The sequence below is a fragment of the Mustelus asterias genome, chromosome 3 (assembly GCF_964213995.1).
Source record: "Mustelus asterias chromosome 3, sMusAst1.hap1.1, whole genome shotgun sequence".
NCBI lineage: Eukaryota > Metazoa > Chordata > Chondrichthyes > Carcharhiniformes > Triakidae > Mustelus > Mustelus asterias.
The window spans coordinates 92966906-93038994 of NC_135803.1; the positions used below are offsets into that span (position 1 = coordinate 92966906).

At 45.7% G+C, this 72089-nt stretch overlaps 2 protein-coding genes across 4 annotated transcripts in view; one reads left to right on the forward strand and one right to left on the reverse strand.

Moving 5' to 3' along the window:
* Nucleotides 1-12853: 12853 nt before the first annotated feature.
* Nucleotides 12854-47319, forward strand: grm2a (glutamate receptor, metabotropic 2a). Its single transcript, XM_078203070.1, has 5 exons — nt 12854-13108; nt 39378-40212; nt 41553-42616; nt 45783-45957; nt 47039-47319. Exons 1-5 carry the CDS (start codon nt 12854-12856, stop codon nt 47110-47112), a joined length of 2403 nt encoding a protein of 800 aa, XP_078059196.1. The 3' UTR covers nt 47113-47319.
* Nucleotides 47320-69280: 21961 nt separating this feature from the next.
* Nucleotides 69281-72089, reverse strand: part of rrp9 (ribosomal RNA processing 9, U3 small nucleolar RNA binding protein) — a 29800-nt gene continuing 26991 nt past the window's right edge. For 2 of the 3 annotated variants that reach the window (XM_078203082.1, XM_078203083.1), the window contains exons 14-15: nt 70666-70739; nt 69361-69559 (exon numbers count right to left, since the gene is read on the reverse strand). In XM_078203082.1, the coding sequence (XP_078059208.1) occupies nt 69460-69559; nt 70666-70739 (174 nt within the window). In that variant the 3' untranslated portion in view covers nt 69361-69459. Of the gene's footprint in view, nt 69560-70665; nt 70740-72089 lie in introns of all 3 variants that reach the window. The other variant, XM_078203089.1, reaches the window with a different exon arrangement.

A 72089-nucleotide genomic window follows, 5' to 3' on the forward strand; every position in this document is an offset into this window, starting at 1 on the left:
CTCTGTTGCTAACTGGAGGTGGGCAGTTGAATCTTCGGAACAACTGCAGAGAGATTTGCAGAGAGTGAAGCAAGGTTCAGTTAGACTGTGCAGCTGCGCATGGTGCTTTGACCAGGCAATAGGGCTGTGCGCGTGTGTGATAGAAAATTTAAATGATGTGTAGCAAATACCCGATTCAATTTTAACTTGAGCAATATGATTCTAATTGAATTTTTTAAAATTCTGGATCAATAACCAGAACAGACAGGCTCGGGATCATTAGTAAAAGAACCATTTGAGGAGATGGGGACAAATTATTTTATGCAGTGAGTTATTGTAATCTGGAATTCACTGGAAGCACATTCAATAATGATTTTCAAAGTGATATGAAGTGGAGAATCCACATAACATGGGCCTGCCCTGTGACCCCTCTATTTGGCAGTGAGGTAAAGTTCTGTTCTAGGATACCCCTGTGAATCAACCCGGTTGTTCCGGTTTGTCAAAGGGGCTATTCTAAATACAAATCCTGAACAAGCCCTTTGTCCCTTCAGTCTGGAGTATGATTAAGATCTTTGCTGCTAGGGCAGAGCTGTGTCTGGCTTGGTCTGTCCTTTTAAAGCTAACTCTCACACTCACTCACTGTGAAGGTATGATCTATATAGAATATATTGGCAAACCCAGGTAACTGAAGCAGCTTGTAAACTCCTCAAGTCAGTGAGAGAGTGTTCAAACATGTGTGTATGAATTGTTGGCTGCTGTTCATTATAATCCAATGTCAAAAAGTACACTTTCTTTCTGTCAGTTAGAGATCGCCTTGTATTTGTATCAAACCACGATTCCGACTGTAGAGGAGTCGACTTTCAGATGTACAACAGTTAGGAATGTGAAGCGAGGATGTTCGGTTAGGTGAAATGATACTACAGCTGTTAGCAGCTGTCTCCACTGTGGTCAGCTTCTGATCAGTAATTCAGCTGGGCACCCAGTGGGGATCCCTTTTATCCACTGCAATAGCAACACAGCAGATCAGTAACTCACTGTCACCTCTAGTGTCTGGATTTACAACAGTGTTACTGGTTGGGAATAAGTTGCATCTTTATTTTTCGTCATTGACTGAGAGGAATATGGGAACAGGAGTACGCCCCTCAAGCCTGTTCTCCATTTAGTGAGACCTTGGCTTAACCCCTTGACTTGACATTCGTCTATGTCCATGAGCTTAAAAAACTATGTCTCATTTTTGAAATTTTCAATTGAACCCCAATACCCTCAGCCTTGGTAGGGAGGAATTACAGGTTTCCATTAACTTTTGTGTGAAAAAATGAAAAATGAGTTCACTCCTAATAGTTCCTCATTGTTCTGGACCTCTTCACCGGAGGAAATCCAGCACAAAGCAGCCCGCTTGATTGGCACCTCATCCACCACCTTCAACATTTGTTCCCTCCACCAAACACAGCTACCATCGGAAGGACAAGGGCAGCAGATACTTTGGAACACCACCACCTGGAGGTTCCCCTCCAAGTCGCTCATCATCCTGACTTGGGAATATGTCGCCGTTCCTTTACTGTCACTTGTTCAAAATCCTGAAATTTTCTCCCTAACAGCACTGTGGCTGTACCTACACTATAGGCACTGCAGCAGTTCAAGAAGCTGGCTCACCACCAGGGCAATTAGGGATGGGCAAGCCAGCAATGCCCTCACACGAATAAATTTACAAAATATCCTATTTAATTCCTTTAACACTTTAAAAACCTCAAATAAAACATCTGTCAATTTTTAACCTCAAGAGAGTGCAAAGCAAGTATATTCAACCTGCCCCCATGATTTAACCCACTATACTGTGGGTTCATTCTAGGGAATCTACTTACATCCTTTCAAAGGCCTGTGACCTCCGACACTTTATTTCATGCTCTGGTAATCTTCAGAGAGCAGGCTTTTCATTGGTTGCAAACCCAGTCTTCGGAACTGTAATTAACATTGAAATGTATTTGTAGTGAAACTAGGCACTGACAATGTAAAGGAGCTGTATCTGTCCTGGGAGAATTTGATGGGGACCTTGAAGAGGGAGCTTTACTCTGTATCTAATGCCATGCTGTACCTGTCCTGGGTGTGTTTGATGAGGACAGTGTAGAGGAAACTTTACTCTGTATCTAACCCCTTGCTGTACCTGTTCTGGGATGGTTTGATGGGCTCAGTGTAACGGGAGCTTTACTCTGTATCGAACCCTGTGCTTTACCTGTTCTGGGAATGATTGGTGGATACTGTTAAGGGAGCTTTATTCTGTATCTAACCTCCTGCTGTACCTGTTCCAGGTGTGTTTGATGGGAACATTGTAGAGGGTGCCTTCCTCCGTATCTAACCCCGGGCTGTGCCTGCCCTGGGAGTGTTTGATGGGAACTGGGAGTGTTTGATGGGACAATGGGAGTGTTTGATGGAGACACTGGGAGTGTTTGATGGAGACACTGGGAGTGTTTGATGGAGACGCTTGGAATGTTTGATGTCAAGACTGGGAGTGTTTGATGAAGACATTGGGAGTGTTTGATGGAGTGGGAAGCTGGTTTGAGTGATGGATTGGGCTACATTCACGACCCTTTGTAGTTTTTTGCGGTCTTAGACAGAGCAGAAGCCATACCAAGCTGTGATATAATGAGAAATAATGCTTTCGATGGTGCATCTGTTGAGGTTGGTGAGAATTGTAGTGGACCTGCCAAATTTCCTTAGGCTCCTGAGAAAGTAGAGGCGTTGGTGGGCTTTCTTAACTATAGTGTTGGCATGGAGGGATCAGGACAGGTTGTTGGTGATCTGGACACCTAAAAACCTGAAGCTCTCGACTATTTCTACTTCATCCCCATTGATGTAGACATGGGCATGTCCTGCACTACACTTCCTGAAGTTGATGACTATCTCCTTTGTTTTGTTGACATTGAGGGAGAGATTATTGTAGTCGCCCCAGTTTACCAGATTCTCTATCTCTTTTCTGTACTCTGTCTCGTCATTGTTTGAGATCCAACCCACAACAGTGGTGTCATCAGCAAACTTAAAAATCGAGTTGGAGGGGAATTTGTCCACACAGTCAAAGGTGTAAAAGAAGTATAGTAAGGGGCTGAGGGCACACCCTTGCAGAGCACCGGTTGAGGATGATCGTGGATGTGATGTTGTTGCCCATCCTTACTGACTGCGGGTCAGAAAGCCTCGGATCCAGTTGCAAAGGGAGGGTCCGAGCCCCAGGCCACGGAGTTTGGAGATGAGTCTGGTAGAAATAATGGTGTTAAAGGCTGAGCTTTAGTTTATGAATACGAGTCTGACATAGGTGTCTTTGTTAGCTAGATGTTCCAGGTGTAGGGCCAGGGCCAGGTGCAGATGGCGTCTGCTGTGTACCTGTTGTGGCAATAGGTGAACTGTCGTGGATCCAGGCAGTCTGGTAGGTAGGAATTGATTTGTGCCAAGACTAACCTTTTGAAGCACTTCATAATGATGGAGTGTTTGATGGGACATTGGGAATGTTTGATGGGGACACTGGGAATGTTTGATGTCGACACTGGGAATATTTGATGAAGACACTGGGAATGTTTGATGGAGACATTGAGTGCCTGTATTGTGAAGTTAATCGGTTCCCCGTTCTGGCAATAACAATGTCAGATTATAACCTACAGTTTTGAATATGGGAAATAAAAGTGTTCGGTTTAAAATGCTTTTCATATCTTCATAATTAAGGATGCCAATGGTGTTAATGAGACCTTTTGCCGTCAAGGACTAGGATATTATTTCGAATAAAAGGGCGTTAAATCTGCTGGTGGCTCCTTGGTGTTTTTTAATTATGTGGCTGAAGCAGATTGTTACAATTTTGGAGTTTTTGCTTGTGCCCCACAGGGCTGTTATCATTGAGCAGGGATCTAATCTATGAACACACGAGGGTGGGAGATGTGGAGATTAGGCAAGTGCTCCGTGACTTGTTCACTCTGGCTGAGATGAGGCTGTGTTTGATACTCTTCCCTGCAGACCCCACTGTGACTGACTCTCGTATGTGTTTCATTTAAAAGCTGACATCAGTCCCACTCGGTTTGCAGTCTGAGACACATCCTACCAGCCGGGCCGAGGGCACAGTCTATGTAATCTCCTGACTCGCTGCTGCACAGATCTCAGCCCACTCTCTCTGGCGTACGGTAAGTGTTGGGGAGATTTTTAAAGCAGCATGTGGTTAAATGTATACAGGGGCTGGAATTTGATCATTGATTTCCAGTTTTCTGACACTGGATTTCTGTCCCAGGTGTGTGCAGATTGTGTCCCAGCCGGATTTACTGGATTGGCGGCAGTGTTTTTGCTGTTTGTGTCTGAAAGCATTTTAAGTCAATAAAGTTCTTTTGAAGTTGTTCTTAGGGAAGGCTGCCATCCATGTTGAAAAGCCCAAATCTTCCCGGGTTTTCCTGATGCTGGGATCTGCTTTGTGGCTCCTCTTTTCACTGTTTCGCGAGCGTGAAAGTCTCTCCTGTGTCTTGCAGACCAATCCTGGCCAAAGTTCTCAAGATGCCTCTTAACCGAAGCTCCGGATTGGCTTCGGTGTGTGTCCACCTACCCCCCACCCCCCCACCCCCATTTCACATTGTGTGTGGGACCCTTCCTCAGAATGTTACACCGAATCATCGAATCTTACAGTCCAGAAGGAGGCCTTTCAGCCTATCATTGTCTATACTGGCTCTTTGAAAAAGCAATCCAATTAGAACCATTCCTCCGCCCTCTCCCCCTATCGTCATGTAAAGTTTATTTTTCAAAGTATTTATCCGCCTCCCTTTCAAAAGTCTTCACTGAATTTCTTTCCACTCCTTTTTCCGCCCGGACGTTCCAGGTCACAACTTGTTGTGTAAGAATTTTCTCCTCATTAATCCTTTGCTTCTCCTGGCAATTAACTTAAATTAACTCTGACCAATGCAAACAGTTGCATTATCTACTGCCTGGAAACAATTCTGAGCTCCACATTTTCCTTGCACTTCCCTGGTTCCAGGGAGAACAATCTGAGCTTTTCCAGCCTCTCCACATGAACTGAGATCCTTTGTTTTAGCAAATCTCCTCCTTATCCTCTATTTGGTCCTGACATCCTTCAGAAAGTGTGGTGTCCAAAATGGAACATAATATTGGGAACTAACCAGCATTTTACAAAGTGCATTGTGCACTCTGAGCCTCTGTTTATAATGCCATGTATCCTCTACATCTTTCCACAGCTTGTCCCACCATCTTCGAACATTTGTGTATATTCAACCCCATCTTCTCCTCTTCCTGCGTCCTCTTTATAATTGCACCATTTTGTTTATACTGCCTCTCTTCAATCTCACTCCCGTCGCATCCTTCTCAGAGTTTGCACACGGTTCCCTCACGGTGCAGCCCTGGTACTGATGACAAAGACATTAATTGGGTTTCAGGGGCTGTGACTGGGGTGATCACTGTATTTTGGGTGGGTACCCTCTGGTGTCTCAGTTCCACCACCATCGCAGTGTCGGACTATAAGAGAACACACTGCCAGAATCTCAGCAATTCCTACACACTGTGCCATTTCCAACAATGCAAATGCCACCCAGTTACTTGTCACCGGCTAATGATAGCGCAGTGGTATGAAGGTGCCAATTAAACCATTGTTTACTCAGCTGTAGTCACCCAGAATAATAGTTTTTTAAAAAAGGAAAATAGGTAGAAAGAACACTGCTTAACGCACGGCACCTCAATCCCCGGACACCAGCTGGGTCCTAACCAGCTGTATTTAGTGGGGATCTCTCTATCTCAAGACCCACCCCAGAGACTTGAGCACAAATATCCAGGCTGGTACTCTGGACTGAGAGCATTGAGGACCATCGCACTGTTAGAGCTGCTGGCTTTCAGAGAACATGTTACTGCCCTCTTGGGTGGATGTACAAGATTGTACATTGTCTCAAAGAGCTAGGATGTTTCTCTTTCTAAGAGTTCTCAGTCCAAAGATGTGTGGGTTAGTTTGATTGGCTATGCTAAATTGACCCTAGTGTCAGGGGATTAGCAGGGTAAATATGTGGGGTTATGGGAATAGGGCCTGAGTGGGATTGTGGTCGGTGCAGACTCGATGGGCCGAATGGCCTCCTTCAGCACTATAGGGATTCTATGATTCAATGATTGGGATTCATTATTAGCCCAGAGCTCAGGTGGAGCCTGATGCTCTTAGCTTGATCAACATGGATTGTGAAAAATTATTGGGGGCTATACAGGAATGTGGCTGAAGTTACAATCGGATTAGCCATGATTGTATTGAATGGCAGAGCAAGATTCGAGGGGCCAAGTGGCCTTCTCCTGCTCCTAATTTGTATGATCCTTTGCCCATGTATCACCTAGGGTTTTGAGACTAGGCCCCTGCCCTTGGATAACAATGGTACGTGAAGTTCTTATCACACCCAACGCTGATGGTCCCAATCTAGCTCACCAGAAACTTGCATTAATATCACACTTTCACACCAACTGGGCATCTCAAAGCACTTTACAACCAATTGAATATTTCTGAAGCGTTAATCACTGCTGCAATGTAGGAAATGTGTCAAATAATTTGCACACAGCAGATAGAAACGTAATAGTGACCAGCTTATATGTTTTTGTGATGTTGATTGAGGGATAAATATTGGCCAGGACATTGAGGGTAAGTCCCCTGCTCTCTTCAATTAGCCATGATGTGGAGATGCCAGCGTTGGACTGGGGTAAACACAGTAAGAAGTTTCACAACACCAGGTTAAAGTCCAACAGGTTTATTTGGTAGCAAATACCATTAGCTTTCGGAGCGCTGCCCCTTCGTCAGGTGAGTGGGAGGTCTGTTCACAAACAGCAAACAGGGCATATAAAGACACAAACTCAATTTACAGAATAATGATTGGAATGCAAGTCTTTACAGCTAATCAAGTCTTAAAGGTACAGACAATGTGAGTGGAGAGAGCATTAAGCACAGGTTAAAGAGATGTGTATTGTCTCCAGACAAGACAGTTGGTGAGACTTTGCAAGTCCAGGCAAGTCATGGGGGTTACAGATAGTGTGACATGAACCCAAGATCCCGGTTGAGGCCGTCCTCATGTGTGCGGAATTTGGCTATCAGTCTCTGCTCAGCAACTCTGCGCTGTCGTGTGTCGTGAAGGCCGCCTTGGAGAACGCTTACCCAAAGATCAGAGGCCGAATGCCCATGACCGCTGAAATGTTCCCCAACAGGAAGAGAACAGTCTTGCCTGGTGATTGTCGAGCGGTGTTCATTCATCCGTTGTCGTAACATCTGCATGGTTTCCCCAATGTACCATGCCTCGGGACATCCTTTCTTGCAGCGTATCAGGTAGACAACGTTGGCCGGGTTGCAAGAGTATGTACCGTGTACCTGGTGGATGGTGTTCTCACGTGAGATGATGGCATCCGTGTCGATGATCCGGCACGTCTTGCAGAGGTTGCTGTGGCAGGGTTGTGTGGTGTCATGGTCACTGTTCTCCTGAAGGCTGGGTAGTTTGCTGCGGACAATGGTCTGTTTGAGGTTGTGTGGTTGTTTGAAGGCAAGAAGTGGGAGTGTGGGGATGGCCTTGGCGAGATGTTCGTCTTGACAATCACCAGGCAAGACTGTTCTCTTCCTGTGGGGGAGCACTTCAGCGGTCACGGGCATTTGGCCTCTGATCTTCGGGTAAGCGTTCTCCAAGGCGGCCTTCACGACACACGACAGTGCAGAGTTGCTGAGCAGAGACTGATAGCCAAGTTCCACACACATGAGGATGGCCTCAACCAGGATCTTGGGTTCATGTCACACTATCTGTAACCCCCACGACTTGCCTGGACTTGCAAAATCTCACCAACTGTCCTGTCTGGAGACAATACACATCTCTTTAACCTGTGCTTAATGCTCTCTCCATTCACATTGTCTGTACCTTTAAGACTTGATTAGCTGTAAAGACTCACATTCCAACCATTATTCTGTAAATTGAGTTTGTGTCTCTATATGCCCTGTTTGCTGTTTGTGAACAGAACTCCCACTCACCTGACGAAGGGGCAGCGCTCCGAAAGCTAGTGGTATTTGTTACCAAATAAACCTGTTGGACTTTAACCTGGTGTTGTGAAACTTCTTACTGTACTTCAATTAGCGTCATGGGATCTTTGATATCCAGGCAACTGGGCCCTAATTTAACATCACATCCACTCTGACAGTGTAGCACTGGCTTAAAGTGACATGGGAGTTTCAGTCTTCATTTCTGAGCTCAAGACCTGGAGTGGGACTTGAATTCAGAGCAAGAGCGTTACCAACTGAACCATAGGCCAAACCGGCACCCCAGAGGACATGGCTGGAAAGTATTTATACCATGAAAGAATATGGGCCGGATCTCTGATCTCACCCGCAGCTGGGATTCTCTGACCTCTCCCACAGCTGGGGTTCTCCAACCTCTCCCATGGCTGGGATTCTCCGACCTCTCCCATGGCTGGGATTCTCAGACCTCGCCTATGGCTGAGATTCTCCGGCTTCGCCTGCGACTGGGAATGTCCGACCTCTCCCATGGCTGGGATTCTCCGGCTTCGCCTGCGACTGGGAATGTCCAACCTCACCCGGGGCTGGGATTCTCTGACTTCGCTCGCAGCTGGGACTCTCCAACCTCGCTCGCGGCTGGGATTCTCTGGTCCCGCTGCAGTGAACAGAGATTTGGCTGAGCGTTAAATTATCTGTTTTCGCTGGCAGTGGTGGCAGGGCATGAACAGCCGGAGAATTCCGGCCTATGAATATAGGATCACCAAACAGTGCCAAATTGTTTGGAGGACCTGTGGTACCGGGTTAAAGGCAGTCCAACCAGGTCAGCATTTCAATCCACAACTCTCCACTTTCTTCTGAGTTCTCTTCAGGAAAAGAATGGGGGATGTGTCACAAACTGAATACATTGGATGAGGAGAGAGCAATTGCTAGATTTGGTTATGAGTAAATAAAACAATAGTAGCTATATGTTTATATGGTTTAAAGTTGAAGTAGAAAAGGAAATGACACAGGTTATATCCATGGAAACCATACATTTATCCTACCTTCCAATTCTCTATCCATGTTATTAGCCCAGTCACATTCTCATACACTCTCTTTTGTGACACTTATCGAATACCTTTTGGATATCCAAATACACTAGATCCACTACTTTCCCTTTATTCTCCCCACTTGTTAAATTCCCCAAAATCTCAAAACTCTGCCAAACATGATTTATCTTTCATATAACCATGGGGGCCCTGCCTAATTAGACTGATTTTAAAATGCCTTCTTAACACCTCCTCAGTAATGGAACCCAGCATTTTCTCCATTACTGATGTCAGGTTTAACTGGCCTGCAGTTTCCTGTTTCCTCTCTCCCTCTTAGTTTGAATAATAGGATGAAGTTTTCTATGTTCCAATCTTATTGGGACTGTTCCAGATTTCAGGGAATTTTGGAAGATCGCAACTAAGGAATCCACAATCTTAGCAGTTGTGTCTTTTGAACCCTAAGGTGTGGACATCATGTAGGTCACGGGGATTTAAAAGCTTTTCCATTAGTTTCCCTCGTACCAGCCTACTCATATTAATGACTTCACTCTCGTTAGCTCCTTAATTTCCCTGGTATTGTAGTTGTGTCTTCTGCTGTGAACACATTTTTAAACATTTCCTGAATGCCCATTGTAATTCCTCCAATCCAGGCCAACTGTTATTTTTGCTCCTCTCTTCCTGAGTTACTGAGACTGGAGGTGAGATTTCATGGCCTCGCCCGTCCGGAAACCGTAAAATCCTGCCAGAGGTCAACGGACCTTCCCATGTTCCGCTCCTCGCCCGCTCCAATTCCCATGGCAGGCAGGCCGGTAGAATTCCGGCATAGCTGTTTGTCTGAGGATTGGAGAGTGGTCAGCGTAAAAAGGTTTCAATACTAAGATAGCACTAACCTGGATAAACTGGGTTAATGTAACACTTATGGCTGAGGAAGTGCTAAAAAAGAAACATGTGCATTTACATAGCGCCTTTCACAACCAATGGACATCTGAAAGCAGCTTACAACCACTGAAGCCCTTCTGTCGTGTAGTCACTGTTGCAATGTAGGAAACGCAGCCAGCAATTTGCACACAGCAAGATCCCACAGGCAACTATATGATAATGACCAGCTAATCTGTTTTATCATGTTAGTTGAGGGTCCACTGAACTGTGAACAAGAGATTGGTGCAAGCCATGGGGGAATATACCAGTCGCGTGGGCTCCTCTGATGAATTATGTTGGGAGATTAAGTGAAAACCTCATTGAAATTCTCCCCCCAAAATTACAAAATCACCCAAACAAAAAGAAAACCAGCAATGATGTTCAGAACAGATTTGTGCTGACAACGTGACAGAATTGTTCGAGGAAGTGAAAGAGGGTGGGTGAGTAAATGCAGCAGATGTGGAGTACAGGGACTTCAGGAAGCCTTTGACTTGGTTCCTTAATTATTTTGTACATGACACAATTGGGGAAGGATAAGGAATAGCAACTTAAAAATTATTTAAGGGCAGAGACAGCCAGTCAGAGGTAAGGACAGTCTCTCACAGTCGAGGGTGGGTAAGCAGTGCCCACAATGTTCTGCTCTCACTGTGCACTAATCATTCAGGACTAGACCCAGGGCGACAGGGGGGGGTCTCCTAATTCACAAATGAATCTAACATTTGGAGGTTCAGCAAATCATTCTGAGGCCCAAAATAAGCAGCAAAGAAATATTAACAAGATGGTGGGATTGGCATTGGAATGTGGCAGATGGAATTCAATGGTGGCAAGTGTGAGGTGGTACATTTTGATTAAAAACTGTAATAATTATACTTTGGGGAGCGGAAGGAACCAACCCACCCGATAGCCCAAAGCATTTTCAGGAATTGAAGATTAATCTCCAGGAATAGACCAGGAGAAAAGTTGATGGCATTAAAATGTGTGAGGTTTTTACTTTCCCTTTGTACATTGTGAAAAGATATTGAAGCATGAGACACGCTGTAAAAGGACTGAGTAAGAGCGGAGCATCGTCCACAAGGGTATTAAAAGGCCGGTTGCTTTCCAAGGCCAGATGCCACGAGTATAGAGTGTGGGGGTTGGGTGGGTAGAGAACTCCAGGGTTACTGCCAGGCAGAGTAAAGTGGGAGGGGACAGGATTTGGAGGGTCAGCTTCGTAAGGTATTAAAAGTTAGACGGGAGATGGTGATGTTGAAGTAATCCAGGGACCCAGACTAATGCTCTGGGGACACGGGTTCAAATTCCACCACAGCAGCTGGTGAATTTAAATTCAATTAGCAAATCTGGAATTGAAAGTTAGTCTCAGTAATGGTGACTGTGATACTATTATCGATTTTCATTAAAAAAACAATCTGGTTCACCAATGTCCTTTAGGGAAGGAAATCTGCCATCCTTACCTGGTCTGGTCTACATGTGACTCCAGAGCCACAGCAATGTGGTTGACTCTTAACTGCCCTCTGAAATGGCCCAGCAAGCTACTCAGTTCATGGGCAATTAGGGATGGGCAACAAATGCTGCTCTTGTCAGTGTTACCCACATCCGATGAAAAGAGTAAGTCTTTTTTTAAAATTGACACCTCAAGTGGAAAAGGCCCTTAAAAAAATGGAAATCTGGCGCTAATGGGAAGAGATCTTGATGAATCTCGAGGAAAACCTCAGCAACAACACAGTGCAAGTACTGAGTGCAGGTTTTGGGCTCAACGTTATAACAAGAATATTGAGGAGAGAGCACAGATTCGCTTGGATGCTCCCTTGGTGTGAGGAAATATAAATACATTGGAAAGAGTTGGAAAACTGGGTCTGTCGGAGATTTGAAATGAGGAGGGATTATACAGAGCAGATGGAAACAGACTGTTCCCAGTGACTGAGAAGCCCAAGGGAGATTTAGATATAATATTTGGGACAGAGAACAGGAGGAAATCTATAACAGGGGATTCAGAGATCGTGGACTGCACTGCCAAATTAAATATTGAAACAGAGACCATGTCAACGGTTAAGAACAGAACTGATAGGTGATTGAAGGACCAAGGAAGACAGCAGCAGCACAGACTCATGGGAATTGAATACTGCTTCTGTGGAGGGTGAACCTCGATACAGGCGGGTGGAGGGTGAACCTCGATAAAAGTGGGTGGAGGGTGAACCTAGATACAGACAGGTTGAGCCTAATGATCTGTCTGCATGTTGGAATTTTCTAGGCAATTGTGATATAAGTTGGAAAACTCGCCATCGAGGGGCAGCTGATTGATCAGAGTGAGAGGGTGGGATTGATGGTGGGACATAATGGACAGCAGGTTATGGCTAAGTGTTTAACAATGCAGCAGGATTGATCAGAATATTCACTGTAATTTTGAGTGCACATTTGGATGCAAAGATATTTTGCCCATTGTGTCTGATGTGTGGTTGAGTGGAATTTTTATTAGCATGCAATTTTTGAATGTTTTCTGCTGATGATATATGCCACAAAGCTGAGATAGTGGCATTTCTGTCACAATATTTGAATCAATTTCCTGTTTTGATGATGGTGTTGAAATGACTATTCTAATTCAAGCTTTTATAAATCTCTCCCTGCAGCCAATGGACTGGAACGATGCAATTAGCTCCCAGCTTTAAGGAAATTACTGGCTCCCATCTAGCGGAAACCGTGCCATCTTGATAGAAGCAGCTGCCCCATGAGGAGTCTGAACATGTCCCACTCACAGCAGCTCCCCCTCCTACTCCTCCTGCTCCAGGCCATTCTCCTATCCTGCAGCAACCTGCCCAGTGCCAAGAAGGAGATTGCGATAGAGGGGGATCTCGTGATCGGGGGATTGTTCCCAGTCCATGAGAAAGGCAATGGTTTGGAAGATTGTGGAAGGATCAATGAACAACGTGGCATCCAACGGCTTGAGGCTATGCTGTTCGCATTGGATGTGATAAACAAGGACCCCAGCATTTTGCCCGGAATTAAGCTTGGAGCCCACATCCTGGACACCTGTTCCAAGGACACGTACGCTCTGGAACAGTCGCTGGAATTTGTGAGGTCCTCCCTGACAAAAGTGGACGAGACAGAATACATCTGCCCAGATGGGTCTTATGCCATCCATGATGACACAGCCTTTGCCATAGCTGGAGTCATTGGGGGCTCCTACAGTGACGTATCCATCCAGGTAAGGAACAAGTAGAACTTACCCCAAGGGGCAAGCAAGGAAACATGTTGAACTGTCAGCAAAGGAGACTGATTTTCTTTGATTTGATTTATTATTATTGTCACATATTAGTATACAGTGAAAAGTATTGTTTCTTGCATGTTATACACACAAAGCATACCGTTCATCGGGAAGGAAAGGAGAGAGTGCAGAATGAAGTGTTACAGTCATAGCTCGGGTATAGAGAAAGATCAACTTAATGCGAGGTAGGTCCATTCAAAAGTCTGACAGCAGCAGGGAAGAAGCTGTTCTTGAGTCGGTTGGTACGTGACCTCAGACTTTTGTATCTTTTCCCTGATGGAAGAAGGTGGAAGGGAGAATGTCCGGAGTGCGTAGGGTCCTTGATTATGTTGGCTGCTTTTCCAAGGCAGCAGGAAGGGTAGACTGTGTCAATGGATGGGAGATTGGTTTGAGAGATGGACTGGGCTTCATTCACGGCCCTTTGTAGTTTCTTGCGGTCTTGGACAGAGCAGGAGCTGTGATGTAACGAGAAATAATACTTTCTATGGTAGAACTTCATCTGTAGAAGTTGGTGAGAGTTGTAGCAGACATGCCAAGTTTCCTTAGTTTCCTGAGAAAGGTGGTGGGTTTTCTTAACTATAGTGTCAGCATGGAGGGATCAGGACAGGCTGTTGGTGATCTGGACACCTAAAAACCTGAAGCTAGACCATTTCTACTTCATCCCCATTGATGTAGACAGGGGCATGCCCTCCACTGCGCTTCCTGAAGTCAATGACTATCTCCTTCGTTTTGTTGATATTGAGGGAGAGATTATTGCCATTGTACCAGTTCACCAGATTCTCTATCTCTTTCCTGTATTCCATCTCGTCATTATTTGAGATCCGACCCACAACGGTGGTGTCATCAGCAAACTTGAAAATCGAGTTTGAGGGGAATTTGGCCACAAGTCATAAGTGTATAAGGAATATAGTAAGGGGCTGAGGACACCAACACTTTCATTGAGGTCACTGTTAGTACTTGAGAATATGCTTTGATGAATTGACTGCATTGTACACTGTCAGTAATCAGGGGTATTGATGGCAATGTTGAAGTTGTCAGTTCAGGTCCCACTCCAAAGCCATAAGAACATAATCTCGGCTGACACTCACACTGATGGAAGTGCTACCTTTCCGACATTCAAACAAAGCCCCAGAAAGATCCCATGGCACTTTGTGAAGGAGAGCAGGAGAGTTTTCCTGATGTACTGGTCAATATTTATCACTCAGCCAACATGACTAAAATTGCTATCTGGTGATTTTGGTGTTTTTGGGATCTTGCTTTGTACAAATTGGCTGCCAGAATTCCCCACATTAAAATAGTGAGCGGAATCTTACCAAAAAACGGCAAAGGTGGTCTGACTGAAAACCGACGTGTTTCTCTCCTGATCTTGTGGCACTTTGTCAAAAAAATCAGGGGGGGCGTGTTTCACGTTGTTCCATGTTGAGAGGCGGGGCCTAAACGCGCCGGTAAAACCCAGCTGCACTGAGACCCCCCCCACCACCCATGGCAGACCCAGATCAGGTTTAACAGCAGCCAGAGTTCCTTTGCATTTTTTCCTGAGCCTCTCTGTAAAGGTCACTTCATGTAATGTGCACCCTGAGCTGATTGGGCTGATAAGGGGCAAGAATGAAGCTCTTGCCCATCATCGGAGTTGAATTTGGTTGCCAACCAGTTGTGAAGACTCATGGGAGTGACACAAGTTGTCTGTGAAAAGTTGACTCTCTCCCGACGGGGCAATAACTGTCCTCTGTCACCAACCCATGGGTGGCACAGTGGCACATGGGCAGCATGGCGGCAAAGTGGTTAGCACTGCTGCCTCACAGCGCCAGGGACCCGGGTTCAATTACCAGCTTGGGCCACTGTCTGTGCAGCTGTGCAGAGTCTGCACGTTCTCCCTGTGTCTATGTGGGTTTCCTGCAGGTGCTCCGGTTTCCTTCCACAGTCCGAAAGATGTGCTAGTTAGGTGCATTGACCAAGCTAAAATCTCCCTACTGTGTATGCACATGGAAGGGGGGACCGACAGACAATCCACTCCTAACTTCAGCCAGTCCCTTATCTTCTGGCTAGACCTGGCTTTCCTCCTACATTGGTTTCACAAAAGTGAATGGTCAAACCTCTGACCCAGTGGTTGTGAATGCTGGAGGGCCAATTCAAGCTTTCTGTTGTGTGATGAGCAGCTTTTTATTCAGTAGGAGTTTCAGGAGGATGTGGAGTAAATGTGTGTAAGTGGGGCTGAGGGATATGTCAGCCATGATTTGCATGAAATGATAGAGCAGACTTGAGGAGCTGAATGGCCTACACCTGTTCCTATGCTGTTTACATGTTTCAGATCTTAGCATCGGTGGTGGCCACATATATTTTAAGCTGCCAATTACTGTCAAACGTATGAAATTTATTAAGCAGTAGGTCAGCAGGTACGAGCAGTGGGAGGTTGATGTAATACCTTGTGGTTAAACTAGTGGTTACTAATTAGTGCCCTCACTGAAGGGTTAATTAAAGGGAAGGCCATGATGCGAATAAACTGCTGCCTGATGTTGACTGTATTACTAAGGAGGAAAGTCTTCATACAGCCCTGTCAGGCTGCATGATATTGTGCATGAGCCCGCATACTGAAACCCTTTCACACTCTGGTGAGATAATGAGAAACAAAGAACTGGCTTCAAATGTTCTTAAAATAACTTTGTCAGCACAGTAGGAAACAGCTCAGTGATACTGCGCCACTGAGCAAACTCGTTCTGCTGAGAAGCCATTTAAGAGTCAAAGTTCTAGGTGAAAGGCCAAAACCAACAGTATATGACCTCTGACCAAAGGCCAAGGCCCACAGGACAAGGTTGCGGGTTAAGGGTCAAGGGTAACGGTCCATTACCTTGATAAGGTCAAGGCCTCTTCTGATGGACCTCAAATAAGAGCCAAGACCCACAGAGCAGGATCTTGAATGAAGGAACATAGAATGCCATTCGGCCCCTTGAGCCTGTTCCCCAACTCAATTAAATCATGACTGATCATTTGATTTGATTTATTATTGTCAAATATATTAACATACAGTGAAAAGTATTGTTTTTTGAGCGCTATGTAGACAAAGCATACCGTTCATAGAGAAGGAAACGAGCAAGTGCAGAAAATAGTGTTACAGTCATAGCTGGGGTGCAGAGAAAGATCAACTTAATGCAAGGTAAGTCCATTCAAAAGTCTGACAACAGCAGGGAACAAGCTGTTCTTGAGTTGGTTGGTACGTGACCTCAGACTTTTGTATCTTTTTCCCGAAGGAGGAAGGTGGAAGAGAGAACGTCTGGGGTGCGTGGGGTCCTTAATTATGCTGACTGCTTTGCCGAGGCAGCGGGAAGTGTAGACAGAGTCAATGGATGGGAGGCTGGTTTGCGTGATGGATTGGGCTACATTCACAACCTTTTGTAGTTCCTTGTGGTCTTGTGCAGAGCAGGAGTCATACCAAGCTGTGATACAACCAGAAAGAATGCTTTCTAAGGTGCTTCTGTAAAAGCTGGTGAGAGTCGTAGCGGACATGCCAAATTTCCTTAGTCTTCTGAGAAAGTAGAGGCGTTGATGGGCTTTCTTAACTATAGTGTCGGCATGGGGGGACCAGGACAGGTTGTTGGTGATCTGGACACCTAAAAACTTGAAGTCTCGACCCTTTCTACTTTATCTCCGTTGATGTAGACAGGGGCATGCTCTCCTTTATGTTTCCTGAAGTCGATGACAATCTCCTTAGTTTTGTTGACATTGAGGGAGAGATTATTGTTGCCGCACCAGTTACAAGATTCTCTATCTCATTCCTGTACTCTGTCTCGTCATTGTTTGAGATCCACTACGGTGGTGTCGTCAGCAAACTTGAAAATCGAATTGGAGGGGAATTTGTCCGCACAGTCATAGGTGTACAAGGAGGATAGTAGGTTGCTGAGAACACAGCCTTGTGGGGCACCGGTGTTGAGGATGATCGTGGAGGAGGTGTTGTTGCCTATCCTTACTGATTGTGGTCTGTGAGTTAGGAAGTTCAGGATCCAGTCGCAGAGGGAGGTGCCGAGGCCCAGGCCACGGAGTTTGGAGATGAGTTTCGTGGGAATAATAGTGTTGAAAGCTGAGCTGTCGTCAATAAATAGGAGTCTGACATAGGTGTCCTTGTTATCTAGATGTTCTAGGGTTGAGTGCAGGGCCAGGGAGATGGCGTCTGCAGTAGACCTGTTGCGGTGGTAGGCAAATTGTACTGGATCCAGGTAGTCCGGGAGGCTGGAATTGATTCGTGCAATGATTAACCTTTCGAAGCACTTCATAATGATGGATGTCAGAGCCACCGGCCGATAGTCATTAAGGCACGCTGCTTGGTTTTTCTTAGGCACCGGGATGATTGTTGTCTTTTTGAAGCAGATAGGGACCTCAGATTGTTATAAAGAGAGGTTGAAGATGTCTGTGAATACCTCCGCCAGCTGATCCACGCAGGACCTGAGTGCACGTCCGGGTACCCCCATCCATGCCAGTTGCTTTCCATGGGTTGACCTTCAAGAAAGCTGCTCTGACGTCTGCAATGGTGACCCCGGATACAGGTTCATCCAGGGCTTCCAGGGTGGAGGGCATGCTCTCACTGACCTCTTGCTCAAAACGGGTGTAGAATGCATTGAGCTCATCAGGGAGGAGTGCGTTGGAGCCGGCGATTTTACATGCCTTCATCTTGTAGCCTGTTATGTCTTGCAGACCTTGCCATAGTTGACGGGGGTCAGTGTGGTCAGCATGGGACTCTAGCTTGGTCTGATACTGTCTTTTGGCATCTTTGGTGGATCTCCTTAGATCGTATCTGGCTTTCTTGTATAGGTCAGGGTCGCTTGACTTGAACGCTTCAGACCTGGACTTCAGCAAGCAGTGGATATCCCTGTTTCCTAACTCCATCTATTTACCTTAGTTCCATAATCCTTCATGTTCTTGCCTAACAAAAATCTGTCTTTGGTTTTAAACTTTTCAGTTTACCCCCAGGTTCAACAGTTTTTTGGATAAGGGAGCTTGAGATTTCGACTTTCCTTAATGGGAGAAATGCTTTCTGACATCACTCCTGAATGGCCCATGCTAATCTTAAAGTTATTTCCTCTTAATCCAGTTTCTCTCCGTCTACCCTTTCGATTCACTTAATCAGTTCAAACACCTCAGTTATATCATCACTTCGCCTTCTATTCTTAAGGGCACAAGGCTGGCCTATGCAACCTGCCCTCACATGTGAAACCTTTTAAGCCCTAGTATTGTCTGCTTAACCTACACTACACCTCTCCAAATCCTTCTTATAACTGAACACAGTGCTCTAAATGAGGCCTAACCAATTCTTTACATAATTGGTGTGATATAACCCCAACTCTTTAAATCTTTAAGGTTAAAAACCAACATTTCAAGTTACACTATTTATTGCACCATCCAACCTACAACATCAAACGTAAATATATGCCTGTCGATTTCTTCGTCTAATCATTTATAAATGTAGATCCCTGGGGAACACCACTAATACCACTAACCTGTCTGGGGTGGCAGGTCTGTCATACGAGTTGAGATTAAGTCAGTTAGGATGATATTCACTGGAGTTTAGAAGAGTGAGAGGGGATCTCATAGAAACTTATAAAACTCCAACAAGGTTATACAGGGTAGATTCAGAAAGAATGTTCTCAATGGTGAGGGAGTCCAGAACCAGGGGTCATAGTTTGAGGATAAGGGGCAAAGCTTTCAAAACTGAGGTGAGGAGAAATTTCTTCACTCAAAGGGTGGTGAATGTGTGGAATTCACTATCACAGAATGTAGTTGAGGCCAAAATGTCTGATTTCAAGAAGATATTAGATATAGCTCTTGGTGCATAAGGGATCAAAGGATATGGGGGGAAGGGGGGATCAGGATATTGAATTCGATGATCAGCCATGATCAGAATGAATGGTGGAACAGGCTCGAAGGGCCGAATGGCCTAGTCCTGCTTCTAGTTTCTATGTTTCTAAGTATATTCTATTATCCCTACTCCATGTCTCCTCCCTCCCCTCACAATCCTTGCCTCCAATTCCATACATTCTGATATTTGCTAATGGGCTCTTATGTGGAATTTTATTGAATACCTTCTGGAAATCCATACAAACAACATTTGTCGACATCCTCTTAGCTACCACACTAATTACCGTTCACCAATTTCAGATAGTTTCGATAGACATGACATACCCTTTACAAATCCATGCCGATCTCTGGTCAGTTCATAGTTGTCCAAATGTTTTGCCATTCTCTTCCTAATAAAGGACAAAGGATCTGTGCTACACTCCCAGCGAATCAAAGAGTCACAGATAAGAGAATTGGTTAGCCATTGACATCTATGATAATGGAGATCCCACAGAAGAACAAGTGGTATTGTCCATTTTCTATTTTTGGATGCAGACACATCATACCACTTTGACCCTGTCTCTTGCAGTCAGATGTTGCCAGATTTGAGGGTGATAGAGCCTTATCCTGCTATCTCTATTCCTGTGTATTTCTGCGTGTTGTGATGTATCTCTGGTTCCGGTGTATCTCTGTGTGTCACAGTGTATCTCTGTGTGTCATGGTGTGTCTCTGTGTGTCGCGGTGTATCTCTGGTCCTGGTGTATCTCTGTGTGTCGCGGTGTATCTCTGTGTGTCATGGTGTGTCTCTGTGTGTCGCGGTGTATCTCTGTGTGTCATGGTGTGTCTCTGTGTGTCGCGGTGTATCTCTGATCCTGGTGTATCTCTGTGTGTCATGGTGTGTCTCTGTGTGTCGCGGTGTATCTCTGTGTGTCATGGTGTGTCTCTGTGTGTTGTGGTATATCTCTGTGTGTCGCGGTGTATCTCTGATCCTGGTGTATCTCTGTGTGTTGCGGTGTATCTCTGTGTGTCGCGGTGTATCTCTGTGTGTTGTGGTGTTTCTCTGGTCCCAGTGTACCTCTGTGAGTGCTCATGTATCTCAGTGTGTCACGGTGTATCTCTCATCCTGGTGTATCTCTGGTCCTGGTGTATCTCTGTGTGTTGCGGTGTATCTCTGTGTGTCGCGGTGTATCTCTGATCCTGGTGTATCTCTGTGTGTCGCGGTGTATCTCTGATCCTGGTGTATCTCTGTGTGTTGCGGTGTATCTCTGTGTGTCGCGGTGTATCTCTGTGTGTTGTGGTGTTTCTCTGGTCCCAGTGTACCTCTGTGTGTGCTCATGTATCTCAGTGTGTCACGGTGTATCTCTCATCCTGGTGTATCTCTGGTCCTGGTGTATCTCTGTGTGTTGCGGTGTATCTCTGTGTGTTGCGGTGTATCTCTGTGTGTCATGGTGTATCTCTGTGTGTCGCGGTGTATCTCTGGTCCTGGTGTATCTCTGTGTGTCGCGGTGTATCTCTGGTCCTGGTGTATCTCTGTGTGTTGCAGTGTATCTCTGTGTGTCGCGGTGTATCTCTGTGTGTTGTGGTGTTTCTCTGGTCCCAGTGTACCTCTGTGTGTGCTCATGTATCTCAGTGTGTCACGGTGTATCTCTCATCCTGGTGTATCTCTGGTCCTGGTGTATCTCTGTGTGTTGCGGTGTATCTCTGTGTGTCGCGGTGTATCTCTGGTCCTGGTGTATCTCTGTGTGTTGCGGTGTATCTCTGTGTGTTGCGGTGTATCTCTGTGTGTCATGGTGTATCTCTGTGTGTCGCGGTGTATCTCTGGTCCTGGTGTATCTCTGTGTGTTGCGGTGTATCTCTGTGTGTTGTGGTGTTTCTCTGGTCCCAGTGTACCTCTGTGTGTGCTCATGTATCTCAGTGTGTCACGGTGTATCTCTCATCCTGGTGTATCTCTGTGTATCCTGGGTGTATCTCTGTGTGTCGCGGTGTATCTCTGTGTGTCGTGGTGTATCTCTGTGTATCCTGGGTGTATCTCTGTGTATCCTGGGTGTATCTCTGTGTATCCTGGGTGTATCTCTGTGTATCCTGGGTGTATCTCTGTGTATCCTGGGTGTATCTCTGTGTATCCTGGGTGTATCTCTGTGTATCCTGGGTGCATCTCTGTGTATCCTGGGTGTATTTCTGTGTGTCGCGGTGTATCTCTGTGTGTCGCAGTGTATCCCTGCATGTCGCGGTGTATCGTTGTGTGTCGCAGTTTATCTCTGTGTATCTCTGTGTGTTGCGGTGTATCTCTGTGTGTCGCGGTGTATCTCTGTGCGTCGCGGTGTATCTCTGGGTGTCGCGGTGTTTCTCTGTGTGTCGCGGTGTATCTCTGGTCCTGGTGTATCTCTGTGTGTTGCGGTGTATCTCTGTGTGTCGCGGTGTATCTCTGTGTGTTGTGGTGTTTCTCTGGTCCCAGTGTACCTCTGTGTGTGCTCATGTATCTCAGTGTGTCACGGTGTATCTCTCATCCTGGTGTATCTCTGTGTATCCTGGGTGTATCTCTGTGTGTCGCGGTGTATCTCTGCGTGCCGCGGTGTATCTCTGTGTGTCCCGGTGTATTTCTGTGTGTCCCGGTGTATTTCTGTGTGTCGCGGTGTATCTCTATGTGTCGCGGTGTATCTCTGTGCGTCTCGGTGTACCTCTGTGTGCTGTGGTGTATCAGTGTGTGTCGCGGTGTATCTCTGTGTGTCATGGTGTATCTCTGTCGCAGTGTATCTCTGTGTGTCCCGGTGTATCTCTGTGTGTCATGGTGTATCTCTGTGTGTCATGGTGTATCTCTGGTCCTGGTGTATCTCTGTGTGTTGCGGTGTATCTCTGTGTGTCCCAGTGTATCTCTGTGTGTCCCAGTGTATCTCTGTGTGTCCCAGTGTATCTCTGCATGTTGTGGTGTATCTCTGTGTGTCGCGGTGTATCGCTGTGTGTCGCGGTGTATCACTGTGTGGCACGGTGTATCTCTGTGTGTCCTGGTGTATCTCTGTGTGTTGCTGTGTATCTCTGTATGTTGCGGTGTATCTCTGTCTATTGTGGTGCATCTCTGTGTGTCACAGTGTATCTCTGTGTGTCACGGTGTATCACTGTGTGGCACGGTGTATCTCTGTGTGTTGCGTTGTATCTCAGTGTGTTGCGGTGTATCTCTGTGTGTCCCAGTGTATCTTTGTGTGTCCTGTGTATCTCTGTGTGGCACAGTGTATCTCAGTGTGTTGCGGTGTATCTCTGTGTGTTGCGGTGTATCTCTGTGTATTGCAGTGTATCTCTTTGTGTCGCAGTGTATCACTGTGTGAGGCGCTGTATCTCTGTGTATTGCGGTGTATCTCTGTGTGTTGCGGTGAATCTCTGTGTATTGCGGTGTATCTCTGTGTGTTGCGGTGAATCTCTGTGTATTGCGGTGTATCTCTGTGTATTGCGGTGTATCTCTGGGCATCCTGGTCCCTTGGTCAGTCCGTCATTCAACATCACAGAAACAGACTGTAAGGTCAAAGAAACATGCTGTTTGATTCAAACAATTGCTGGGATGTACCTGACATCATACCAGCTCTGGAAATCATACATGACGTTGCTCAATTGTGTGGTAGAGTGAATATCTTTTTGGACTGACACAGCATCCTGTTATTGGAAAATACCCCTCAGATAGCTGCTGCCTGTTAGCAGTGTGTCCCAGCGACTGTCTGATGGAATCAAACAGCGTGCTCCTTCAATATTCATGTGTTTATTCTGATGAGTGCCCAGTGAAAAGCGTCAGGAACAGGAATCTCTTTTCATTGAGCCCACAACAATTCCTCTTCCTTCTGCTGAGATACTCTTGGTGATAGAGATTGAACTTCCCCACCCAGAGTACAGTCTGTACCACTCGCTCAGTGTATCCTCCAAGTCATGCCCAACAGTGGGTTCCTGTCCTAGTTCTTAACTAATTTCTTTGTTTTTCTTGTGAATAAAGGAGGATTAAGAAGAATAACATGACATAATGTGTGCAGAAAGTATGGCACCAGGCTTGGCAGATGCTGCCCTCTCCTGGTAGCTGGTGTACAGTCTCAATACAACCGCACAAAGCTGTGGGCCACACGCCTTGCACTGTGACACCTGGCCATTGCAGTTTGTGGGAGCTTGCTGTGTACAAATTTCAACAGTATTTCAATGACTGTAAAGCGTCTGGACTGTCCTCAGCTGGTGCAAGATGCAGAGGGTGGAACTGGTCTTCGGAAGCAGGGAAAAACAGAGTGGCGGTGAATAACTAGCCCATTGGAGCAGCTTTCAATATCCATTCATTTAGAAAATATTGACAAGATTTTTACTTTCAAACCAAGCGATAGAGATTCCAGGAAAGAGTTTTCCAATGAGAGCTAGAACGATTGTGCTGTGAACTTCAACAGGAAGTGGTTTCAGGCCTAGTGCAGAATCCGATCCTGACTCACTCTGAACCCTGTCCGAGCTGTGGGTAGAGACCAGTTTCCAGCCCACCAGCTTTAAATATTAAAAGTCTTCCTGTTAATCTGTCTCTGCTCACTTATGAGGCCACCTTGTTTGGAGCTCACACACACAGGGAGGGCCCAGGCCACAGGGAGCAGTGCTGGGTGCGGGAGCAGGAGGTTACCAAGTCTGTACAATGGGGAGCTCAGGACAAGATCATACCAGCTGTGGACTGCCCGCTTCGGAGCTCAACCAACAGGAGGAGGGGGTACTTGGCTTGTTGCAGACCCCTGAGTTTGGGTGGGTGGGGAGTGGGGGGAGCTGCTGCTTGGTGACAGAAAGTGTTGGGGTTTTCATTCCCACCAATCAATCCCCTCGCTTGCTGGCTGGGAACGTTCCCTCAGAGACACTCTGAAACTAGCATCACCACTAGATCTGTGGATGTGAGATGTCCTCTGCCCCCAATAACGCTATGGCAATGGATAGTGGGAGCATCTCACAGGAATTTCATGGACAATAGCTTTGGAGACATTTATTGCGACAAAAGAAGGAATATGGAGTTTTTGGAATCTTACCTTCCTGATGTGCAGGGATATGATAGATGCAGATTGAGCATGCTCAGAATACATCCTGTTACCAACTTGTCAATATTGAGGAAACACTTTACCCCTATTAACCCCAACACCAGACATCTCACTGTCTGTGTACCGATAGGGATACCTATCCCACTGTTTGTGTACCGATAGATTCCCATTCCACTGTGTGTGTACCGAGAGGGATACCAATCCCACTGTCTGTGTACCAATAGTCAGTAAGAAGTTTAACAACACCAGGTTAAAGTCCAACAGGTTTATTTGGTAGCAAAAGCCACACAAGCTTTCGGAGCTCCAAGCCCCTTCTTCAGGTGAGTGGGAATTCTGTTCACAAACAGAGCATATAAAGACACAGACTCAATTTATATGAATAATGGTTGGAATGCGAATACTTACAGCTAATCAAGCCTTTAAGATACATCTTAAAGACTTAAAGACTTGATCTTAAATGATCTTAAAGACTTAAGATCTTAAAGTATCTTAAAGACTTGATTAGCTGTAAGTATTCGCATTCCAACCATTATTCATGTAAATTGAGTCTGTGTCTTTATATGCCCTGTTTGTGAACAGAATTCCCACTCACCTGAAGAAGGGGCTTGCAGCTCCGAAAGCTTGTGTGGCTTTTGCTACCAAATAAACCTGTTGGACTTTAACCTGGTGTTGTTAAACTTCTTACTGTGTTTACCCCAGTCCAACGCCGGCATCTCCATATCATGACTACCGATAGATTCCCATCCCACTGTCTGTGTACTGATAGATTTGCATCCACTGTCTGTGTACTGATAAAGATTCCCATCCCATCATTTGTGTACCGATAGGGATTTCCATGCCACAGCCTATGTACCGATAGCGATTCCCATCTCACTGTCTGTGTGCCGATAGGGATTTCCATCCCACTGCCTGTGTACCGATAGGGATTCCCATCTCATTGTCTGTATACCGATAGGGATTCCCATCTCACTGTCTGTATACCGATAGGGATTCCCATCTCACTGTCTGTATACCGATAGGGATTCCCATCTCATTGTCTGTGTACCGATAGTGATTCCCATCCCACTGTTTGTATACCGATAGAGATTCCCATCCCACTGATGTGTACCGATAGAGATTCCCATCTCATTGTCTGTGTACCGATAGTGATTCCCATCCCACTGTTTGTATACCGATAGAGATTCCCATCCCACTGTTGTGTACCGATAGGGATTCCCATCTCATTGTCTGTGTACCGATAGGGATTCCCATCCCACTGTTTGTGTACCGATAGGGATTCCCATCCCACTGTTGTGTACCGATAGGGATTCCCATCTCATTGTCTGTGTACCGATAGGGATTCCCATCTCACTGTTTGTATACCGATAGAGATTCCCATCCCACTGTTGTGTACCGATAGGGATTCCCATCTCATTGTCTGTGTACCGATAGGGATTCCCATCTCACTGTCTGTATACCGATAGGGATTCCCATCCCACAAATGCATTTAGATATAGTAATAATATATCACCTATATCCCAGTGCCTTAAGCTATACTATCCGACTGTGGGCTGGATGCTGACATTTAAGTATCACTCATCAAGGCTTTGGAATCCTTTCATTTGCTTTGTAGAGGAAATCAGCCATAGCAAAAGAGGAAGAACATATATAGAGGTGTGGCAGCGTGGTCCCTTTAAGGGGGCATTCCCTGAGTGTCACATGAACGAGCCAGACACTAGCTGAGCCAATCGGGTGCGAGGGTGTCTATCCCACGATGGGGAGGATCCTCAGTTGGAGCCAGGGAGGAGTGCTGTACAGTCACATAGTTAATTCTGTCTGACCATTTATTGTAAATACTTATTTTTCAATGGGAATAAAGTCTTTGTTACTTTGAGCTACATCACATTGTGCTCGATTTATCACAAGGGGGAGTCCCTTTATATTCAATAATCACATCGGAAGAGGAAATCCTAGAAATCTTGAGTAAGTGGGTTGGAGATGGGGAATGTGAAATACTTCCTCATGATCTATCTCCTCCTAGTATTTTCTGATTGGAATGGAGTTGACCCAGTGACACGTTGTATTGCTGGATGTAAAGTTTTCTGAATCAAATCCCATTGTAGAGTCATTGGAGGTTTTCTCTGTGTGAGTTGGAGGATGTCATGCTGGGCTCGGGGTCATTGGGTCAACACTGCCACTGCTCAGATACCTGCACTGGGGACATTACAATAGGGATATAGAGACCAGGACCATCCACTTTCAGGTATTGGATAATTACTTAGACTAGCTTGTCATATTCCTAAGGTTAGACATCTCCAAAGCATCCATTGAATGGAAACCTTCCAGTTTATTTAGCCAATGGGGTTTGACGTGAGGACCTTGAGCTCTACATGGGTGCTCTTCCCCGAGCCTTGCAGACTTGCTATCCCCTCCATTGATGAGTATTGTGTGTACAGTTCCTTCTTTTCACAGGAATAGTCACGGATTAAGTTGTCCTTAAAATATATAGCACCTGTGCTCTGATAATGCATCGATGGATTGTATGAGCAAATATATCCCAAGGTGGCTTGGAAGAATTGAGTGAAAAATCTTAAAACAGTGAGAATGGCCGTTAGGATGCGAAGAGCTTATCTTGTTACAGAAATCAGCCTACAACAGATTATTTTGTGAATTGGAGGGAGCAAAGACAGGTCTCCTCTATAGGGTTGCCAACTGTGTTTGAATGTATTCCTGGAGTTTTCAGCACATGACCTGCCCCCCACACTCTAGCCATTAGTCAGCCAGTACATCCAATCCTTGTGACGTACTGACTTCCTAATGGGCGGCACGGTGGCACAATGGTTCGCACTGCTGCCTCACAGCACCAGGGACCTGGGTTCGATTCCTGGCTTGGGTCACTATCTGTGCAGAGTTTGCATGTTCTCCCCGTGTCTGCATGGGTTTCCTCCGGGTGCTCCAGTTTCCTCCCACAGTCTGAAAGATGTGCTGGTTAGGTGCATTGACCTGAACAGGCACTGGAGTGTGGCGACTAGGGGATTTTCACAGTAACTTCATTGCAGTGTTAATGTAAGCCTACTTGTGACACTAATAAATACACTTTAAAATTTTAAAGAACAATTAGACACATTATCCAATTGAATGATGCCATTCTCCCCATTTTCAATATTTTAATATCTGGTAAATGACGGAAAATGACAAAATAAAATGGCCAGGATTCTCCCAAAACAAAACTAAGTGCCCAACAGGCGGGAAAATGGGAGGTTTTTCTGCCTGTTTTTGGGAACATTTAGTGAGCAAATGTTCAGAATGCCTCAGGGAGATTCACACTGGTAAGTGGAGGCACGGAACCTCATCCCACTGGAGAGGCCAGAATCAGTGCACTGAGCGAATGCGCACTGCCACCCGTCCCCCCCCCCCCCCCCCCCCCCCCCCCCCCCCATCACCAGCCTCCTGATGGCTGCCCTACTGATTGTTTCCCAATGCCCCTCACCCAGATCACCGACCTCCCCGACCCCACCTCGGGCCAGCCCCATGTGCCATCCCTGACCATTACCCCCCAAGGCCAGCCCGACCCCCCATGGCCAGCTCTGACTTCCCATGGCCATCCCGGCCACCGCCCCATGGCCAGCCCTGACCACCCCCACATGGCCAGCCCTGACTCCCCAACGGCCAGCCCTGACCAGCCCCCATGGCCAGCCCCAACTACCCCCCCATGGCCAGCCCTGATCCCCCCCCCCCCCCCCCCCCCCATCACCCCCATGGCCAGACCTGACCACCTCCCCCATTCCCCCATGGCCAGCCCCACATTGGCCAGCCCGATTGTGCCCCCCCCCCCCCACCCAACCCCCCCCCCACATTGGCCAGCCCTGACCACACACCCCCATGTCCACTGGCACTGTGAGGGTACCAGTTGGCATAGACCGAGGGGCACCACCCCCTGCCCTGACCTCCGAGGGGACCACAATGGCCGTTTTCCCCACCAGTGGGGTGATCACACCTGATTTCCATTGATAGGGACTGGACGTAAACCTGCTGGTGGGAACCTCTCCCAGTGAGGGGGGTGCGGGGGGGGGGGGGGGGGGCAGGGGAGGGGGTGGTACAGACACTAGTGGGCCCGGAGATTACTGTCCTGTGCTCGCTAATCATATTGAAATTGGAATTTCACTATGGTACTCAGCCTTGTGCCGATTTGCAGCGTGGGGCTGCTAACGTCTAAAAACATTGCCTGGGAGACTCGCAATCAGCCGGATGCCGGTCACGTGTCCTACTACAGGCCTCCCCGCTGATATCTTCTGGCCTGCTGCGCTGCTCGAGTCGGGAGAATCCTGGCCAATCTTTTTAATGCCAGGGTTGCACACAACAGTATCCTAGGGGTTAATCTTCAATTCATAGAATAGAATCCCTGCAGTGTAAAAGGAAGCCATTCGGCCCATCAAGCCTGCACCAACAACAATCCCACCGAGGCCCTATCCCTGTAATCCCATGTATATATATCATACTAATCCCCTGACAGAAAGGGGCAATTTAGCACGGCCAATCCACCTAACCTGCACATCTTTGGAGTGTGGGAGGAAACCCCATGCAGGAGAATGTGCAAACTCCACGCAGACAGTCACCTGAGGCCAGAATTGAACCCGAGGCCCTGGTGCTGTGAGGCAGCAGTACTAACCACTGTGCCACAGTGCTGCTCCAATTCCTGGAGGCTTCAGGCCAATCCTGGAGTGTTAGCAACCCAACTCCTTGAACATACTTTGGTTGAAGTATTAGGTTCTGTAGGAATATTGGGGCTTGTCAGTGTGTTGGGCTTTGTAGGGATGTTGTGGCTAGGCCATGGTGTAGTTGTTGTTACATTTGCAGCAATATTGGGTGTGTGGGAATTTTGGTATCTGTAGGAATGCTGCACTCAAGGAAGGTTGTGTGTGTGTTTAATTGTCACAATAGGGATATCTGAATTTGTAGGAATGTTGGCATCAATAGGAATGCTGGGAATTGTAGAACTTTGAGATCTGAAGGAATGTTGGTGTGTGTAAGAATATTGGTGTGTGTAGGGATGTTGGTGTGTGTAGGGATGTTGGCGTGTGTAGGGATGTTGGTGTGTGTAAGAATGTTGGTGTGTGCAAGAATATTGGTGTGTGAAGGGATGTTGGTGTGTGTAAGAATGTTGGTGTGTGTAAGAATGTTGGTGTGTGCAAGAATATTGGTGTGTGTAGGGATGTTGGTGTGTGTAGGGATGTTGGCGTGTGTAAGAATGTTGGTGTGTGTAAGAATGTTGGTGTGTGCAAGAATATTGGTGTGTGAAGGGATGTTGATGTGTGTAGGGATGTTGGTGTGTGTAAGAATATTGGTGTGTGTAAGAATATTGGTGTGTGTAGGGATGTTGGTGTGTGTAAGAATGTTGGTGTGTGTAGGGATGTTGGTGTGTGTAAGAATGTTGGTGTGTGTAAGAATGTTGGTTTGTGTAGGGATGTTGGTGTGTGTAAGAATGTTGGTTTGTGTAGGGATGTTGGTGTGTGTCAGGATTCTATTCCATTTTGTAGGAATGTTGGAGGTTGTAATGTGCTATTTGGGTTGTTGTGATAACGTGGGAATATTTGGATGTTTGGTGATGTCAGGATCAGTAGGATGTTGGTTTCTGTCGGAATGTTATGGTTAGCGGGAGAATTGGTGCATGTTGGAATGTTGGGGTGTATCGGAGTGTTGGGAGTGTGTGGGATATTTCGGATTGTGTCAAAATGCTTGGTTATAGGAATGTTGATGTTTCTTGGAACAGGGAGGTTGTAGGAATGTCAGGATGTGGGGAATGATGGGGTTTGTGGGAATGTTGCATTATGTGAGAATGTTGGAATGAGAAAATTGCAGGAATGTTGATGTTTGTATGAAGATTTTGATGTGTTGGAATGTATTGGTGTGTGTAGAAAATTAGTGCTGAAAGATTATTGGGATCTATAAGGAATTTTGGGCTCTTGAGGATCACTGGGGTCTGTAGAATGTGGATGTTTTTGTTATACTCAGACTGAAAACATTTTGGGTCTTGTAGAGTTGTTGGGGTCTGTAGGAATGTTTGGAATTGTAGGAACATTGGGGTTTAGAAGCTGCTGTCAAAGGAGCCTTAGCAAGTACATTGTGTAAATGGCACTCACGGCAGCCACTGTGCATCGGTGGTGCCAATCAAGCAGGCTGCTTTGTCCTGGATGGTGTCAAGTTTCTTGAGTGTTGTTGGAGCTGCACCCATCCAGGCAAATGGTTAGTATTCCACTACTCCTGACTTGTACATTGTAGATGATGGATATTCTTTTGGGGAGTCAGGAGGTGAATTACTCACTGCAGCATTCCTAGCCTCTGACCTGCTCTTGTAGCCACTGTTTGTATATGGCTAGTCCAGTTCAGTTTCTGGTCAATGGTAACTCTCAGGATGTTGTGAGTGGGAGATTCAGCGATGATGATACCATTGAATGTCATGGGGAAATGGTTACATTCTTTCTTGTTGGAAATGGTCATTGCCTATCACTTGTGTGTCGCAAATGTTACTTATCATTTATCAGCCAAGCTTGGATATTGTCCAGGTCTTGCTGTATTTAGACAAGGACTGCATCCTCCAGAATCTGAGGAGTCACAAATTATGCTGAACATTGCATATTCATCAGCGAACATTGACAAAAAGTTATTGATGAAGTAGCTGAAGATGTGCGGCACGGTAGCACAGTGGTTAGCACTGCTGCTTCACAGCTCCAGGGACCCTGGGTTCGATTCCCGGCTTGGGTCACTGTCTGTGTGGAGTTTGCACATTCTCCTTGTGTCTGCGTGGGTTTCCTCCAGGTGCTCCGGTTTCCCCCCACAGTCCAAAGATGTGCGGGTTAGGTTGATTGGCTATGCTAAAATTGCCCTTAGTGTCCTGAGATGCGTAGGTTAGAGGGATTAGTGGGTAAATATGTAGGGATATGGGGGTAGGGCCTGGGTGGGATTGTGTTTGGTGCAGACTCGATGGGCCGAATGGCCTCTTTCTGTGCTGTAGGGTTTCTATGATAACTCTATGATTTCTATGGTTCAACCTCAGAACCTACCCTGAGGAACTCCTGCAACAATGTCCTGAAGCTGAGATTATTGGCTCCAACAATTGCAATCATTTTCCTTTGTTGACTCCAATCAGTGGAGAGTTTTCACCTTGATTCCATTGACTCCAGTTTTACTCGGGCTCCTTGTTGCCACACTCGATCAAATGCTGCCTCAATGTCAAGGGCTGTTACTCTCACCTCACCTCTGGAATTCAGCTCTTTTGTCCATGTTTGAACCAAGACTGTAATGAGGCCAGGAGCTGAGTGACCCTGACAGAACCCAAACTGAACAGGTTACTGCTGAATAAATGTAGATATTATAGACAAAACATATCTGGACAATGTTCCACATTGTTAGGCAAATGCCAGTGTGCCTGATGCCTGGAAAAGCTAGAACAGCAAGTATGTGGAAATGTTAGGAGGAGTCATAATGTTGGAGTGTGTAGGAAGGTTGGGTCTATAACAATTATGGGACGTGAGCAACTGTAGTGTTCTGTAGGAATGTTGACATCTGTAGAAATGTTTGGAATGTAGGAAAGGTACAGGCCAGTAGGAATTTTTGGATTTTGTAGGAAAGACATCTTGTATGATAATGTTTAGGTGCGAAGGAATGTTGGAGTGTGTGGGAATGTTGGAGTGTGTGGGAATGTTGGAGTGTGTTTGAGAATGTCGGAGTATGTGGGAATGTTGATGTCTGTGGGAATGCCGGAGTGTGTTGGAATGTCAGTGTGTGTAGGAATATTGGTGTCTGAGAATTGGGCTGCGTAGAAATGTTTGGATCTGACGGAACATTGGGCTCAATGGGAATATTGGTGTCTATAGGAATATTTGGGTTGTATAGGAATGTTGGATTCCTTTGCAATATTGAGTAGTGCGGGAATGTTGGGGTCTATTGGAATACTGGGGGCGATTCTTCCAAAAACATTCTAAGTGGCGAATTTGCGTGAAAACTGGAGTAACTCCTGCTGGTTTTTTTTAGCATGGTTTTCACAATGAATCTCCCACATTCTGAGTACTGCAGAGTGCTCTAGCGAGATTCACATTGAAAACCCTGCCCCGGGGCCTATTCCGGAGAGACCGGCAGCATAGTGCTGAGCGGGCCACTGTGCATGTGCCAATCTGGCAGAGCAGAAATCGGCGCATGTGCAGTGGCCCTGCATTGCCGTCCTCCCGATTACTGGCAAGCTCAATCGATGACCAGCCCCGTGACCCCACATCGCTGCAACTCTGACTGCCCCACCCCTCTATCACTGGCTTCCAGGACTTCTCCGGGCAAGCCCCCATGCCCCCTCACATCTGCCCCGGCCAGCCCCGATCTCCTTTCCCACCTCCCTCAGCAGCCCCAACCCCTCCCCACCCAGATGTCCAGCCCCGATCACCCCCCTGGTGTCCATAGGAATGTTGGTATGTGTGGGAATGTTGAGAGTGTGTGGGAACATTGGTGTCTATGGGAATGTTGGAGTGTATGGATTGTTGGAGTTTATGAGAATTTTGGTGATGGTGGGAATGTTGGAGTATGTGGGAATGTCGGAGTATGAGAGAATGCTGGTGTCCAAGGGAATGTTAGAGCATGTGGGAATGTTAGGGTTTGTAAGAATGTTTGTTTCTGTGGGAATGTCGGAGTATATGGGATTGTTCGAGTATGTGGGAATGTCGGAGTGTGCGCGAATATTGGAGTGTGCGCGAAAGTTGGAGTTTGTGGGAATGTTGGGGTTTGCGGGAATTTTGGTGACGGTGGGAATGTCAGAGTATGTGGGAATCTCAGAGTATGTGGGAATGTCGAAATATGAGGGAATGTTGGTGTCCATGGGAATGTTAGAGCATGTGGGAATGTTGGGTTTTGTGGGAATGTTCGAGTGTGTGGGAATGCCGGAGTGTGTGCGAATGCCAGAGTGTGTGGGAATGTTCAAGTGTGTGGGAATGTTCAAGTGTGTGGGAATGTTGGAGTCTGTGGGAAGGTTTGTGTCTTTGGGAATGTGAATGTTTGTGGGAATGTTGATGTTTATGGGAATGTTGAATTCTGTGGGAATGTTGGTGTCTGAGAATTGGGCTGCATAGGTATGTTTGGATCTGGCGGAATATTGGGCTCTTTGGGAATATTGGTGTCTATAGGAATATTGGATTCCAGAGGAATATTTGGGCTGTGTAGGAATGTTGGACTCCTTTGGAATATTTAGTTGTGTGGGAATGTTGGGGTCTATTGGAATATTGGGGGCGATTCTTCCAAAAACATTTTAAGTACCGAATTTGCGTGAAAACTGGAGTAACTCCTGCTGGTTTTTTTAGCATGATTTTCACAATGAATCTCCCACACTCTGAGCACTGCAGAGTGCTCTAGCGAGATTCACATTGAAAAGACTGGCACTGCCCCCTACCCCTGACCTCCTGGTAGGGCCTCAGTTACCTCTCTTCCCTCCAGTGGGGTCGACCACCAGTTCCCCGTTAGTGGGGAGCAATTGTAAACCCTGCTGGAATGAACCACTCCTGGCCGGGGGGGGGATACTAGCGGTCCCGGAAATGTCAGACTCAGGCCCGCTGATGGATGAAAACAAGGATTTAAATATTTAAATCAGCTCCATGCCAATTTCTGGTGCAGAGCTGATTACTCTAAAAAACGTAGCCCCGGAGACTCGCAGAGGCCATGGCACCCAGTGGGGAGCTTGCTAAATGGCCTCTGCTGATGTCTCCCAGCCCGTTGTGCTGCTAGAACAGTGCAGCAGGCTGGGAGAATCGCTCCCATTGGCTTTGTAGGAATTTTGCGATTTGCAGCAAGTTTGAAATATGTAGGCATGCAATTTTCAGAGGAATTGTTGGGCTGTATAGGAATGTTGGGATGTATAGGAATGTTGGGCTGTATAGGAATGTTGAACTGTATAGGAATGTTGGGATGTATAGGAATGTTGGACTGTATAGGAATGTTGAACTGTATAGGAATGTTGGGCTGTATAGGAATGTTGGGATGTATGGGAATGTTGTGCTGTGTATGAATGTTGTGGAATGTGCAAATGTAAGGGATGAATGAAAGAATGGCCGTCTGTGCTGTAACTTTTCCGTGGTTCTATGAGAGAAAATTGGATTCGATCGGTGTGCGAGGCTTTGTGAGGTTGTGTGGAAATGTTGGCATGTGTAGAAATTTTGGACCACATGAGGACATTGCGGTGTGTTGGTTTGGCCCTGTTTCTGTGAATGCCGTGCTTCAGAGCTATGTTGGGCTGATGAGGTGCCCATTTTGTGGCCTGTGGAATTCCCAAGGCATCTGCTTGTTAAGTATTGTGGGGAAGGTATTTGCTCTCATTGCTATCTTCAGCCTCAGTACAACAGATCAATAGGTGACTATTGTTTTCACATCAGCAGGTACAGGAAAAGTGATATGAAGAATGCAGATCACTCTACATCGCTTTCATAGACCTTTTAATCTCATACTATCCTTAGCTTCCTTACTAAGTCACAGAGAGATCTTTTTTGCCAAGTTTTAGCTTTTAAATGGAATGTATTTTTGTTTAATATTTTGGATTATTTCTTTAATTGTTTTCCATTGTGAGTTTCCTCTCATACCTTTTACTCTATTTATGAAATCAACCTTAGCCAGTTCTCCTGTCATATCTATGTAATTGTTTAAGTTTAAGATTCTTGATTGTGATTGAATTATGTCACTCCCAAATTTACTGTAGCATTCTGTTGTATTATGATCACTATTTCCCAACCAACCATTTACTGTGAGACTGGTAACTAACCCTGTCCCACTGTACAATACTAGATCTAGATTTATCCCTAGTTGCTTCCATAATATGTTGCTCCAGGAAATTGTCATGAAAGCATTTTACAAACTTATCTTTCAGACCACCTTTACCAATTTGATTTGTCCAGTCCATATGAAGATTAATGTTCCCCACGACTATCACTTTGCCTTTTTGACAAGCTTCAATAAGTTATTGTCCAGCATTATAACTACTGTTGGGTGGAGGCGGGGTGTGATCTATAAAATACTTCTACCGGCAGTTTCTGACTTTTCCTATTCCTATTCTCTGCCCATATTGATCTTCCTGACCTTCTGAGCCAAGATCCTTTCTCATAACTGTTCTTATATTACCCTTTAATGATTTGGATGAGAATATAGGAGGCATAGTTAGTAAGTTTGCAGATGACACCAAGATTGGTGGCATAGTGAACAGTGAAGAAAGTTATCACCGATTGCAACGGGATCTTGATCAATTGGGCCAATGGGCTGACGGATGGCAGATGGAGTTTAATTTAGACAAATGCGAGCTGATGCATTTTAGTAGATTGAACCAGGGCAGGACTTACTCAGTTAATGGTAGGGCATTGGGGAGAGTTACAGAACAAAGAGATCTAAGGGTACATGTTCATAGCTCCTTGAAAGTGGAGTCACAGGTGGACAGAGTGGTGAAGAAGGCATTCGGCATGCTTGGTTTCATCGGTCAGAACATTGAATACAGGAGTTGGGACGTCTTGTTGAAGTTGTACAAGACATTGGTAAGGCCACACTTGGAATACTGTGTGCAGTTCTGATCACCCTATTACAGAAAGGATATTATTAAACTAGAAAGAGTGCAGAAAAGACTTACTAGGATGCTACCAGGACTTGATGGTTTGAGTTATAAGGAGAGGCTGGATAGACTGGGACTTCTTTCTCTGGAGTGTAGGAAGCTGAGGGGTGATCTTATTGAGGTCTATAAAATAATGAGGGGCACAGATCAGCTAGATAGTCAATATCTTTTCCCAAAGGTAGGGGAGTCTAAAACTAGAGGGCATAGGTTTAAGGTGAGAGGGGAGAGATACAAAAGTGTCCAGAGGGGCAATTTTTTCACACAGAGGGTGGTGAGTATCTGGAACAAGCTGCCAGAGGTAGTAGTAGAGGTGGGTACAATTTTGTCTTTTAAATAGCATTTCGATAGTTACATGGGTAAGAAGGGTATAGAGGAATATGGGCCAAATGCGGACAATTGGGATTAGCTTACGGGTTTAAAAGTTGGGCCGAAGGGCCTGTTTCCATGCTGTAAACCTCGATGACTATGACGCCATGACTCTATTTACTTTTAGGGATGCCCCTCTTCCTTTACTATTCTGTCCATTCCAAAAAATGCTGAGTACCCAAGAATATTTATTTCCCAGCCTTGGTCACCTTGTAACCAAAGGAAAAATTTTATGTGTCCCTGCTTATGGATTTGCAGATGGGAGAGGATGGCCTGTAAAATTCACTGGGTGGTTTTCCGACCACCTACCAGCCGGCCTCCGATTATTTGCAATTCCACAGAGCTTTTGGGTGATTGGGCGCCTGCTGCATGTGTCTGTAATGGTGATTAGATCTAAATCTTGTATCTGTATTTGTGCCACTAGTTCATTCACCTTATTGTGGATGCTTTGTGCACTCAGGTAACAAGCTACTTCCTTTCTTAACTGTCCTTCTTTGCATGGGCTTTCATCACCGATACATGATTGCTGTTAAACCGTCTATCCCTTCATGGCTCATTCTGCTCATCTTTACCCAAACCACTACCCTGTTCTATTGTCACAATGTTTCTCTTTGGATTTTGGAATCTCCCTTCACCAGAACCCTCCTTGCCCTGTCCTCACCCCATTCATTTAAAGCCCTATCCACAGTCCTGGTTGTATAATTCGTCAGGACATTGGCCCTAACCTGGTTTAAGTGAAACCCATCCCAACACAGCAGCTCCCTCTTTCCTGAGCTCTGATGTCAGTGTCCATGAAGCCCCTTCTTCCCCACGCCACTCTTTGAGCCATGCATTTAACTCTCTAATCTGCTGGACCCAGTGCCAATTTGCTCGTGGTTCAAGTAGAAGTCCAGAGATGATTACCTTTGAGGCAAGTTCAGGAGAAGGGTGATTTGAAAATCCGAAGAGAAACATCGTGACAATAGAACAGGGTAGTGATTTGGGTAAAGATGAGCAGAATGGGACAGGAAGGGACAGAGGGTTTAATGATAGTGCATCGGTGAAAAAAGCCCACACAAAGAAGGACAGCTAAAAAAGGAAATAGCTTGTTACCCGAATCCACAATCATCCACGATAAGGTGAATAAACTAGTGGCACAAATACAAATTACTTTGTGCATTTTAGTTAAATTTAAAGGAGCTAAAAGTGAGTTTAAAACAGATGTTAGGAAGAACTTTACAACCTTCTATATTAAGTTCTATAATAAGTTCAACAATCCCAGCTGATAACTGCTGTTCAATTTGCTGTTGGTATTTCCCCCTCCTTTAGACCCATCAACTTTACTTGTCCAATCTCCAACTCCTTAACCCTTGCACCATCATTCCTTTTGTCATTTAATTACTCCTTCCTTCCATCCCCTCATACAGCTTCACTTTCCACACTCCCCGGCCGCGATTCTCCCATCGTGACCCGCAACTGTTTTGGTGGGTCAGGGTGGGAGATGCGCGTCACCGGCCTTGAACAAGGATTTGTGCGTGCGTCAGGAACGCATGCGCATCTCCCAGAGCCGGTGAACAGTCGCCGGTCAGACCACGCTGGAAACCGGCAGGAAGGCAGGTAAGTCATTTAAATCTGTTATTAATATGTTTTAAATGTATTTTCAATCTAATTATCGGGAACTTTCAGGCCTCAATTGAATCTCCCACCCCGCCAGGAGTACTTCATTCTGGCGGGGTTTAGATGAGCTCCCCACGTTCGGGGAACTAGCAGGAGACTCCACCGGAATGAAGGGGAGGCAATCGGGCCCCCCCCAAAGGGTCGGGCAGCGGGGGATCGTGCCCCATAGGCATGGTCACCTTGGCAGTGCCAGCCTGTGCCCCCTGGCATTGCCCAAGGGGCAAAGCGCCCATGACCAGGGGGCACCTTGGCACTGTCCACTGGGCATCAGGCAGTGCCGGGGGGGGCGGGGGGGGGGGGGGCTATTGTGGGCAGGTCCTAAGGGCGATTGGTGGGGGTGGGGCATCCCGCTGACACTCTGCATGGGGATCGGTCTGGGCTGGAGGGAGGGCAGCGATTGGGGTGGGCTGGGGGAGGGGAGGTCTGACCCTGGGGGATGGGGGGGTCAGCGGGGGTGGGCGGGAAGTCTGCCGGGGTGAGGTTGTGGGTATGGGGGGATCTACACAGCTAGGGGGGGGTGGGCTGTACATCAGGGTGCTCTGAGACGGAGGGGGTCAGGGCTGGCCCGGGAATTGCTGTGGTGGCCGCGATCGGGCCATGGGGGGTGCTGGAGGGGCAGCACTGCAAGGGTCCCGGGCTGGCCAGTGATCAGGCTGGCCAGCAAATGGGGAGACTGACAGATCGGGATCACTGCGCATGTGCAGAGTTCCAGAACTGTCAAACTCTGGCGCAAATAGGCCCCACCCCCTGTGTTTTTAATGAGATTCACGACTGGGACCTCTGCATTGCACAGACTGCAGAGATTCGGGTCTGAAGCTGCACTGAAAAAACAGTCGTGATCTAGAACAGTTTTCCCAACAATTCAGCGCTTTTGGGAGAATCGCCCCCCCCCCCCCCCCCCCCCCCCCCTTAGAATCTGTTACTTTTCCTTCTGTTCTGACAATAGGCCATCGACGTGAAATGTTAACTCTGTTTCTCTCTCCACAGATGCTGCCTGACCTGCTGGGTGTTTCCAGCATTTTTGATTTTTGTATATTTCCAGCATTTGCAGTATTGAAAAGAACTTTGTGAAATATTTATAATAATCCACTAGGCCGAAACACTAGGGACCTTTGAAACACAATAGATTCTCTGATGGATCGCTAAGGCACTGAAGGGATGAGTTTCAAAGGATGGTTTAACAGCTTATTTACTAGATGTATGGATTACGGAGCTGAAAAGGATCAACTATAGCTCCAGATTCTTCAAATAATGTTCCTTGTGTGTAGGGTGGGGTGAGGATGGGTATTATTAATGTAGATCAAAAGGCAGTGGTGTGACAAAGCACATTGTGCATGTTTATTAGCAGCAGACAGCTCAATACCTCTGTTTTGTAACTGGTGGGGACAACACTCTCTGTTTTGCAGCAGTTCCCACTGCCAGATGTGATGTCTCAAACTGGGGTTACCAAGACCAATACAAGATAAGATCTGAGGTAGAGCAGCAGTCAGGGTTAGGGTTGTGATGAACAGTATTCACTCTGAACCTTACTGGCTTAGTCTCCGTCACAGGAGCAATTGGAAGAAGTAGATTTCCGTTGTAAGAAGCAGCCTTTTAGAGTCTAGTTTATATCTGGGAATTTTAGGAATTTCTGCACAACACATTGCTTAACCAAGCATCCAGGCAGCGAGTACTCTCGTCCGGGGCTTTCCCAGACAAGATGACGTACTAACAATGCTCTTCTTTTGATCGTTTCCAGGTGGCCAACTTGCTGCGTTTGTTCCAGATTCCACAGATCAGCTACGCCTCAACCAGTGCCAAGCTAAGTGATAAATCGCGCTACGATTACTTTGCGCGAACTGTACCTCCTGATTTCTACCAAGCGAAAGCCATGTCTGACATCCTACGTTTCTTCAACTGGACGTACGTCTCCACCGTAGCATCTGAGGGTGACTATGGTGAAACAGGTATTGAGGCCTTTGAACAGGAGGCTCGTTCCAGGAACATCTGCATCGCCACCTCGGAGAAGGTGGGCCGCTCCATGAACCAGAAGACGTATGATGGGGTGATCAAAGCTCTGATGCAGAAGCCCAATGCCAAAGTGGTGGTTCTGTTCACAAAGAGCGAGGATGCTCGGGAGCTGCTGGCTGCTGCTCGGAGGCTCAATGTGTCCTTCATGTGGGTGGCCAGCGATGGTTGGGGTGCGCTGGAGAATGTGGTCAAAGGCAATGAACAGGCAGCCAATGGGGCCATAACTATCGAGTTGGCATCCCAAAACATTCAGGAGTTTACGACCTATTTCGTCAACCTCAACCCTTACAACAACTCCAGGAATTCCTGGTTTCGAGAGTTTTGGGAACAGAAGTTCCATTGCAGCTTAAGGACACCTGACTGTGGGAGGAACTCCCTCAAAGTGAAGTTTGAGCAGGAGACGAAGATCATGTTTGTTTTGAATGCAGTGTATGCGATGGCTCATGCCCTCCACAACATGCACCAGGCTCTCTGTCCCAACAGCACCAGGCCTTGTGATAACATCAGGCCCATGAATGGAAAGAAGTTTTACAAGGATTACATCATCAAAGTTCACTTTGATGGTAAATTAACTCTTCCTCGTGGCTTCACTTGCATTTCTGGAGCACCTTTCATAATCTCAGGACATCCCGAAACATCTCAGCCCCAATACCAGCCTGTTGAGGTGTAGTCACTGTTTAAATGTAGGAAACCCCACAGCCAATTTGCACATAGCAAAGTCCCACTAACCGCAAAGTGACAAATGATTGGATAATTTGTACAGTGAGGTTTGCAGGATGAATATGACATTGAACATATGAATTAGGAGCAGGAGTAGGCCATTCAGCCCCTTGAACCTACTCTGCCATTCAGTGAGATCATGGCTGATCTGATATTCACCTGAACCCCACATTACATCTACCCCCTCATGACCTTTGACACATTGGACAGTGCAGCAGCATGAGAGAGTGCTCTGACTGGTTCACGGAATGCGTTCTGCTCACGTCACTCCTATTTACTCAGTTTCTGTCCTTTCCTATCAACACTCACAAACATTAGGGTGAATGTTAAATGTGAGGCCAGATTTGTCTGGCAGTGGTTGGTTCTGGTTCACAGAGATCAGAAAGACTGAGCGAGACTCCCTGAATGGGACAGGAGGTCAGTCAGACAAGGGATGGACACAACAACACTGACCCCTGAGAAGGTTCAGGGTGACCAACTATCCCGGATTTTTCGGCATTGTCACGTAATTTCACTCTTCTTTCCGCATCTCAAGTCAGGTCATCATGGGACGTGTATTGTCCCGGATTTTATCTGCTGAGGGTGGGGCTACCTGTCTGCACACACGTGAACCATAGCAGCTAAATGATTTGTGTTCCTGTGGGTGTCTGGGACGAGGGCTCCGAGCTGGATGTATTAAAGCCAGCCTGGGTCAAGAACAGACTGCCCGACCCCCACCTCGCTTTCAGCCGCCCCTCACACTCTCACCAACTCCATTCCCCCCTGCAAGACCTCCCTTAGTTTATTCTCCAATAGTCAATCACCCTGCTGCTCGCTGTGGAACTGAGTGATATCGCTCACAGGCCAAGACCTTGATTTGATTGGAGTTCCGTGTTGAGGAAGCTGATATCAGCAGAGAGGGCAGTTTGTTGGGCATGGGAATTTGCCTCAGGGCTAGTGAGGAGGAGACAAGCCAGGCAGTGCTTGTCCTCCTGAATTTTTTAGCCAGGTGGTGAAGGATAGAACTGGAATCTGGTCTTCATTGCTTTTATTTAAAGGGACACACATCGCACACTGAACACCTCCACTAGGTGGATGGTGTGATGAACTTTGACTTTGACAAGGTCAGAATCTCATTACCCATTATCTCACTGTGTTAACATACTTCAGAGATCATGTCAATCTATTTCTCTTTTCTCCCCAGCTCCTTTCCGACCTCACGATACAAGGAGTAAAATCCGATTTGATACATTTGGAGATGGAATTGGCCGCTACAATATCTTGAATTACCAGTCGAAGGGTGGGAGATACTCCTATCAGAAAGTGGGGTACTGGGGTGAAGATCTCACACTGAACAGCAGCTTGATTCCCTGGGCCGAAGCATCCATCCCTACTTCCCAGTGCAGTGACCCCTGTGCCAAGAATGAAGCCAAGAGTATGCAGCGAGGAGATGTCTGCTGCTGGCTCTGCATTCCCTGCCATCCTTATGAGTTTCTCTACGATGAATTCACTTGCATGGACTGTGGGCCAGGAAGATGGCCAACTGAGGATCTCAGCAGCTGCTATGACCTTCCAGAAGAGTATATCAAATGGGAGGATGCCTGGGCCATTGGGCCCATCACCATTTCCTGCCTTGGCTTCATCTCAACCCTCTGCGTGTTTGGGATCTTTGTGAAAAACAATAACACCCCAGTGGTGAAGGCATCTGGACGTGAGCTCTGTTACATCCTTCTCATCGGGGTCCTGATGTGCTACAGCATGACCCTCATTTTCATCGCAAAACCATCGACCACAGTATGTACCTTGCGACGTTTGGGATTGGGATCCTCCTTTGCAGTTTGCTACTCAGCCCTCCTCACCAAGACAAACCGCATCGCCAGAATCTTCAACGGGGTAAAAGATGGCACGCAGAGACCACGATGCATCAGCCCAACCTCCCAAGTGGTGATCTGCTTGGCACTGATCTCTTGTCAATTGATTGTCGTCACCGTCTGGCTTGTGGTGGAAACACCAGGCACCAGAAAGGAGACAACACTCGAGAAACGGGACATTGTCACTCTCAAGTGCAACACCAAGGAGTCCAGTATGCTGACCTCATTGACGTACACTGTGGTTCTCATTGTGCTCTGCACTGTGTACGCCTTTAAAACGAGGAAGTGCCCAGAGAATTTCAATGAGGCCAAATTCATTGGGTTCACCATGTATACCACGTGTATTATCTGGCTGGCCTTCCTGCCAATCTTCTACGTCACCTCCAGTGACTATAGGGTAAGCAGCGCACCAAGGTCTTTATCCTACCAGTATGAAACCAATCTTAGACCGGTCCTCTCGGCTGATTACTAAACATTTACTTACCAGCTGCCTCTAACGTTGGAGACATTTCTCATTTTTACCCCATTGTTCCTGAGTGCCAATCTCAGCCCTGATTGTGCTGTGATTTTTCACAGGTTATTTAATCTTTTATAAATCCTCATAGATAGGGTTCACCAGCTCTCCTTTCACTACAGTGCCAATCACTTCCCCATGCCCTGGTAGCTCTCTCGTTTTCTCTAACCTGTTCCCACCTCGGGCATTCAACCGGATCCTCCATCAGCTCACTGATTTGACTTAGGATTTGAGATGCAGCATGTTTGGGAAAAGTGTCTTTCCCTTTCCAGACAGAGTGTGAGTATCGAGCACACTTATCACACAGACAACACATATGTTAGAGTAAAGCTTCCTCCAGTTCCCTCCAATGCACTTTAGCATTGGAGGGAACTTTAGCACCTCAGAAAAATTATGTAACATTTCCCTCAGAAAAACACAGAAGCATGATACTCAGCCCTATCGGTGCTCCCCACAAACCCCCTTTCACTTTATCTCATGTCACCCCATCAGAATATCCTGATATTCCTTTCACCCCCTCACCCATGTGTCCCCAGCCCATGTGTCCCCAACCCATGTGTCCCCAGCCCATGTACCCCCACCCCATGTACTCCCACCTCATTTGACCCCTCCCATGTACCCTTGCCTCATGTGCCCCCTCCCAAGTACCCTGTCCCATGTGCCCCCACCCCATGTACCCCCACCCCATGTAGCCCCACCCCATGTACCCCCGCCTCATGTACCCCACCCCATGTACCCCTGCCCCATGTGCCCCCACCCCATGTGCTCCCACCCCATGTACCCCCACCCCCTGTACCCCCACCCCATGTAGCCCCTGCCCCATGTACCCCTGCCCCATGTGCCCTCACCCCATGTATCCCCACCTCATGTACCCCACCCCATGTACCCCTGCCCCATGTGTCCCCACCCCATGTGCCCCCTCCCATGTATCCCCACTCCATATGCCCCACCCCATGCGCCTCCACTCCATGCACTTCCTCGCCTACCCTAGCTTCCCCTTAGCTGCTTCTAGAAGCAGTCATGGTGCTCACTGGGTTTAAATCTGTTTCTCTTCGCCAACCCATACATCAATCCAATTTCCAATTTTGAAACTTATCACACCACATCCCCCCCTAGTTGTGAGTCACCCAACCTGCACCTACCCTCATCGCCAGCTATCGATTGGCCAGATCCTGACCTCGCTTCCAGTTATGTACGACCATGTGACCTCCTATACTCTCTCTCCATGCACAACCCTATGACCTCTACCCTCTCTCCATATATGACCCAGTGGCCTCCTCCACTCTCTCCCTATATTTGACTCCATGAGATTGTCTATTTGGTTCCCTTTACACCTTCTCCATCATGACTTTCAGTCTGTCTCTCACTACCTGTGACCATTCCTGGCCACGATCCCTATATCTTTGACAAATCTATGAGCTAAAAGACAGTGGCAAATTTTGAAGAGCTTTAAGAGATGTTTCTTTAAGCTGGAACTGTAACATTCACTATCTTAATCATCAAACAGTGACTGATAATATTCTAGTCACAATGAGTCAGATTCAGCTCCATAAAGAACACTGCCAATTGACATCCTGTTGGATTTTTATAACTATAAGTAATTATTTTTCTTTGTTCTTATTCATATCTGACTGTTTAATAATATATATGCTGCTGATGAATTGTTCATTTTGAGTTTAGTAGTTAAGTGAAGGCAGCAGTTGTCTTGGGTACGTGTTGTTGAGTCATTGATCAGCTGAGGTTTCACCTTAAGAGAAAAGATCTGGAACTTCTCTATTTCTGCTCATTTTACTTAGGGGGGGTCAGGCAACGTTGGCAAGGCTGGCATTTATTGCCCTTCACTAGCTGCCCTGAGAGGATGGTAGTTTCTTTTAGGTTTGAGTTACCTGCAGTTCACATTTCACACGCCTCAGATTGCCAAACCATTCCAAAGTCTTCCACAGCCAAAGAATTGCTTTAGAAGTGAAGGGACTATTATATTTCCAGTAATACACCAACCAGTTCAGCGCACAGTAGAATCCCACTAACATAGAACCATAGAACCATAGAAAATTACAGCTCAGAAACAGGCCTTTTGGCCCTTCTTGTCTGTGCCGAACCATTTTATGCCTAGTCCCACTGACCTGCACTTGGACCATATCCTTCCACACCCCTCTTATCCATGAACCCGTCCAAGTTTTTCTTAAATGTTAAAAGTGACCCCGCATTTACCAGTTTATCCGCCAGCTCATTCCACACTCCCACCACTCTCTGCGTGAAGAAGCCCCCCCTAATATTCCCTTTAAACTTTTCTCCTTTCACCCTTAACCCATGCCCTCTGGTTTTTTTCTCCCCTAGCCTCAGCGGAAAAAACCTGCTTACATTCACTCTATCTATACCCATCAAAATCTTATACACCTCTATCAAATCTCCCCTCAATCTTCTACGCTCCAGGGAATAAAGTCCCAACCTATTCAATCTCTCTCTGTAACTCAGCTTCTCAAGTCCCGGCAACATCCTTGTGAACCTTCTCTGCACTCTTTCAATCTTATTTACATCCTTCCTGTAACTAGGTGACCAAAACTGTACACAATACTCCAAATTCGGCCTCACCAATGCCTTATATAACCTTACCATAACACTCCAACTTTTATACTCGATACTCCGATTTATAAAGGCCAATGTACCAAAGGCACTCTTTACGACCCTATCCACCTGTGACGTCACTTTTAGGGAATTCTGTACCTGTATTCCCAGATCCCTCTGTTCAACTGCACTCTTCAGAGTCCTACCATTTACCGAGTACGTTCTTCTTTGGTTTGTCCTTCCATCAAATGAAATAAATGATCAGTTAAACCTGTCATAGTGGTGTTGCTTAGGAGATGATGTTGAGAACTCTGCTTTTCTTTGGGAATGTGTTAAGGCATTGTTTCCATCTCCATGACCAGGTATCCTGGCTCTAGTGGAGCACCGGGTCTATCATGGGAAGAAAGGCTTGGGTTTTAGTGAGCAGCAGTGTCTGAACCAGGACCTGGTTTTGATCTGACCCTCTCGCTCTCTTTCCTCACAGGTCCAGACCACCACCATGTGTATCTCTGTCAGTCTGAGTGGCTCTGTTGTGTTGGGCTGCCTGTTCGCTCCCAAAATCCACATCATCCTTTTCCAGCCTCAGAAAAACGTGGTCACCCACCGAGTGGCGACCAGTCGTTTCAGCGTGACCGGCTCAGGGGCTGTCCACTCGCACGGTGAGTATCTCCTGCTCTCCAGGCCTGGGTCCTCACAATGCCCCCTTTATTACAGAGAGGATCAACCTGCCCACAGCTCCACTGCCTGTCATTCCCTCTACACTTATTCACATTTGCATAGATGACCTGAAGTGCTCAGATTGGGAGTGTTTTCACCCTGCACCAGTAACTTCCTTTCTTCCTCTCCCCATGCTACTGGCTAATGTTGGGGTATAGTCCCTTTGGGTGTCAGTCTCAGCCCAGCTGGGACCTCACACCCCACTGACCACTCTTCACACATGATAAATACATGTGTGGAGACAGAGCAATTAACCTCTCCCTCCATGAGTCTAACGAAAGACAGAGGGAGACAGAGGGAGAAAGGGGGAGGCAGTGGTATAGTGGTATTATCACTGGACTACTAACCCAGAAATCCAGGGTAATGCTCTGGGGACCCCATGGCAGATGGTGAAATTTGAATTCAATAAAAATCTGGAATTAAAAGTCTAATGATGACCATGAAACCATTGTCGTAAAAACCCATTTGGTCACTAATGTTCTTTAGGGAAGGAAATCTGCCATCCTTACCCAGTGTGGCCTACATGTGACTCCAGATCCACAGCAATGTAGTTGACTCTTAACTGCCCCTCTGAAATGGTCCAGCAAACAACCAGCAAACCACTTGGTTCAAGGGCAATTAAGGATGGGCAGTAAATGTTGGCCCAGCCAGTGATGCCCATATCCCCTGAACGAATAAAAAGAAAGACACTAAGGACAACTGTAGCTCCTCTATTACTGCATGTGTCCAACATGTGCACAGGACCTGCTGTAAGAACTTGTGGACCCCGATAAACACAAAAACATAATCTTTCTATCTGTGAGAGATGGCAGACATTTGGGTGCACCTTTACTGATGTCAATCCTTGAGGCAGTCTCTGCCACTAGAGCTGCACATACAGTTGCCAAGTGACTTTGTGCTTTGCTGTTTTTGGCGTTGGCACCTGTTGGCGGACTGCTGGTTGCCATGGCAGTGCACGGCAGCCCACGGGAAGTGTCGCTGAAACAACAGCGCTGAACTAAACCTTGTCATTTCTCTTTGCAGGTTCCGCTGTGCACTATGTGCCGACTGTGTGCAATGGCCGAGAGATAGTGGACTCCACAACATCCTCACTATGAGGACTGGATGTAGGAGTGCCTCCTTGTCACTAACCCCCTACCCTGCTAACCTCCAAATCCCCTCCCTCACCAACTCCTCCAGAGAAGTGTACAAAGTAAAAGTGACTAAACTGGTTATTATGTTCAATGTATAAAAGGTTTTTAATAAGTAGACTTCTTGTGAATTAGTATGTGCTATTGTAATTAATGTAAATAAAGTGGTTTTTTAAATAAATATTGTAACCTAGTCACTGGTAACTACTAGATTAGTACCAGGTCAGTGGAGTCATTAGGACAAACTATTATCAAGTAGATCCCAACAATGTGTGAAATTCTGGCAGCTAAGAGGTTCCTAGTGACTCCCTGATGTCAAACTTTCTTGTCTGTATTTTACTTTAGGAAAATCCCCCCACCTCCTGAGGAACCGGCTATGGTCACTGGTTCATAATGACCAAATTAGCCAAGTTTTCCCACTCCTTTCCCACACGTTTTCCAGTGTGTACTGGCGGTAGGAAAGGACTTGGAAAGTCTAACCTGTGATGAGTTCCATTCCTTCTTTATTATGTGGGATTGTACGATTTCAGAGGTGTCTAAAATGATGAGTGGTTTCGATAGAGAGATGCAGGCAGGAAGGTCAGCAATCAAATGATGCAGGTTTAAGATCATTGGCAATGATCTTATGGCAATCCCCAGTGGGGAAATGAGGAGGAAATATTTCACATAGCAAATTATTTTGATCAGGAATCCACTGTCTGAATGCGTGTTGGAAGAAGATTTAACTCAATTCCAAAAGGGAAAAGGGCAATTAAGGATGAAAACAGAAAAAAATTGAAGGTCCATAGGGAAAGAGCAGAGTAATGGGATTCATTTGATAGCAGGCACGGGCAAGTTGGGCTGAACGGTCTCTGGGTTTTAATGGGAGATTATTCTGATTAGCTGTGAAATTTACCATTGAGAGGCCTTGGCAGCTCTTGTTGGGAGTCAACTCTGGGTCATTTGGTCAAAGACTCATTCTTGATGAGTGCACCTAGACAGTGTGTTGTGTAGGGTGTAGCCAGCCCAGGCAGGCATTGCAGCCAAGCTCCATTCTGTCCTCCGCTGATGTACATACATTCACTTTGCAACAGGATTGACTTGATCATGGGCGGCACGATAGCACAGTGGTTAGCACTGCTGCTTCACAGCTCCAGGGACCTGGGTTCGATTCCCAGCTTGGGTCACTTTCTGTGTGGAGTTTGCATATTCTCCCCGTGTCTGCGTGGGTTTCCTTCGGGTGCTCCGGTTTCCTCCCACAGTCCAAAGATGTGCGGGTTAAAATTGCCCCTTAGTGTCCTGAGATGTGTAGGTTAGAGGGATTAGCGGGTAAATATGTAGGGATAAGGGGATAGGGCCTGGGTGGGATTGTGGTCGGTGCAGACTCGATGGGCTGAATGGCCTCTTTCTGCAATGTAGGATTTCTATGATTCTATGATGGGTACAAGATCCTTGGCTGCTTTTTCTCTTCCCTAGATTAGGCCAGTTCTCGTACTCTAACCGCTTTTCCTTTCCTGCCTGCTGAAACAGTCCAGAATGGGGATCAAATCATAGAATAGAATCATAGAACATGCAGCATTGAAGGAGGCGATTCAGCACATCGTGCCTATGCCAGCTCATTCACAAAGCTATCCAATTGGCGCCACTTCTCTGCTCTCCCTTCATTCTCACACAAATCTTTCCAAGTATTTCTCAAATTTCCTTTTGAAAGTTACCCTTGAATTTTCTTCCAGCATCGTTTTAGAGAGTGCCATCCAACTCATCATAACTCTCTGCATTCAAACATTTTCATTGGTTTCTTTACTAACGATGTTACGAATACGAAGAATTCGGAGCAGGAGCTGGCCATTCAGCCCCTCGAGCCTGCTCCACCATTCAATGAGATCATGGTTGATCTGATTGTGGCCTCAACTCCACTTTCCTGTCTGATCCCCAAAACCTCTGACTCCTTCGTCAATCACAAATCGATCTAACTCAGCCGTGAATATATTCAGTGAGCCAGCCTCCACTGCTCTCTCACTCTGGTTACTGCTCCTCATGCCACTGCTAACAGTTTCCTCTTATCTGCTTAATTAAAACCCTTCAATGTTTTATTCTGTGTTAAATCTCCCCGTAACCTTCTCTGCTCAAAGGAGAACAATGTGGGAACTTACCAACTTGCCCAACTCTCTGCCACACCAGACAATGGGCAGGATTTTCTGTGCAACCCACCACATATTTTGTGGTAGTGGGGGGGATCTAGTCAGTGGCCGGTAGCGGGATCTTCCGTTCCTGCCATTATCAATGGGATTTCCCATTGAATGCGGCCCTCACACCGGGAAAGCAATGGTGGGGGAGCATCTACAGCATGACCAGAGGATCCTGCCAGCATGAATGGCCGGAAAAATCCCACCCAATAAGCACACAAGAGATATTGGAACCATTTACATTTAAAATGTTGCCATCTCATCTTTTTGACTCCTCTTCCTCAAGGCCGTAAGGGTTAATGATGTCAGAGCAATTTTTACCCAGTTTCCAGTGAACGGAGCCCCTCTACTCAAAGCTGCCCGTAAATTCTCACAAGAACAGCCAAGCCCAATTGAGAGACCACAAAAATGGCCTAAAAGGGTGGTGGAAGCAGAGTAACATAAACTTTCAAAAGGGAATTTAATATCTACTTGAGAAGAAAAATTTGGTGAGCTTTGTGAACAGAGCAAGGGGATGGGACTAATTGGATAGATCTGAGAAAGATCTAGCACAGACATGTGGGCTGAATGGCCTCTTTTTATGTTGTGTGACACTGTGATGTTACACATTGAGCAGCTACAAAAAGCAAAGTCAACAATCAATCCATGGTATGATCAGAACATCTTAAGGACAGCAAAACAGTTTTGATAATAAGACTGAGGTAGAGCTGAAACATTTTTTAGTTCCTTCTATTCAGAGTTATTGTAGCAGAATTTGTGATGAATTAGTTTATGTTTTGTACCTTTAGTCTTAATGGAAGAACATCGGTGCAGGGAGATCAAGCATGACTGTGATTGTGCTGCTTAATTGCTCTGTTTTAGTTGCTATTAACACAGAAGGGGTTGTCAATTATTTTGAAAACTAATAATGTGGTCAGAAATCTATGTATAAGTTATCACATCATTTTTTGCATTAAACTGGTGTTTTAGGTCGCCCTTTTGACACAAAAAGAATAAACTGTTTACCCCAAAAAATGGGAGGAAGTCCAAACGACTGAGAGTAGGAAACAAGAGTAAGGAGCGCAGGTTTGACAAGGAATCACAGTGGCTGTAGAGACCAGAGAGATTAGGAATATTAGAGTGTTTGGAAACTTTTGTTCAATTCACAACATTTCAAACAGATTTTTAACAAACAGCTTTAGGGAAAATACAATTTGCTCATCCAGTGAATATGTAATGCCTTCTTCACCTCAGTGATCAGTAACATGGAATGTCAATGATCCATTCCTCAGACTCTGAGGATGAAGGAAGCTATTCAGCAACCTTTAGCTTCAAAGAAATGAAGAAAATCCATTTCTCCTCTAATTGCTGCATCACTAGCAAGGAGACCAGAGACACCAAAACATTCAGAGACATCAAGGCGATAGAGGGTGTCAGAGAGGCCAAGGAGAACAAGGAGTTCAGAAACCAGGACATTCATGCGATTGGGAACAACAGGATGACAACAATTTCTCATCCACATGCTGCCCCTCAGTGATATCACATAGGTGGGCCACGCTCAGATTTAGATTACCCCCCTATCTCTCGACTGTCTCTACATTGTCAGACAGCCAGTGTTGGATAATCAGATTAAATATTGAGAAGACTGAAGGTATTGTCTTCAGCTCAAACCACAGACCCTGCTCCCCAGCAACCAACTCCTTCCCCTCTCCCTGGCAACTATCAACAGCTGGACAAAACTATCAAGGAAGTTGGTGCTATATTTAACCCCCAGAATGAGTTTCCAACCATATATTTGCCCCATCACTAAAACGGCCCATTTCCGCCTTCACAACATAATTTGATTCTGCTCCAGCCTCAGCCCATTCTCGGATGAAACCCTCCCGAAGCTTTTGCTTCCTCGGGTATTGACTATTGCAATGTGCTCCTAACTGACCTCCCATCTTCCACACAAAATAAAATAAGGTTCATCCGAGCTCTGGTGCCGTACCCTAATGTGCCCCCAGTCCCATTCTCCTATCACCCCTGTGCCCGCTACCCTTCATGGGTATCTGGTTAAACAATGCCTTGTTTTTTTTTTCAAATTGCACATTGCTCTCACCCCTCCCTATCTCTGTAACCTCTTCCAGCCCCATAACTAATTCTGGCATCTTGAGCGTCTCTATTTCAAATTGCTCCAGCATTGGCACTTGTATCTTTAGCTGCTGAGGCAATAGGCTCTGGAATTCCCTCTCTATCCCTCTCCACGTCTCTTTCCTCCTTGAAGACAATCCTTCAAAATGACCTCTTTGGCCAAGCTTTTGGTCAATATCTCCTGAGGCCCAGTGTCAAATTTGCTTCAATAACAATCCTATGAAGCCCTTTTGGAACTTCGCAATTTTAAAGGTGCTATACAAATGCAAGTTATTGTCGCAGTAGTTGAGATCAAAGATATCAGGAACATTTGTGTCGCCAAGGAGATCAAACAATCTCAGTGTCACAACGATAGCCAAAGACCTTTGGGGGCATCTTAGCTGGCAGCTAGAGCACAGAAATCAGAGGCATCACTATGGCCTGTTACACCTCTTAGAAACATCTCAAAGTGCTTCATGTGCATTTCTCTTTGGAATGTAGTTATTGCTATATGTAATTGTAGCAGCTATTTTGCACAAAAGTAAAGTTTGAACAAATCACAAGGAGACCCGTTTTGGGCGGCTAGAATGAGGAAAAAGGTCTTGGCTCAAAGGCTTGTGAATCTTTGGAATTCTTCACCTCAAAAGAATGTGAATGCTCGACCAATGAATAATTTCAAGACAAAATATATAGATTATTGGGGACTAAGAAAATCAAGGCATATGGAGATAGGATGAGAAGGTGAAGTTGAGCTAAGTTCAGCTCTCAAAGGGCCGAATGGCCTCCTTCTGTTCCTATTTCTTATGCCTCGTTGCTCTTGAAAATCCAGCTAATGCCCTGGAACAGCTAAATGAGCCTTAGTTTAACATCTTATCTGCAGGATCACTTGTTCTCAGACATGGCCCAGTGGGTAGTACTCTTCCCTTTGTGACTGAAGGTTGTTATGTTAACTAACATTTCCAAAGCCTGAGCACGTCATTTAGGCCGATACACTGGTGCAGTACCGCAGAGTGCTGCACTGTTGAAGTGCTGTTTCTTGGCTGCTTCCTCAGTAAACCAAAGCCCCTTACTGTCCTCTCAGCACAGATGACACTATTTTAAAAAAATAGGACATTTTTCACTCAATGCCCTGCCAAGATGAATCCATCCACTATCACTTGAGCATTTATTGTGTTGCTGCTTCTTGGACCTAGTTACGCACAAATTAGTTGCAGTTTTCCTACATGTCAACAATTTGCTATATTTAATGAAGCATTGAGTGACTGAAATCTTTGGAATGTCCTGAAAGATATTATATAAATACAGGTTCCCCCAGCACTGTACTGGGATTTTGTACTCAGATCTTGGGATGCGATGAATTCACAATGTTCTCTCTTAGAGATGATAGTGTGACGAAAAAGTAAAGTGCTGATTCGAACAAACCAGGGCTGCCGGACTGGCCAGGATGGTTGAGCAGATTAGGGACAACAAAGTGGCCAGGTTCAAAGATATGAGGGCTGCGAAGGAGAGGAAGAAAAGCCAAAGAGGGCCAAACACACCGAGGTGTCCAGGGATACTAAGATCAAGTGTATCAGTGTGGCCAGGGATTGCAAAGCGACCACACACGTTATGGATACCAGGGTAGTAAGCAAGATTGAAGGTCATCACAGGCATCAGTGTTCTCAAGGTCAGGGTCTCCAGGGCAGCCCACCAGGTTTCTAATGCATCCTGTTGTAGATTGAATGGAACGTTTGCTGTAAAGTTTTCAAAAGGACAAAACATCTATTCAAAACTGTACTGAATCAGTGCTGAATGTTTTATTGGAGACCTTCAAGGTGATTAATGGCTTTTTAAAACTGAATTCATATTTTGTAGGTATTTGAAAACCTAAGGTGCTGAATAAAGAGCAGACTGAGAAAAACCTCTTAGTGGCTGATTTATTTCACTATCTATACACACTGAAACCACGGAGGGCAGCGTTTCGGGCATCAGTGATTATCAATCAATGGGGCTCGTGAAGGGTTGGACATGTCCGACCCATCTGGTTATTTTTTATTGCGGATCACCAACATGATGGTTAAAAGCAGTCCATAGTTATTTTCTTCATGGACTTCCAGAAGGCATTAGATTATTATTACAAGACAAAAATGAGAGCACATGGCATAAGTCTGGGAAAGGATGTGTAGATAGTTTGTCATGTTGAGATCAAAAAGGAGGAGGTCATAGAAATCATAGAAACCCTACAGTGCAGAAAGAGGCCATTTGGCCCATCGAGTCTGCACCGACAACAATCCCACCCAGGCCATATCCCCTTATCCCTACATATTTACCCGCTAATCCCTCTAACCTACACATCCTGGGACACTAAGGGGCAATTTAGCTTGGCCAATCAACCTAACCCGCACATCTTTGGACTGTGGGAGGAAACTGGAGCACCCGGAGGAAACCCATGCAGACACGAGGAGAATGTGCAAACTCCACACAGACAGTGACCCGAGCCGGGAATCGAAGAGCTGTGAAGCAGTAGTGCTAACCACTGTGCTACCGTGCCGTCCCTCTAACCTACGCATCTCAGGACACTAAGGGGCAATTTTAGCATGGCCAATCAACCTAACCCGCACATCTTTGGACTGTGGGAGGAAACCGGAGCACCGGGAGGAAACCCACGCAGACACGAGGAGAATGTGCAAACTCCACACAGACAGTGACCCAAGCCGGGAATCGAACCCAGGTCCCTGGAGCTGTGAAGCAGCAGTGCTAACCACTGTACTACCGTGCCGCCCTATATATATATCCACTCCATCTGACGAAGGGGCAGCGCTCCGAAAGCTAATAGCATTTGCTACCAAATAAACCTGTTGGACTTTAACTTGGTGTTGTTAAAACTCTTATTATAGGGGAAGTCCCAGAGGATTGGAGAATAGCCAATGTTGTTCCTTTGTTTAAGAAGGGTAGCAAGAATAATCCAGGCAATTACAGGCCAGTGAGCCTTATATCAGTGGTAGGGAAATGATTGGAGAGGATTCTTCGAGACAGGATTTATTCCCACTTAGAAATAAGTGGACTTATTAGTGAGAAGCAACATGGTTTTGTGAAGGGGAGGTCGTGTCTCATGAACTTGATCGAGTTTTTCGAGGAAGTGACGAAGATGATTGATGAGGGTAGGGCAGTAGATGTTGTCTACATGGACTTCAGTAAGGCCTTTGACAAGGTCCCTCATGGCAGACTGGTGCAGAAGGTGAAGTCGCATGGGATTTGAGGTGAGCCGGCAAAGTGGATACAAAACTGACTCGGTCAAAGAAGACAGAGGGTAGCAGTGGAATGGTGCGTTTCTGAATGGAGGGCTGTGACAAGTGGCGTTCCTCAGGGATCAGTGCTGGGACCTTTACTGTTGTAATATTTATAAATGATTTGGAGAAAAATGTAACTGGTTTGATTAGTAAGTTTGCGAACGACACAAAGGTTGCTGGATTTGCAGATAGCGATGAGGACCATCAGAGGATACAGCAGGATATAGATCAGTTGGAGACTTGGACGGAGAGATGGCAGATGGAATTTAATCCGGACAAATGTATTTTGGAAGGTCTAATACAGATAGGAAATATACAGTAAATGGCAGAACCCTTAAGAGTATTGAAAGGCAAAGAGATCTGGGTGTACAGGTACACAGGTCACTGAAAGTGGCAATGCAGGTGGAGAAGGTAGTCAAGAAGGCATACAGCATGCTTGCCTTCATCGGCTGGGGTATTGAGTATAAAAATTGGCAAGTCATGTTGCAGCTTTATAGAACTTTAGTTAGGCCGCACTTGGAATATAGTGTTCAATTCTGGTCGCCACACTACCAGAAGGATGTGGAGGCTTTGGAGAGAGTACAGAATAGATTTACCAGGATGTTGCCTGGTATGGAGGGCATTAGCTATGAGGAGATGTTGGAGAAACTTGGTTTGTTCTCACTAGAGCAACGGAGGTTGAGGGGAGACCTGATAGACGTCTACAAGATTATGAGGGGCATGGACAGAGTGGATAGTCAGAAGCTTTTTCCCAGGGTGGAAGAGTCAATTACTAGGGGGCAAAGGTTTAAGGTGCGAGGGGCAAGATTTAAAGGAGATGTACGAGGCAAATTGTTTTACACAGAGAGTAGTGCCTGGAACTCACTGCCGGGGGAGGTAGTGGAAGCGGATACAGTAGTGACTTTTAAGGGGCGTCTTGACAAGTACATGAATAGGATGGGAATAGAGGGATATGGTCCCCAGAAGTGTAGGAGGTTTTAGTTCAGTCGGGCAGCATGGTCGGTGCAGGCTTGGAGGGCCGAAGGGCCTGTTCCTGTGCTGTAATTTTCTTTGTTCTTTGTTGATCTGGCATTATTAGTCTTAGCATTTACACTGCCTTTACCTCCCTATTTATACGTTGGGATTCTTTCGCCTCCCCCTGTCATTTTTCTTGATTTTTTCTCATCTGCTTACCTCGCCCTAGTTCTAGTCTCTCCTACAAGTGGAAACATCCTCTCAGCATCCAGTCTGTCAAGTCCCCTCAGGATCTTATATCATCCAATGTCTATAAGGAAGGTGGTGGTGAGCTGCTTTCTCGAGCTGCTGCAGTCCCTGTGATGTAGGTACATAGAGGACAGACATTTGTTCTGTTTGCTCCTTGTGTTGTCTCTTTTCTGATAAAGTTAAATTCTGAGACAATGTTCAGATTTTTAAAAAAGCTCAAAAGCAATAAAACGATGAAACCCATGATCAAAGATCACCGAAAACAAACATTACAAGCGTAGAAATTGTTGACAGAAGATTGCTCAAATGAGGAGAAAGTTCATGATTCCCTCACCAAATAATGATTGTCAAAAACAGGCACATGTTAAAAAGAAGTTTCTGAGGAGGTCAAATTGAACCAGCTTTTAAAAACAGTTGGACAGATTTTGATAAACTGACAGGAAACAGTTAAATGCAGCTTGGAGGGGGGGGGGGGGGGGCAGAGAAAGGTTGGTGCTGGAATATCGAACACAATCCAAACAGTTTTACTGAAGATATTTCTGATGACTGGACAAAGGACACTAAATGCAGCACTTTGATAAGGTTTTTAAAACACATCCTCTAACTGGGGAGAGAAGACAGTGTAACTAGTCTGGGTTTCATAGATAGGACTTGCCATTTACTAATGAAGATCAACATTGTCATTACATTTGCTGGAATCTTTCGAATCTTCCTACAGACCTCAGTTGAGAACTCCTGATGTACAGCAAAACTCAGATGGATGTGATGACACAAGCACACAACACGGAGCAACATGAGAGGCGAGGACTAGGGAGCTGGAAGCACACGAGGATGTAAAGTAAAAATTCTAGGCGAAAGCTGTGAATGTAAGACCTTTAAGATAGTTGAGGGAAGGTAACCTCAAATGACATCCAACTTCAGTGGAAAACAGAACTCACAGTTAGTTTGTCCATGATGGCTGACTAACCAACATCATGAAACATTTCCCCGGATTGCTGCTCATTTCAATAGAGATGGCATTCTCACTTCCCTTCAATGTTCAAGATAGCCATTGTCTCCCAATCCCCCATGGCTGATCTCCTTGGAGACCTGTGATGTACAATACACATACACATGTACAATAAAGGGTCTCATTCCTTTGCTTGGCTTCCAACAGGAGATATTGTTCTGCCCCATCAGAAGGAGCTGCTGGGCTTTGGCTGGTGATTGCCCGTGTCGATGCTGCTGGCACAAGCTGGGAGCACAGATTCAGAAACTGTGCACCCTCAACCCATGGTGCAACCTGTTGAAATTACTGGATGGATTATGACGTACTAATAATCCATCAGTCATAGATGCTACTCTCCAGAAAGCCAGGCAGGAAAGAATAAAACAGGAGCCAATCTTTACACACTTTTATCAACATTTATTCACAGAGACACACTTTACAAACATGCATTTCCTAAACTCAAACTTCATTTCCAGTCTGTTCCTATCTATTGAAGCCAAAGTGAATTCTAATTAATATTTTCTATTTGTATACAATTAAACATAATTCATATGCAGCTGACAGATTAACTTCTTGGTCTTTAGATTGGCAGCTCACTCACCTTCCAGCTAATAGGATTGAGCACAAAAAGAAGACTGACATTTCAGTATGGTACAGAGGGAGTGCTCTGTTGTCAGAGGTGCTGTCTTTCAAGTGAGATATTAAACTGAGGGACCATTTGCTCTCTCAGGTGGATGTAAAAGGTTCCATCGAACAATTTTGAAGATCAGGTGAGGTATCCCCAGTGTCCTTGCCAATATTTATCTTTCAAACAATTACAAAATACAAATTATCTGATCATTCTCACATTGCTGCTTATTTGGGCAGCTTTTCCCTGAAAAGTACTGCCCTGCTGAATTGAGGCTTTTGTGTCAACTGATCTACACTCCCTTGAAAAGAGTGAAGAAACAAATTTAAATTACTTTTTCGGGGGTGGGGGGGGGGGGGGGGGGGGGGGGAAAGAGTGCACACTAACACTTGTATCACCCAGTCACTCAGCAAAACACTTTGCAAGTAATCTCGCTTTAGCCCTGTCCCATCTGCAAGGACTTTTCCAGTACAAGCCCACCCGTGTGACAAAGCTGATTGATCCTATCTGATACTTCAGAATAAACTTCAAACACTTTCTAGTTAGTTAATGCTACTTGTTATGTCTCTTATTAGTTTATCCTCAGGCTTACACCAAAACCTCACCATCATGAGGATTCTGTTTCTCGATCTGTTCCGAGACCATTTTGTGCCTTTATTCCATTTTCTGATCTATTGTCTAAGGCCTCTGCTCCTTGTGGCTCAGTGGCAATGTCTCTATCACTGAACCCAAAGGTCCAGGTTTGATTCCAATGCCGGGGCTTGTTGACCATGGAAGGAGCGTTTAACATGGTTCAACGGGCTGATAATCAGCTCGGGAATCCTTCCACCACTTCCCCACTATTTTCCAAAGGGTAAAAAACATTGTGGGTGTGAAGATACACTAAACAAACAAACAACTTATATCATGCAATGGATGAAGATGCATCAGTGAAGGAACTTACATTGAATTAGCAACAATCATAATCACAAAATGGCCCAACGTGCTTTACAGTCAATGATGTACTTTTGAAATGTAACTGTTATTATGTAGTAAATGTGTCAGTCCATTTGTGCACTGCAGATTCCATGTGTTAATGACCAGATACCATGTTTTAATCACATTGGTTAAGGAATAAACACGTGTATAGGTTTGAGTAGAAATGCCATGCAACTGAAATACTCAGTGCCACATCTTCCGGTAATAATCGACCTCATTTTGGTCTATAGACCAAACACAAGCCTCTGAACAGAGAATGATCACAGCGAGACCCTACCCACATCACATGGACAGCAGGTGAGTAAAACAGGATTTAACTGGAACCATAGGATGTTCAATCATAGGACAGCACTTCCCTTACATTGACATGCCTGGCTGGCTGAGGCCCAGGCTTGATTTTAGAGGCAGAGTTTTACAGTACAGCAAGGAGCCCTCCAGCTCATTGTGTCAGTGCCTGCAATCACGGGTGGCACAGTGGTTAGCACTGCTGCCTCACAGCGCCAGGGACCCAGTTCAATTCCAGCCTCAGGTGACTGTGGAGTTTGCATGTTCTCCCCGTGTCTGCATGGGTTTCCTCCGGGTGCTCCGGTTTCCTCCCACAGTCCAAAGGGTTAGGTTGTTTGGCCATGCTAAATTGCCCCTTAGTATCAGGGGGGCTAGTTAGGGTAAATACTTGGGGTTATGGGGATAGGGCTGAAAATGTAGACATTATTGCAGATGATTATCTAATCATCACTTGCATAACAAACGTTCACGAGACTCATTTCTGGGTTGACAGTGCTATCCTATGGGGAAAGATTGAGTAGACTAGATTTATATTCCTATAATTTAGAATATTGAGATTTCATCTAATTGAAACATAAAATGCTTAAGTGATTTGACAGGATAGATGCAAGGTGATGCATTTTGGTAGATCGAACCAGGGCAGGACTTACTCAGTTAATGGTAGGGTGTTGGGGAGAGTTACAGAGCAAAGATATCTAGGGGTACAGGTTCATAGCTCCTTGAAAGTAGAGTCATAGGTGGACAGAGTGGTGAAGAAAGCATTCAGCATGCTTGGTTTCATTGGTCAGAACGTCTTATTGAAGTTGTACAAGACATTGGTAAGGCCACACTTGGAATACTGTGTACAGTTCTGGTCACCCTATTATAGAAAGGATATTATTAAACTAGAAAGAGTGAAGAAAAGATTTACTAGGATGCTACCGGGACTTGATGGTTTGAGTTATAAGGAGAGGCTGGATAGACTGGGACTTTTTTCTCTGGAGTGTAGGAGATTGAGGGGTGATCTTTATAGCGGTCTATAAAATAATGAGGAGCATAGATCAGTTAGAAAGTCAATACCTTTTCCCAAATTAGAGTCTAAAACTAGAGGGCATAGGTTTAAGGTGAGAGGGGAGAGATACAAAAGTGTCCAGAGGGGCAATTTTTTCACACAGAGGGTGGTGAGTGTCTGGAACAAGCTGCCAGAGGTAGTAATAGAGGCGGGTACAATTTTGTCTTTTAAAAAGCATTTAGACAGTTACATGGGTAAGATGGGTCTAGAGGGATATGGGCCAAATGTGGGCAATTGGGACTAGCTTAGGGATTTTTTAAAAAAAGGGTGGCATGGAACAAGTTGGGCCGAAGGGCCTGTTTCCATGCTGTAAACCTCTATGACTCTATGCTGGGAGGATGTTTCGCCTGGCTAGAGAGTCTGAACTGAAGGTCATTTTTCCTTTTTCTTTCATGATATATGGGCATCACTGGCAAAGCCAGTATTTGTTTTTCATCCCTAATTACCCTTGAACTGAACATTTCAGAGAGCAGTTAATTAACCACACGACTGTGGATCTGGAGTCATACATAGGCCAGATCAGGTAAGGACGGCAGATTTCCTTCCCTCATGGACCAGATTGGTCTTTATGACAAAAAAATGATAGTTCCATGGTTACCATTTCTTTATATTCCAGATTTATTAACTGAATTCGCTAGACACATTGAACCCATGTGCCTAGAACATTAGCTTGGGTCTCTGCCTTACTAGTCCAGACATTACCACTACAACCACCATCTCCCCCTTATTCAAGGCTCTGAAAAGTCTGCCATGTGGGACCTTGGCAAAATCTTACTAAAACCCATGCAGAGCACATCCACTGCATTAACCTCATCAATCCTCCTTGTTACTTCCTCAAAACATCCAGTTGTTAGTAAGACATTTTCCCTGAACAAATCCCTGGTTAATCTGTGCCTAAGTAACAGTTTGCCCTAGCTCTCAGAATTTAGTTGAATAATTTGCCCACCACCAAAGTCAGACTGACCGGTGTATAATTATTTGGCCTATTCCTCGCACCCTTTGGAAGCAATGGTGCAGTGTCTATAGACCTCCAATCCTCTAGAACCTCGACAAGTGTGGTGAATCTGAGAAGCAATGCTGAACAAATCAGAGACTTATCAAATTGCAGGAATTGCTGTCAGTTGCTGACGACATACATGTAAACGGCACAAGTGAGACTCAGGTTCCACTGAATTCTCCAGTCTCCAAATCAAGAGGTAACACCAAAATTGCAGATCTGGAAACCAGAGCAAGCCGCCAGCTCAATTAATGGATTGGGCCGAGATCTCCCAAAAAAATTCTAAGTGCCGAATTCACGCAAAAACTGGAGTAACTCCCGCTGGTTTTTTAGGGGGATTTTCAAAATGAATCTCCTGTACCCTGTGCACTGCAAAGTGCCCTAGCGAGATTCACATTGAAAATCTGTGGGCGGGGCCTATTCCTGCCGGAGAGACCGGCAGCAATGCGCTGAGCGAGCCATTGTGTATGCGCCCATCTGTCAGAGCAGAGATTGGCGCATGCGCAGTAGCCCCGCACTGCCGGCCTCCCAATCGCAACTATCCATCGTTAGCCATGCAACCCCCCACCCCCGACTGCTGGCCTCCGGGCCAGTCCCGATGTCCCCCCAACCCTCCCTCACCCCACTGCCAGCCACGATCTCCCCGACACCCCTCCCCCCAGCAGTCCTGATCTCCCCAACACCCCTCCACCCCTGCAGTCCCAAACCCCATCCAGGCAGCTCCCAACCACCCCAGGCAGACCCCCATCCCATTGGCCAGCCTCCATCAGTCCCTTCCCTCCCTCCCTCTGCCACTGATCCCTTTGCAGAGTGGCAGCGCGTCCCCTCACCCCCATCTATCTCCCCCAGTGGGTCCCGCCCATCTGGCTCACCCCTGGCACTGCCTGATAACCAGTGGGCAGTGTAAAGGTGCCCCTTGGGCATTGCCACATTGTCTCTTGGGCAGTGCCAGGGGGCCAGGCTGGCACTACCAGGCTCACAATGCCCAGGGGGCATTCCTCCTTACCCCCGACCTCCTGGAGAACGTTCTCCAAGGCGGCCTTCATGACACACGACGGCGCAGAGTCGCTGAGCAGAAACTGATAGCCAAGTTCCGCACACACGAGGACAGCCTCAACTGGGATATTGGGTTCATGTCACACTATTTGTAACCCCCACAGCCTGCCTGGACCTGCAGAGTTTCACTGGCTGTCTTGTCTGGAGACAATACACATCTTTTTAGCCTGTCTTGATGCTCTCTCCACTCACGTTGTTTGTATCTTAAAGACTTGATTAGCTGTAAGTATTTGCATTCCAACCATTATTCATGTAAATTGAGTCTGTGTCTTTATATGCCCTGTTTGTGAACAGAATTCCCACTCACCTGAAGGAGGGGCTTGGAGCTCCGAAAGCTTGAGGGACTTTCGCTACCAAATAAACCTGTTGGACTTTAACTTGGTGTTAAACTTCTTACTGTGTTGTCTGTATCATGGTCACATATTATGTGGCTCTCTCCCATTGGGTGCATGTACGTATGGCATGGAGTTCAGCACTGGCTCTTGCAACTCATGTATGTTTAATATGCTTAGTTAATTAATAAATCTTTGGTACATTTGAAAAAAAACATGGCTTTAACTACACTCTGAAGAGGGATCAACACCTTATGCAACCTCTAGCAGAAAATGCAGAAGAGATGATAGGGTGCTGCTACAATGGTTTCCCGTCCCAACTTGCCTTCCCTGTTTCTAAGAACAAGTAATCAGGATTTGTAGAGCCAGACACTCAATCTGACATTGACAAAGATAGCTGGATGTGGGTTATTACAGTGAAAAACAGCATCCTCTGGCAGCATTCCACACTTGAAATCAACAACGCTTTTTCCTAATTGTCCCTGGAGACTGTTTTTGCAGCTGATGCTAAAGACTGGACTAGTTTTGAGAAAAATAACCATTACCCCCCTCAGGTCTCACTTGCTTCATATCAGACGATGAAAATCATTTCCAACATGCACTGTACAATGATACTGCCAAGCTGTCGACACCTATAAGATAGTAAGACTGATGCTTATGATCAGAGACAATCTGCACACTGACAAATCCACCAAAATACATGAAATTCTGCTTCTCCTGTGGCGTCAGGTCAGTTCTTAAAACTTGCTCATGTCGCAACAGGACCCAGTGTCATTTTAATGCCAGGTCAGGCAGTAAAGTAATTGTACTATCTCCAGTCTGCCAAGATGAGGAACTGCTCACATTTGAACTGCTTTTGTTGGAATTCAATTGTGAACAATGACTAGTTTCAACAAAGGAAAATCTAACCATCATCTCCTGGCATTCAACAACATTACTATCGCTAAATCTCCCACCATCAACATCCTGAGGCTTAGCATCGACCAGAAACTTAACCAGAATAAATACTGTAGCTACAAGAGCTGGAGAGAAGCTGGAAATTCTTCAGCAAGTAAACCACCCCCTGGCTCTCCAAAGCCTGTCAACCATCTACAAGGTAGAAGACAGGAGAGCAATGGACAGATATTATGCAACAGGTAGACTGGGAGGGTGAGTTCAAGTAAGTTTCTCCTGAGTTGGTTCCCTCACTACCCACCACAAGCCCAGACTGGTATTATATCTTTCAGCACTTGACTAGGTCAGTGTGTGGTGCTGCTAACACCTCACTCATGGTACTGGACACGAAGTTTCCCAGAAAACATTTTGTGCCCTTGTTGTGTTGGTCCTCCTTCCAAGTGGTGTTTGACATTGAGGAGCAAGATTCATTGACTAAAGGAGAATGGTCAGATCTCCCAATAGAATTTTGAGAGTGGACTGGGTTCAACATATCTTTTCATACCTGGATCAGGTCAATGCCAAATGGTCCATTTGGTTTTATTCTTGTTCAGTTTTTGCATAGCCTGATCATATTGGCCATAGAAGCAAACCTTACCTTCTACAACTGGAACATTCCTGTAGCCTCGATGTTTCACTGAGTTGTGCATTTGTGGGCATGAAGCAATGTGAGCAGCATCACTACAATATGCATATTAAACAGCTCAAGTAATACACCCTGATGGAGAGAGTACAGATGAAGCTCCCTGATCGGTGTCCCAGCACATTAGAGATGCTATGGTGTACAAGTTAGAGCCTCATCAAACTGCAGGAACAGTTGTCAGTGATTTATGCAAATGAGTTACTTGTAAACAACACTCCTTACTTTGAGAACTCGTCTGTAGTGTCTATCGGAGTGTCAGCTGTGGCTGTGGCTCAGTAGCATTCTCACCTTTTAAGTCACAAAGTTCCAGGTTCCGCCTCCACTCCAGGACTAAGCACAAAAATCAAGGTCAACACTCAATTGTGTCGGAGTGTCACCTTTCAATGAGATGTTAAACCGTGGCCCTGTCTGCCTGCTCAGGCAGATGGACATTTGAATTAGGAATAGTAGGCCCTTCAAACCTGCTCTACCATTCAAATAGATCATGGCTGATGTGATTGTGGCCTCAACTTCACATTCTGATTACCCATACTGACCTTTGACACCCTTGTTAGTCAAGAATCTATCTACCTCTGCCTTAAAAATATTGAATGATCCAGCCTCCAGCTTCATTGGAGGAGAGTTCTAAGATTTGCATAGAAGTACAGAAAATAGACGCAGGAGTAGGCCATTCGGCACCTTGAGCCAGCTCCACCATTCGACAGGATCATGGCTGATCCAACATTCCTCATGTCCACTTTCTTGTCCTTTCCCTTTATCCCTGGATTCCCTTGCTGATCAAAATTCTATCTATCTCAGCCTTAAACATACAGGGACTCTGCCTCCACAGCTCTCTGTGGCAAGGTTTTCCAAAGACTCTCAACCCTCAGAAGAAATTCCTCCTCATCCCAGTCTTAAAGCGGCACCCCTTTATTCTGAGACTATGCCCTCTGGTCCTAGACTCTTTCATGAAGGGAAACATCCTCTCAGCATTTACCCTGTCAAGCCCCTTAAGGATCCTATATGATTCAATGAGATCACCTCCCATTCTTCTAAATTACAATGAGTAGTGTCTTAATCTGTTTAACCTTTCCTCACAAGACAATCCCTCATCATCGTGAACCTTCTCTGAACTGGCTCCAATGAAATAACATCTTTCCTTAAATTAGGGGGATCAATACTGCTCAAAGTACTCCTAGATGTGGTCTCACCAGTACCTTGTACAGTTGCAGCAAGACTTCCCTACTCTTATACTCCAACCCCCTTGAAATAAGGGCCAACATTCCATTAGCCTTCCTGATTACCTGCTGCACTTATGTGAGGGGGTGGCCTTATTCAAATATATAAGATCTTGAGGGTGCTTGACAAGGTAGATGATGAGATGTTTTCACTAGTGGGACAGTCTTGAACAAGGAGACAGAGCTACAAGATAAAGGTCCAGTCATTTAAAACTGAGGTGTGTAGACATTTCTTCTTGCAGAGGGTGATGAATCTCTGGAATTCTCTGCCCCGAAAGGGTGGAGGAGGCTGGATCATTAGAAGTGGCGCTGGATAAATATTTGATAGAACAATGAACAGAGGATGATGGGGAAATGGCACAGAAGAGGTTGAGGCCAGCATAGATCAGCTATGATCGTATTGAAAGGCCAGGTGGCCTACTCCTGCTTCTATTTCTTGTGTTCTTGTTTTTATTACCTTATTTCACTTTAACTTTACTTCCCCATTGCCATTGTTCCTTACTGAAAGTCAAGGAGCTATTTCTTTATAAATGATTCTTTGTTTCTAGTTTAAACTATTTAAACACAATCCGCTCCTGAAGGTGAGTGAATTTGGCCTGAACTTTACTCTGTATTTATCAGCTGCCCCAGTACAGGTATTCCTCGCAGGTCCGGCTGTCCCTGCTCCTGGAAAGTAAAACCCACAAGAGAAAAACATTATTCTTCTTCTCACCATCTTAAATTGGAGACTCTTTGATTTTTAAATTGTGTCCCCTAGTTCTGGTCTCTACCAAAAGGGGAAACATCCTTTCAGCATCCATCCTGTTATGTCTCCGAGGGTACATGTTTCAATAAGATCACCTCTCAATCTTCTAAACTTTTCTTCCTAAGATAATCAACCTCCTCTCCTCCAAACCAGGTATCAGTCAAGTAAACCTTCTCTCAACTTATTCTAATGCATCCTTTCTTACATAAGGAGACCAAAACTGTGTACAATACTCTGTGGTCTCACCAAAGGAGCACTATTTTGAAGAGTATCCCTGGTATTTCCGACAATATTGATCCTCCAATTAATATCATAAAACAGAATTTTCAGAGCATTATCACATTGCTGCTTGTGGCAATTTGCTGTGTACAAAATTAGCTGCCATAGTTCCTACAACCTCAAAAGTACTTGGTTGACTGTAAAGCATTTTGAAAGACAAAAGTGTTCCATAAATGCAAGCCTTACTTTTTATTCATTGGTATGTTTTACTTTGATTAAAGTTCGGGGTTCCATTACATTTCTTTTCAAACTGAAATGGTCAGATGGCAAATATCTTGTCCAGAGGGCAAGGATGTGCTACAGGACACGCTCTCCTATTGTCCACTCATATGCACATGGACTGTATAGACAGGTAATTCAGTGCTAGGATATTGATTTTAAAAATGGCTAGATATGTGTTACTACAGTGAACAGCAGCAGCCTGTCAACCCTGTACCATCAAAGTTTTTCTAACTGCGCCTGAAGATTGTTTTCTCAGATGATGCTAGAGATTGGACTAGCTTGGAGAAAAATAACAAACGCTGTCCCTTGGGCTTTTCTTCTTTCAGCTTCAAATCAGATGAAAATCATCTCCTACTTGCATCATACAATGATACTGCCAAGCTGTCAACATCGATACGATAGTAGGACTGACATTTAGAAGTAATAATCTGCAGAAATGACAAACACTGAAATACATACTTAGCCTCTCCTGTGGCACAGCTCACTGTTAAAACCTACTCATGTAACCAGACAGGTGGGATGGTTAAGAAATCATCAGCTTCAGGAAGATAAGTATAGGGATAGTGATGTTTTGTTGCAATTGAATAGGGCGTTGGTGAGGCCACATCTGGAGTATCGTGTGCAGTTTTCATGTCCTTATCTGAGGAATTATGTCCTTGCTAGAGGGAGTACAGCAAAGGTTTACCAGGCTGATTCCTGGGATGGTAGGTCTGTCACATGAGGAAAGACCAAATTGGTTAGGATTGTATTCATTGGAGTTTAGAAGAGTGAGAGGAGATCTTAGAAACTTATAAAATTCCAACAGGGTAGATTCAGAATGTTCCCAATGGTGAGGGAGTCCAGAACTAGGGGTCATAGTTTGAGGATAAGCGGTAAGCCTTTTAGAATTGAGGTGAGGAGAAATTTCTTCACCCAGAGGATGGTGAATGTGTGGAAATTAACTATCACAGAAAGTAGTTGAGGCAGCAGTGTGTGATTTCAAGAAGGAATTTATCTTGGGACTAAAGGGATCAAGGGATATTTGGGGGGCGGCGGTGGGGGGTGGAAGGCAGGAACAGGATATTGATTTCGAAGATCATCCATGATCAAAATGAGTGGCAGAGCAGGCTCGAAGGGCAGAATTAGCTACTCCTGCTTCCACTTTTCCACTCTGAGGAGTAGAACCCTTAGTGGAAGAAATATCAAAAGCTGCTCATCAATCCTTGAAACTCAATAGTGTTCACGTCCTACAAACCATGATACAGCAAAGCAAGTCAATGAAACAGCGACAGTGGAAAGGTCAAAATTAAACCAGACTCCAAACCCTCTGAAAAAGAGATGTGGAGGACACATGGAGCAGTTCCAACCAAAGTCCACCAATGTGGATGATGCTTCTCCTGAGGAGCATGCTGACAAATACATACTCCAGTACAGCATCAAGGCAATTCGACAGAATTCTTCATTGTAGTGTCTGAGGCCCAAACATCTTCACCTTCTCTCCATCTTAAAAGTAGGGCTGTTTGCTGATGATTGCAACCCTTAGATCCATTTGCAGTTCCTTAAATAATGAAGCTGTCCCTCCATGCATCTAGCAAGACCTGGACAATATTCGTTCAGCTGATAATCATAGAATCCCTCCAGTACATAACCAGGCCATTCAGCCCATCGAGTCTGCACCAACCACAATCCCACCCAGGCCCTATTCCATTAACCCCACACATTTACCCTGCTAATCCCCCTGACACTGGGGAAAATTTAGTATGGCCAATTAACCTAACCCACACATCTTTGGACTGTGGAAGGAAACTGGAGCACCCGGAGGAAACCCACGCACACACGAGGAGAAAGTGCAAACTCCACAGATAGTGACCCAAGGCAGGATTGACCCCGGGTGCCTGGCACCCAGTACCAGGCACAGTGCTAACCACTGTGCGGAAAGTAACAAATTGGGAAAACCACTAGTGATCAAATAAATCTCTCAAATCCTTGCAGCCTGCTCTCAGTAAGTCACTCTGGACCAGAACACACAGTAGGATGGGAGATTGTATCACTGGCTCCACAATGAACCACTCTATTACAAGATGTAATAAAGGTGGGTGAAAAATTGACATGATGGGTCGAATCCTCCCTGCAGGGGCATACACCACTCGATTGCCACACTGCCTCTATTTCCTTAGCTTAGCCTCAAGCTCCACATTTCTCACCAAGGTTTCCGACTTGGACCTATTGAGAAATGTGAAGCATCAATTGAGTCCTTCAGTGTAGCATCGGGACATCAGGGGAAAACAAAGACATGTGCCCCCAACTTCCCCACTACCGTATTCCAGCAAGTATAAAAGTACCAGCTACCTTGTAAAGCTCGGAGAAGAGTGTGTATGGTTACTGGGTGAGGGGGTAGGTTGTCTTAGGGTTAGTCAGGGGTCAGTAGAATACTTACCCAGAAGATAGAACTAGTTTTAATCCTGCTAACCTTTCCTGGGTAACTACTCTGCTTAGTAAGCTGGAACCATCTAAAGTCTCCAACTTTAATTCAGTTTTGGAGAGTTCCAGACAGAGGAGAGTTGCCCAACAAAACTTCCCCAGAAAATCCCATGCAGTTCCAAGGGGTCACCCGAACATGTGTCTTCCAGGTCTGATCCTCCAGAGACCTGGGCCTCTATCACACATTTGAGAGCAATGCCTCCCTAACAAAGTAAAGCCCAATGATTCACCTGGTTCCAATCTGCTGGCCTGTAGCCCTCCACACAAAGACTGCAGCTCACCGTGCTGACAAACCCAAGCTCAAACCTGGTTTCCCTTGAATCTTTGTTTTGTTGTCATGTGTTGAACAGTCTGTCCCATTTCAAAGTGCCTTTGTTTAAATAAGCTATCCTCAAGTTGCAGAATCCAGAAAAATGTATCAATATCTAACATCAAAATATGAACTCAAAGAATAGTTATCTTTGCCCGAGATCCGAACTGCTCCTGCTGTCCCCTTAGCATTCTACATTGCTGGTCCAGTCCCAACTCCATGTGTGATTGGAAGCAATTACTGATGAAGATGGTCAAGTCAAGTATAAAACTCTGAGACTGGACAAGTGTCAGGAGGTGGGAATGCCACAAGCTTTTCTGGAAAAGGGCTCGGTGTAGCAGTATGAACATCATGGCAAGCAGAGGGGTTTCACCACAATTTTATTTACAAAATATAGGCTCTCAAAGTTACCCAGGTGGAGTGTGTTAGACCCAGTCTAAACATCAATTATTCTCATCACAGCTATTTACTGTCCCCGGGTTGTTGCTTGGTCTCTGACTTCTTCAGTGGGATAATATAGATTCCATTCTTAGCTTCTTTTAGTCTCCACCAGCGGCCTAACCTACAAAGGAAAGCAGAAATTTTATTCAAATGAAACAGCTTTTATTCAATTTTGCAGATTTTAAGAGCAGCTCAGCTACAGCCAAAAAACATGAAAGCAAAACTCCCAGGTACTGGCAACTTCATCTGAGCGCTAAAATTAAACTGATGCCACTGCCACTGGTAATGGTGTGGTTCCATAGGCACCATTATTCCCCTATTACTTTACTAACTAGTTCACTCAAGCCTGCATCACTAGTGATGGCAGACACGTTAGCCCCAGCAGCCAACCCTACACAATCATCACAACCATCAGCAGGTCATACTGACTGAGCAGTGCTCCCAGAAGCACCAGCCCCAACTGCCAATCAGTCCAGAATGAGTTAATTAGATATGGTTGGGAGACATGCACTTTGTAACCAGAAGTTAACAGAAAAACGCACAAGGCACAAGTCTCAACACACCCTGCTAATGGTGACTGCAAATAATGACATTCATGATTGAAACAACTAATTACAATGGCAGTATGAAATAAACACTTGAAAAAGATCAAAAGCAAACATCATAACCAACATCCTGTGATAAAAGCTCAGAAGGTACTCCTGCTGAGGGACCAGACAGTTTTGTCAGCTTCTGAACAGAATCTGCTGCCATCTCATCAATAATTACTCTCCTGGGACTTTTAAAAAAAAGTTTATTTAGCAGCTTACGTTGGAAGATTGCAAACATGAAATTCTACTGTGAACTAGTCACTCGGTATCACTGCGCAACAGGACAAAATTCCACAAACTGACAAACAACTTAAAGCTCCTCTTTCTCGAAAACGTTTTTAAAATGAAAGCCCCTTGTCCCCGTGCAAACATTTATTTGCTGGCATTATATCCCAATATAGGAGGAAAAGGATTTGAGGTACAGATCAGCCCTGATCAAATAGAATCATGATGCAGGCTTGAGATGACAAATGGCCTACTCCTGTTCCAATGACTGAGCTGTGGGGGAAGGAAGGAACGCAGGCAAGCCGAGAGAGGGGAATGATGGAGGCGAGATAGGCGAATGTGGGCAAGCGGAGGGTGTTGGGGAGGGGGAATACATGTGATTGTGGTACGGGTTGTGACCCATGCTCCTTACCTATGCTCCTGTCCCATGCCAGCCACCAGAAAGTCACCTGAACTGGAAAACTTCAAACTGTTCACAAAGCCAACCTATGAAAAAGGTAGACAGAAAGAGATCGTTAGCTTTCACAGAATGGTTACAGCTCAGGCCACTTGGAGTGACGTGTCTGTGTTAGGTCTATATTGAAACCATTAACTAGTGCCACTCCCTGCCTTCTCCCCGTGATCCTGCACGTTCTACCCTTTCAGGTAGTAATCCATTTCCCTAGTGAATGCCTCGACTAAAGCTGCCTCCACCACACAGTCAGGCAGCATGTTCGAGATCCTAACCACTTGCTGCAAGAGAATGGTTTTCTTCATGGTTGCCATTGCTTCGGTTGTCAATTATCTTAAATTCTGTGCCCTCCGGTTCCCAATCCGTTCACAGGTGAGAACAGATTCTCCCCATCTCCTCAATCCAGACTGCTTATGATTTTAAACACCTTCATCAAATTTCCTCTCAGTTTCTTTGGAGAAGATAAAGTTATCAACTGACCACAGGTCAGGATCTCGGCCCTGGACAGGGTTATTTATGTGATCCTCAGACAAGAATTTGCTGCCACTGTTTTCTGGAGAGTTAACTGTTCGCAGCTGGGGCAGCAGTAAAGGTGATGCAGTGTCCCTGGATTGTGCACACGTGTGGAAGGAAAGAGCATACAGGAGGAAAACAGTCAAAGTCCCCCCCTCAGCACAGCTCATTGACAGAAACTGGCACCATGCTGATATTTAAAATTCAGTCTAATACTGGGATACATAAACACAATCACCTTCCTCAAAGGGATGCCGTTCTTTCAGCAAACACAGACACTAAACTATCCCAGACATTTACAGAATTCAAAAAATCACAGCACAGTGTACTGGAGAAAAGGCACATGACAGCAGATTGACAGGAAACACAATCGGAATAGACCAATGGTGTTGGAAAATCACCTCCCCCCCCCCCCAGCATTATCTTTGTCACCGCTGAAGAAAGATTACCTCTCCCCATTCTTTCCACCCTCCTCTGCCACTTCCCCAGGCTTCATTTTCACCATAATAACTAATTACTCTTCAACAAACACAGATTACACTCAACTCGGTGAAGTGGGGGGAGGAAGGGAGAGGTGGGTGATGCCTGGGATGACCTGAGAATTCTATAGTGTGCGTTTGGGTCTGAAGGAATTGCTGGGTTGAAGTGACCTTACACAGCCACATTTCCTGGTTCTGACGGAGGATTTAATTGCAAGGGTTGACAGCAGCTCAGTGACCCGAGAAACACAGCTGATGGTAACAAGGGCACGCAGGCTTTCTAGCTCCAGTTGAAAGCTCAGAAACCGTAATGCAGGAACAAACTTGGACTGCAAGTGCTGCATTAATTAACTGAACTAATTAACTGTGCTGGCATTGTTATTTTAAGGTCAA

Coding starts and splice junctions, on each gene's coding strand:
- grm2a (XM_078203070.1), top strand. CDS start 12,854: ATGCTGTTCGCATTGGATGTGATAAACAAGGACCCCAGCATTTTGCCC. Junction 42,617..45,782: donor TCACCTCCAGTGACTATAGG/GTAAGCAGCGCA, acceptor CTTTCCTCACAG/GTCCAGACCACCACCATGTG. Junction 45,958..47,038: donor AGGGGCTGTCCACTCGCACG/GTGAGTATCTCC, acceptor TTCTCTTTGCAG/GTTCCGCTGTGCACTATGTG.